Source organism: Lactuca virosa, chromosome 2 (genome assembly GCF_052849685.1).
Source record: "Lactuca virosa cultivar CGN04683 chromosome 2, Lactuca_virosa_CGN04683_v6, whole genome shotgun sequence".
NCBI classification, from domain to species: Eukaryota; Viridiplantae; Streptophyta; class Magnoliopsida; order Asterales; family Asteraceae; genus Lactuca; species Lactuca virosa.
The window spans coordinates 284,610,837-284,682,925 of NC_136427.1; positions in this window are offsets into that span (position 1 = coordinate 284,610,837).

Sequence of the window (72,089 nt, forward strand, 5' to 3'; positions counted from 1 at the left end):
AATATATGAATTTAGATATTTTCAGATTTTTTTTTGGGTAAAGAATAAACTCTAGAAATTAAAAAAAAGATTTGTTTCCTTGAAGAACCAATAATTATGGTTCTCTATTGAATATATATATATATATATATATATATATATATATATATATATATATATATATATATATATATATATATATATATATATCAAGTTCCAATTGTCTCGTCAGGAGAAACATGCAAAACACTCACAACTTGTAGCTTAATTATATGTTTGTCTATGAACAGAGAAATCCTTGTTTTGTTTTATTGGATTATTTTTAAGAGTTATGATTTATGAGTGCTTTAACGATATTTACAATATGCTAGAGTTTAAACTTATAATTTTGATTTTTTTGATGTATTTTGAAATTTCTCAAACATATATTGTGCGTGTGCTTTTACGATACCTTTCTGTATTTTTGTTTAATTTTTATGCCACACTCAATTTTGCATTTTTCTCTTTGGTCTCTACTCTCTTGTGGTGTATATACGTCAAAGCATAAATGATTATCGTGTTATGTAACGATAATAGTTATTATTTTCTGTATTTGGTATGCGTTTTTCACATTTTATATGTATTGGTATTAGTTTCACATTCCTTATATATACAAAACCCGAGCAATTCATATATGGTGGGTGAGACGTATGTATACAAAACCCGTGCAGACCATATAAATGAACTTGTTCCATAATCTTTATAACTTAATTATAAGATAAAGACAAGCATAACTCAAGGGAGTAGGGACAAGGATTTTTGTTATTATTTTAGATGGCACAACATGATTTGCATGATATTGCCTAACGTTTGGTTCAAATTTGAGTTATTCTTGTATAAAAAAGGACAAGAGATAGATGTTTAACGTCCAAAATGCTATATTAAAAATAAAAAAACATTAAACCCATATTTTATTCTCATCTAAATCTTTTCAATTTTCTTTTGTCCCCTAACCAACTGTGCCGAAAAATATAATCGTGGATGGATTAATTTTGTCCCCGGCCATTTGGTAATTAATTAATTAACTAAAAACAAGAAGAAATTGAGTGGCTCATCAACACCAAACGATAGACGTTTTCTTGAACACGTGGAAACATCTCCCGTGAGACATGCATTTCTGTGTGAAATTTGATCTTCGCCTTTGACTTGTCTATATCCACACGCACAATATAATTTTCTTTTACTCGTATATTTTTGTTAGATAAAATAAAGAAATGTGAAGAAGAATCAAGCATACAGAAAGGTATCTATGATCAATCCCTTGAATAAATAAAAGAAAAGAATGTAAATTTGTTTTCAATTTGTTTTTGTTATATTGCAAAAATGTTTGACCAAGATTGATGGTGTAGAAGTAGAACCACAACATGCACTTTGCACATGGGATCATGCATGCCAATGGTATCCTATCAAAACCCTTTCCTTTGATTGGTTTTACTTTTTAAATTTGAATCTACTGTTTAATTAGTCGATTAAACAGGGAATTAGATGCAATTAGATTCCTCCCTTCACCAATATACATGTTTGACTAAGTATTTACTTTAAAATTAAAAAAACAAATAATGAGGTTTATTGTTTTAAAAATTCAAATTGCTCTTTTCTATCTTTTATACTTATTGTTTTTAACTTTTAAAGCTCAACAATATTCTAAGTAGTGAGCCATAAAGGGTCCGCACATGGAATAATGCTTAAGAGTCGAGAGCAACAAAGCAAAATAGGTGTAACAACTCATAAATAACAAAATAAACAATTTCATGTGGCTTCTAAGTTCTAAGTTCTAACTAAATCTAAAGGAGGTTGCAGGTGTATTTTAAGTGAAACGCAATTAATAAATAGCTTTTGGCCTTTTACGTTATTTATATACTCTTTATCAAACAAGTAATAGTGTAATTTCTTTGAAATTCTTTAATGTAACAAATAGTCAAATATAGTACATAAGTATTGTTATGTACTATCTATTAGGGGATAATAAACCAGTGGCGGAGGGAATGGAGGGGCTGCCGGATGCCTAGCCCCCTCCAATAAAAATCTTATTATGATAGATATAGTATCTTATTCAAAAGCCCATAAAATAACAAAAAGTGTATACGTCGGTTAGCCCCTTGATCTTTATGATTGTAATGCTATTAAAAAAATCATATGAGTTTTTATTTGGATACAACATCTTGGTTGTAATTAAGCAAATGGAGTAAAAGCCCAATAATATCCTATTTTAATTTAATTGGTATAATTGGCTTTGAAGTTAGAATTCAATATTAAACCTAGCCACCAGCCACAAAGACGTAAATTACATATCTTTTTTTTTTTATAGTTAAACGACGACTTTGAAGTCCAATTTTTTGTTTTTGCTTCTGCCCCCTGCCACACCAATTAATCTGGTAAACTTTTATTTTTATTATATTTTGTTTTACACTAATTTGTAATTGATAATATTATCAATTTCTAAATCAGAAGTAGTTACGATGATATTGTTTGATTTTATTACAATTATAAATTTATAAAAGAAATCATAAGCAGTGATATGGTTTGATAATTTGTTAATTACAATTATAAATTTATAGGTGAAATTATGAGTAAAAAAAGAACCATCGATAATTTTTTCAAACAAATAGAAGATATGCGTGATCCAAAATTGCACCCGGTCAGTTATAATAATAAATAAGATGTTCATAATACACACCCACAACCTGATAGGATGGAAGAGCCCAATAATATTAAACCTGAAAAATGTGATATATCCGATTTAGGAGAGGTAAAATTAAATTCTTTGATATGCCTGATTTTAATATATTATTATGATGTGAAGTTGTCAGCCCCTTATTCTTAAATCTTGGCTCCGCCACTGCAATAAACAGAATTATAACCAAGTTGTCTATTTCATTTATATAGGAAATTCTACTTTTAGATATCTTTGAAAGATAGTAGAATACAGACAAGCTATTCTTTAGGAAGATTCATGCTCGTTTCATTTAAATAATTCAAATACTCTGATGGCTAATTTGGTATGAGTGGCTCTTTATAGATATGTCTCAAGTTCTAATCATAAATCGTCAAGACTGGGTAATGCAAAGTCGTTTGCGAAGACAAGACAAGACGTCTATGTTTCTCATCAAAATGGCGAACCATCTTCGGGGACCTTACTCTAAGCGATATACCCTTAAAAGAGTTTATAAAGATATTTAACACCAAAACATTAGCTTTTCCATATAATATGAATATTGTCAAATATTTTTGAACTATTAAAACTGTAACTAAGCATCAATTGACTATCTAGGATAAGAAAAATAAAATATAGCATCAATTGACTACCTAGGATAAGAAAAATAGAATATTATGAGTGTGTTGATAAAACTAGTTGGTAGCTAGTAACTTAAAGTTGGAAGATATAAATTTTATTTGTGTAAAAGTTTTGAACAAAAGTTTTTAAAAATGTAAAATTACATAAAAACTAAAAGTTAAAAGTTATTTGAAAGCTTTTGGATTAATAGTTTTTAGTTAAAAATTAAAACTTATCATTGTCGAACACACTTTGTGGACGTGTTTGACAAAACAGCTGGTAACTGGAGCTAAAGCTTTTATTTGTGTGAAGCTGTTGTGTACAAATTAGGGGTGATCGACACAAACCCGATAAACAAGTAAACAAGTTTGTGTCATAGATTTCAATCTGTTTAGTTAAACGAGTTAATACCACACGACACAAACATTAAAAGCGTAAGGTTAGAATCCAAATTTTTAACACGAAAATGACATGTTTATTTATATGCAACTTCTATTAATCTTTTTGGTAAATGGGGCATGTCCAAAATAAAAACAAAATGTAAATTTTTTTGGGTTGGATGGTTTTGTAATGTAGAAGCCTCTAAGACGACCCAACAAATAATTATTTTTATTTTTTTTACTTTTTCATTAATATCACATACTTCACAATCTTATATGCCCATTTTAGGGGTGTAAACGAGTCGAGCCGAGCCCGAGCCTGACCAAGCTCGAGCTCGGCTCGTTTAATTTTGAGGAAGCTCGAGCTCGAGCTCGAGCTCGATTCGAGCCTTAAAATGAAGCTCGAGCTCGGCTCGTGAACAATTTAGTGGGCTCGCGAGCCTAATCGAGCCTAAACGAGCCTCTATGTATGTATGTATGTACATACATACACACACACACACATATATATATTTATATATATATATATATATATATATATATATATATATATATATATATATATATATATATATATATATATGCTCGTTTAGGCTCGCGAGCCCATGAATTGAAGCTCGGCTCGAGCTCGTTTAATAAACGAGCCTCGTGTTTAGGCTCGAGCTCGGCTCAGGCTCGTTTAATTCGATCTCGAGTCGAGCTTTTAACGAGTCGATCCCGAGTAGCTCACGAGTAGATCGGCTCACTTACACCCCTAGCCCATTTCCTCTTCAATGTGACTTATTTTCTCTAAACTTATCGTAAATTTCGCCATCTGCCTCCCGAACTGTTACAATACTATTCCTTATTTTTTATCTTTTCTTTTCTACCTCATAAACTCCTACTTTTTTAACCTATTTATTGGTTCAATCTAGCACGACATGACATATTTATAAAGTCTAAAGTCTAAACTTGTCAACAAACATGAACTTGACACAAACATAAATGGATTGACACGACACGACATGATAGTTATAGAGACAAGCTATCTAAACTCACTCGAGTTCCTATATGAAACGAATAGGGCACGACACGACATGTTTTCACCCTTAATAAAAGTAACTGTAAGCCTTTAATAGGTGTAAAATAACATAAAATATAAAAGATAAAAACTCTCAAAAAAATTTAATTAAAATAGCTTTTAAATTTTAAACTTTTTATTTAAACTAAAAGTTTTAAGCTATTACTTATGATCCAAACAAATATTTTTTCCTTGAATTCAAGTTATTTTGAAATCTACTTGCCGGATAAGCCCAGCATGTTCGCATAAAGTACAGTTAATAGTCCATCCTAGGCCCATTTTCAGAGAGGCGTTGATGAGAGGCCAAACCGTGTTACTAATCATTGATGTTTGTTTTTGACATGAGTTAAATCAAAATCTTTCGGAAAGTTTTTTTTTTTTTTTTGCAATATCTCTTCTTCACCTTCATTTTCATATATGGTTTTTATTGGTTTTTTTTATTTTCTTATTTTCCACTTGTCGTTTTTTAAGGTTTTTCATTTTTACATTAAATTTTCAGAATTTACGGTTATATATATGGAATGTTCTCATTTTATTCATGTAAGGTTATCATTTTATTAATTTGAGAATAATTTTACATATATGTTACAAACTCATTGATTTACTTTCTTTTTTCAATTACTTTATAAAATGTTTAATAATTCCATATTGATATTAAACTTTTTATTTTTAATAAACTCGTGTAGCACACGGTTCTCACACCTAGTTCTTAATAAATATGCTAGTATGGTGCCTAATGCCTATGCGTCCGGTAACAAAAACGACAACGTCTTATAACATATAAACTAAGTAATTCCTAAAACTGGATATTCAGCATTAATATGTAAACAGGAACGAGAAAAAAAAATTATCGTATCTTTGTAAGATTTCATTTTCTTTACTTTAACTTTCCTTATAAATTTAGAAAATTTTATTTGTTAGTGTAATATTATTATAGAATGTGAAACAAAATTACGCATGATATAATGTTCTTGAATAGTTAATTACACCTTATGTAGAAAAATAGTATAATTTGCACATATTTCCCTAAATGTTAGAATATACAACTAGTACGTACAGGAAAAAACTTGATATCAAAAGGCAAACAAACACAATAATTTACGAGATAAACAGCTCTGAAAACGTATGAAATGTTTGTCCCAAATTTTGATTCGCAATTTAATTATCCTTTGCGTTTCTCATTTATTTGTAACTAATGGACAATTATGACAAAATTTTGGTGAATAAAAAGTCTAAACAATATCATATATATGTACAAGACAACTTACTGAAAGAACTAAAGCTTTCACCTCAAACTGTATATGGTTGGTGTGAATCATTTTACGAGAAGAAGATGCAAAAGACAGTACAATAACAATTCAAACATGTACACATATATATTACAGTTGCTGTACGTGTGGGGTAAAGTGTCATCTCGAGAATATATTGGCAATTACGTTAATGTATGACGGGGTTGAATTGTTAGTTATACCAAAAACCCTGGTAGTATGATGAGACAAGATTGATGATTCCAATTCTTGTAAGCTTGTTTTCAGTCATTTCATGGTCCAATCAGCACCTATCTAGCTGCAAAACAATTAATTGTCGAGCACGAATTGGGTATTGTTATTTGATACTAATTAAATTGGAGGAAGATACATGAAAAACTGCCAAAAGTTGAACTTATTAACGATTGTTCGTTAGTCTATATATGCTGTTTAAATTATTCAAGAAGATTAATAATCCTATATAACTAGCTATATGTACCAGATCGGATTGAAGTTTATCGAAAGAGAGCAATAAGTGGTTCTGAATATATACTTGGTCGTGTGATCAGATAGTGATCATGAACTTACAGAAACAATATTGATCCAGTGATTTAGGTTGTACAGTACTATACTTGTTCATAGCCATCCAATTACATCATGAGTGAGAGAGAGAGAGAGAGAGAGAGAGAGAGAGAGAGAGAGAGAGAGAGAGAGAGAGAGAGAGAGAGAGAGAGAGAGAGAAAACAATGTTTTCAAGAACACTCATGTTGGTCCTTAGTTAATGTAAGGAAAACCCTAAACCTATATATCTGGGCACACTTATCTAAATAAGAATACTAAATAACACTAAAAATGAAGATTAATAAAAACCAAGTGTCCACCAAAAGCAACAAAACTGCGCGCTAATTAAAGCCAACTAAAAAGATGCCATTAAACCAGCAGCTAAAATATATATAAATATAGGCTTTCTAATTAAATTATTAACATTTAAAAAGATTTGCTTACCAGCATCGATCCAGTTGGAAGATAAGTTATAACACTCGACATAACAGCTATTCCATAATGGTAATTAAATTAGCCATTAATGGCCGCTGTAGCATCATCAGGATTCTCAAAACACTGATCATCAGATGGAACCCTTGGATCAGTATATATTAGCAATTATGAAAAATGAGATCGTTTAAAAGATATATATACGGGTCACCATCTAAAGATATATGATAGCTTTTTGTGAATCTTGATGATGCTCCAACAGCAAGAAATGACTGCAATGCTTTTTCTTGAGATCTTCTGAAATATATTTATCTCCATGACAGAAATCGAGAGAAGATAAATCTGTTCAAGGTAAAGTAGAAAAGGAAACCCTAGAAGAGTTAATTAAGGAAAACAAGTGAAGTGTGAAAGGATAAAAGGGAATAATTAACTTTTGATCAACTAAATCTATGACTATGACGATGAAAAATATTAACCAAACAAAGGGATTAAGATTAAAAGTGCATGTTGATCAAAGTAGATGAAGATGGGACTTAAAGAGATAGGGTTATTTTAGGAAGAGGATATAGAATAAAAGTGTGAGTTTTTTCTTGAACAGCGCATGACATATTATATAGAGGAGATATGCGAAAGAAGTACTGCATGATTTACGATTACCAAAACTATTTTATAATTTTAAAGAATATAATACTTTAGTTAGTTTAATAATTGTAATGTTGAATGTGTCATGTAGAATTAAAGATTAACTCAAACATTGGGCAATCACCATCTTTACTACTTACAGAACTCATTCCCTATGATTCCCCATATATAACCAAATTAGTTTATATATACAACTTAATCTACTGCAGACTGTTTTTCCAAAAGGGAATTTAATTAACTTCTATATACCATATTTTAAATTAAAAATGCTCAAACTCTGGTTTACAAAAAGATAAACGATTAATTGAACAACAAAATATTCTTTTAATTTTAAAATTGAGGTTAATTAGAAGAAAATGATCTTATATAAAACTTACACTTTATGATCAAAACAAAAAATATCAATATATATTACACCGCTCATCAACTACAGGGTTAAATAAAGAATTATAAACCGTCGAGTCATTAATCTTAGACGGCTTTTTAGTAATTGAGTTTTTTTTTTTTTTTTAAATTGACAATATATCGTACTGATCATCTTTATATAAGGTGATCAACAAGAAGAACACTAAGATGATGACAAGAAGAACAATCCTAGCTATCAATTTCTGACAGACTAGAAGAGCTAAGAGGTGGGGGAGATCTGATATCTCGCTGTTGCAACAGACAGATTGAGAGAGATGATGAGTAGGAGGAGGGCCGGCCGGCGTTGAACACGGAGTAGTGGGTGTGAGGGCCGGAGAGTAGTAGGTGGGAGAGGAGAGGAGAGACACAAACCACCCTTCAAACTCTTCATTCTCCCCACCTCGTACGGAACTCTCTTTTTCACTAATGTCATCATTATACTCATACCAATATGTCTTATTATTATTATTATTATTATTATTATTATTATTATTATTATTAATTATTTTATTATTACTTTTTTTAAATAGTACCGCATTTTAACTTAGATTAGTTTTATGAGGTATTATCATAAATTAATCTAAAACATTACCTTTATAAGGATAAAGCTAGCTTTAAACATGTTGAGTGTTGACCAACGAAAACCATATAAAAAATGGTAAGCTAAGACCTCATGCTACACATACACTGGACTATATAAAAAATGAGTCTCGATGGTTAATAATCAATTAATCAGTCTGTGATTACCAACAACTGATGGTTAATAACTAGTTAATAAGTCTTATATCAGGACCAACTAGGGATGAGAGATATAAAAACAAAAAACCAAATCGGAACCGGTATAATTGGAATATGCTAAGCTAGTTCGGGTTTTGGGTTTAATAGTAGCCTTATCTGGGTTTCGGATATTCTGGGTATAGGTCCAACGGGTCCAGGTATTCCGGGTTTTAGAACCGGATTTATAAGTGACGACCGAAACCGGCTTTACTGAACCAAAACTTGAATTTGAAGGATTACTCTTTTTCTACCCAATACCCACAATCTTTTCTCTTTTTCTTTTCCTTTTATACTCTACCCACTTAAAAGTTTAGTGTTTTGCAGGAATTGTCAGCTCCACTGCCGAAATTTGGAGCTCCTTACCAGAAAACCTTTGTTGTCGGAAAACCGTCTGTAACGTCCCGATAATACTAAGTAGAAATTTTACTTTTCAACCAACAAATCCAATCATTCATCTGTTCAAAAGTCAATATGAGTATAATGTGTTCTCAAACATCGGAGTAAAATCATAAATCGACAGTGCAGAATAAGACTCTAGGAGATGCAATGCGATCAAGCCGGACTCTTCCCTTTGGAACCAAAAGTACCTGAAAACATTTAAACATGAAACCGTAAGCACAAAGCTTAGTGAGTTCCCCAAAATATCACATACCATATATAACATCGCGCCCCACCCACATAACCCCCCCCCCCCCCCAATATAATGGGCCCCACCCATCAAACATGCAAGAGTCACAAAGGCATCTAACATCGTACATAATATAGTGAGAAGACTCACCTCGTAACGTAGTCAACAGCTAACCCGCTCACACAGCCTAGAAATGGGTGCTATACAACTCCTACTGAATCACACAAGGTTAACCCTTAGTCTACCTTCAAAAACTAGCCACTTGACTAAAAGTCAAACCAGGCCAAAAAGTGAGATAGATAGATAGATAGATAGAGAGGGAGAGAGAGAGAGAGAGAGAGAGAGAGAGTTTTGGGTGTGAGGAAATCAAAAAGTGAGCACCTCTATTTATAGTGTTTGTGCGTGTGGCGCACTTCACGCTCGACATGCAGTCGACTCATGGCTCCATCCAGAGTGTCACAATACGTCTCTTTAATCTCGATGAATCTGGGTATCAGAAGTGCGCATAGAGCATGGCGTGCACTTGGTGTGCACCTCTAAATCTTTTATAAAATTCATATCTTCCTTATATAAATCTTGTTTTTTACCCTCTTTATATATTTGTATAGCTCTCTACTAGTACTACAAGTTTTCTTAAGGCTGCATTGTCAAATTGTAACTTTTATTTTTGACCAATATTTTATATTATTATAAAAATCATATCTTCTTCACATGAACTCCATTTTATACATTTTTCTTTTTAAAGTTTTTATCTCTCGAAGTACTAGGATTTTCCTTTTAGTGATGTTAGGCAAAACTCAACCGATTTCTTTATGCATTTTTTTTTATGTTAATAGCATTATTAACATGATTGATTTTTAATTTTTATAAAATCATAACTCCTCCAATAGGAGTTATATTTTTTTTACAAGTGTATATCCATCAGACCACTTTGTTGTGTACTTTCCGAATACACTTACCATTATTAAAAGTGGTGTATTTTGGTCACTTATTTTTTACCCTATCATATCATATAACTCCTACTGAATCACACAAGGTAAACCCTTAGTCTACCTTCAAAAACTAGACACTTGACTAAAAGTCAAACCATGCCAAAAAGTCAACGGTCAAAGTCAACGCCGGTTGACCTCCACATCGTGGCCAACCCATGGCCACGTCGTGGCTCTCCAATATCATTCGCGATCATGAAGTGCTTTCCACATCGTGACCAACATTCTGCCATGTCGTGACAACACCAAACAGAACCATCACGAATCCCTCCTCCTCCCACGTCGTGACATCCAACTCGCCACGTCGTAACTATTGTCATTGGACAACTTAAGGGCTTAAGTCGTAAATCCATTAATCCTTAAACTTATATTTTCCATAAAGCTTCTAAGGACTCCAAATGCTTATAAAAATCCAAACTTTATGGACATGCATATCCTTCATCCAACTAGGTTAAAAATGGGCATAAATAGGGTCAAACTCCATGCATGGACTCAAAGTTGCAAAAAACTCATCAAATCTGGAGCATCACACCACATTGGGATCCAAAGGATCAAAAAAGTTGCAAACTTTATTTAATCCTTGCACTCAAAACACCAATAACATGAAGGGTAAGCCACAAAACTTAGATCTAGAAGAAGCCAACCAACAAGATCTAAAAAAGGGAACTTACAAAGGTCCATAAGGTGATACCAAAGGTAAGGAGGAGTTGCTTTCTTGATCCTTGCACTAATAACTTCTTCTTCTTCCTTCAAAGAACACCAAAATCACCAAAATGAGCTCAAGCGTGCAAAGTGGAGGCTAGGGTTTCAAAGGGTCATTTGGAGGTGATGGAGGCTGATGGTGGGGGAAACCCTAGCCATCACTTCCTTTAAATAGGGTCGTAAGCCCGAAAATTAGGGTTTAACATATATGTCGTTGCCACCTCGTGGCACACATGTTGCCACATCGTGGTGACCTTTAATGAAATGAGCACTTCATGTTGATTGCCACCTTGTGGTGATCCCTTCACCACGTTGTGGCCAACCTCAAATATTAAATTATTAAGTTAAAAGTTAAAACCAGAAACTGGACGTTAGAACTCTCCCCCACTTAAACTGGATTTTGTCCTCGAAATCCACCTCGGTTAGAATCTCTGAAAACAGCACCAACACAATCATATGCTCTCTCCAACCACTATATAAAATTAAAGCATCCATAAAGAAAACTAGAGACACCACTCGGAACCCTACAGATGCCAACAAACAACCCAACACTTGAAAACACTCAACTATAACAACTACCTCTTTCTCCCCAATTGTAAGACCCATCTCATAGCGAAAACTATTCAATCCGGGAAACTTTTAAAAATGGTACTACAAACCAACTCCAACAATATACTTACCAAGACCGCGAACCCATTAGTCTAAACTATAGAAACCATATCCTAAGACTGATGATCATCCTCTTGTCATAACCACCCCTAGTCCCTGACTAGGATCACCACCAAACCATGCAAAATGAATTCCCAAAACATCCCCAACGTGGATTTTCAACAAATTCCAAATACTGAATTCATGCCCAAAAGACCTCAAATACAAACTTGACTTCTTGCAAAGTTATCACCAACCCACTGCTCTCACGAGCATAATAATGGTCAATCCCAGAATCTCGCATTGCATCCAAACTCTCACACCAGCACAGGTCCACAACCGTTTGACAAATCGTCCAAGAGACCTACAACGAACTCCATCACAGGTAACTTAATTCACACGAACCATTCTCACAAAACGGGTAAGGACTATTAAGAAGGAACTCAACAAGGAACTACCGATAAAAAATCATGACCTTTCCAACAAGTCACCTAATATGAATCCCCACCCCAAACCTGCCGACCACTATGCCATCAGTACCAATACTATACTGCTTAAACGACTAAAGAATCAACATATGGGTCTTTACTACATAATTTTTTAGTCCAACTCACATAATTTAAATCCACAATGGTTCACGATATGATGCGACACCATTCAACCATTTGAAAGACAAGCTTACGGTTCTACACCGAACGACCAAACAACAAATAGTAATAGGTCTATAACAACCCAAGTGATTGCTACAGGCCACACCGTAGTCTTACATAACTTCGGAAACGACCTATTTCAGCCAACGGTTCTATTTCAACCCAAGTGAATGCTATGGGCCAAATCGTAGTCTTACATCACTCCTGTAACTACCATGGGCTCTCTCATGGTCTTCCCAATGAAACTAACAAGATAGCAATCAAAGCTGACATGAGATGGTCCCCTAGTCTACTAGACCCTATCATGTGTTTGGTCATGCTTTGAACCCCAAAGTCTTCATTAGACAAGAACATGAAGAAAAACCCTCACACAACCCACAACCTGAGCCCAACCACCAACTCAAACCTTGCGCCACTGTCGATGCTTCAAGTCTTCAGACGAGATAACCTAAAATCCTTAATATATGCATTCCTGATCATAACTGATTGTTGAACATCATTCCTTGTATAAGTTTCAATTCAGAAAACAACCAAAACTAGCTATCTTCCTATCCTTGAATATGAAAGTCCGGGATGACCTGCACTCGAAAATATTTCCATCAAACCCAAGCGATTCTCCCTCGCTTGGATTTGGCTAAACTCTGACGACTTCATAACCATTCAAATTTCCAAGCCAGCCCAATAAATTCACTATTTGGTTCTTAACTACCACGCCTGACATCACCAAGCATAGGAGAATTTGAATTCTTCAAACAACACTCAAGAGCTCCAACATATGACTACAACCCATAATGACAAAACACCAAGAGTTCCAACTTGTGACCATTATTCCACATCGATAATCAACCCATCCATAAAACCTTCCCAACTCAAAGCAATATCCTAATCTTAAATAAATAAAACATACCCTACCAATGCATAAATTATATAATAAAACTTTCTGCTCGGAGGAAAATTCCAAAAATTAATCAGAATGTTGTAATAAACGCGATCAGATCGACCGCATTACCAACCTTGCTAACACGACCTGCCAAAATTGAATTCTGCGTAGATCTGAGGTCTTACCTGAAAACTACACAATACAGCTCTGACATTGTTACATCCCTATTTTGACGACCAATTTAAAACTTTTTATTTATGCTTATTTACAACATAGTTTCTTTATAAATGCGGAATTTGGTCCTATATAAGTATTTTCGAAGAAATGTTTTTCATTGATTATTAAAAGTTTTGGGATGTCATAACTGATACAAAAAACATAAACATAAACATGTCTTATAGTATTTTAGACTAACAATTTGCATCTCCTTGAATATCTTATCAGGCATGTACCTTTGTACTGCTACCTGTGATACAAAGAAGCTGAGTGAGTCAGGTTGGGAAAACTAGTCAGCACATAGGGTTTTCAACCCACAATAATATAATTAATATGTTTAATCATCAAACTAACAATTAACCCAATTATCCATCCCCGTTTTCTTCTATATTTATTTCTAAGAACATCTCCTAAGGACCATCACCTACATCACATTTCATCGCTAAGGATTTTTCCTAATGTTCATCGCCTAATCATCACAATTTATATTTCCATCGCTAAAGAATTTTCCTAATGTTCATCGCCTAATCATCACATTGAATACACGGTTCTTACATCGACTGAACTCGTAATTCGTCAGTGGAGTACATCGCATGAATACATGGTTCTTACATCGCCTGAACTCGTAATTCATCACCTATAAGTTGTAATTCTGCCAGTGTTCCACTGTACTGTTTAGATTAGTACATGGTCGTCATCTATTCTCTAATAGATGACTACATCGTAATCATCACAAACATCGCAAGTAAGGGTCAGGGCATCTCCTAATCATTTTTCATCTCTCGTCTCCGATCTCTCATCATCCATCACTATTCGATATATATATATATATATATATATATATATATATATATATATATACTATCTTATTATACAAACCTTACTATTTCTAAAAATAGATTTAAGACGTCCAAACCTTTAAGCTGAATGTACAAACATTTATCAACAAATTACAAAATACAATGCATTAAGTACAAATGTAAAATTAATATTGAAACATTCAAACCTACATCCTTATCTTACCCAATATAGAGGATTTAAATTTTAAAAAAAATCATATATCTTTATTACTTATTATGCAAATTTGGTCAAATGCTGAATTTTAAGAGCTACAAGACATATTGCAACATATACAACCATTTTATGCATTGAAAAATATTAAATGTTATCCGGTCAAAATGTTATAAATTAGGCACACTTTGAATCGGTATTCCCTTCATCTTCAAATTGAATTGGTCAAATATGAACCAACATTCCTCACTTTCAGCCAATTAAATTGGGCTAGCTTTATAAACACATCAACGTTTTTAATTGTTTAAAACCCTAAAAGTCTAAAGTCTCTCAATTGAATACGAACGCATCTTCACCACCGATTACAACCTTGATCTGAAGCAACTCATGTCCTCTCCTCCATCATCGACAAAGATAGGTTGAGTCAGATATCGATTCCATGGTGAACTTGGTAAGTAAACATTAAATTATATCACCTCTCTCGCTTAATCGATTTCATGTTTCTTTTTTTCTGTTGTGTGCTTTATTAAAATTTTAGCTGGCATCCAAATCTTTTCATGATTTTTTTTACACAATTCATGTTTCAACAAGTTGCCAGAAAATCATGGTTCTGGTGGCTTCTTCTGACTTACACAATGGTGTTTTTTTTTTTTTTTCAAAACAGTCTATTTTGCGTGTATATATTTTATGTTTTTTTATTTTGTGTATATTTATTTTCAGAAGTTTGGATCGCAATTGAAATTGGCACAAGTAATAAAAACGTGCACTTCTGCTTTCTTCTTCTTCTTCCTTTCTCTCGAAATCTCTGGCCCACCACCAAGGTATATCTCACTTTTACCATTTTGTTATCACAAACTCACACACATCACAATTTTGATACAAAGGTTTAATGTTAAACTTGGATTTTTTTTCCTTGAAAAGGATTTTATATTTGGGGGTTTTTATCTCAATTTTTAGGGATGTAGAAAAAATAAATGTAGAGGATGTTAATGGAAATGGAAGTGGTTCAAGAATATTTTTTATGACATTCGTTTTATTTTAATATTCATTTTTATTTTTATTAAATACTATATGTTTGCATTATGATTCCATGCCACTACAGAGGTAGATGTTCTCCTTAGTCAATTTTATATGGGTATAACACCATCTTATTTTAAATCCATTTTTTCAATACACCTTTTTATGGTATAGCTGCTTATTTGGTATATATGTCAAAGATATACGAGGAGTAGAGCTGCAAGTTATCAAACTCCAAAGTGGATACAATTTTATTAATGGTATTTCACATCCTGGCAACCACAAGTGATAGCTGCTCACTTTGGGGCTGACTAATTATTTTTTATATGCTCTATTTATGATATTTGTATAAACCCATTATAGAGAAAGAAATTAGCATTATAGATAAAGAAAGAAATAAGTTTGACTAAAACAATGTCAGATTTTAAGATGAAACCTCTCTCAATCATGTCAGATTTTCCAATTTTGATAAATTTATTCTTATATTCCTTTAAAATGTTTAAAATGCACATGTTTTGGCTTAATCTGATGTTAAATTTACTTCATGTATCCAATTACAACACAAGCAGGTAAAATTTTATTTGATTGTTACATATTTTCTTCTTCAGTTTTTTAGCATCTTTTTGTTTAATTAAAAAAATACATGAATTTATCAGTATATCCTATTTTTTAAATAACTCATGTATTTTTTTTAATTTGTGACAAATTCATGTTGCATTTTGAGACCGATCAGGTATAAAAAAAGCATATCTTGAGAGTTTTCTTATTGATAGAACAACCATTTGATCTATCCTTGGTGAGTGTAATGTTTTTTTAATTAATTCTATATGTGTTTAACTTCATAAGGTGGCTTGTATGAAACGATGACCAAAAGCTGATTTAAATTTTTGCAAATCTAATATATGTTTTGTGATTCTTCTCTATTTTTTTTTTTTTGACAAAGATGGGACTTATTTTGGTTTTGTAGTTGGTGATTGATGTTTGTACCTTAGAGATATAATCTTAAAAAATGAAATATAAATTAGACTTCCATGTAGGAGTGTTAGAGGTAATAGTGATGACAGGTAGTCAGGGCCGGTCCTAAGGAATTAAATATCATCAAAGGCCCAGGACGAACAAGGAAAAAAAGGTCTTTGTCGTTACCACGCCCCTTATACAGGTAGTCTTCATTAAATCTATTATGACATCGTGGTTCATATGATGGCCTGGAATAACAATTTATAATATGCGAATCATAATATCAGCTTCTGAAATTAGTTTTAAAACTTAAGTTAATAATTGGTGTTTTTAGCACTTTTTTAGGATAATATGTATTTGTTCTTTTCTTAGAAGTTTTGATTTGTCTAAAACACATTCTTATTGAATGTGTATGTATGCATGTTTGTTGTTGAATTTCTAACACATCTACTTATTGGTTTTCTTAGATTTTGTGTGTTTTTATTTTATGATTGCGATTTGGGTTTTTTTTTTCTCTTGAAACATGGCAATAATGGTGATATATTTTGATACTTATGGAGAGGATACGGTGGAATGAAATTTCATGTGACTTTGTGCTTAAAAGGAAGTACCTGGTACTAATACTTTTAATCTTTTTAGGCTTAAAACGGAGTTCTAGCAATAACTCAATTTGTAGTAAAGTTGTTGCTAGAAACAAGGCTGCTAAAGGGAACGCTAAGGGGTTGTAGCAATAACTCATGGGGGAGGATTCTGATAGTTACCCTTGGTAGTTAGCCTCTGTTCTAATTACAATATGTTAAGTAAGTTGTGTAATATGTTTATCTCTCAAATGATGTAAATATTTTCCATAATTCACATTTTTTACCTTCAAATGATGTAATAAATTGTGGGTAGGCGTTTGTTGTAATAACAATATGTTTTTCAATTGGATATGGAAGTTTCTATAGTTTATACTTTCAAATTTTCTTTAAATTCTTATAATTTGTATTGTTATGATAATCGAGAGGTCGTTGATAGAAGGACAATTATGAAACTTGCAGGAAAGAAGTGAGCTTCCTTTTATTTTATAGAGTAAAGAATCATTCTTCTTAGACAAAATTGCAAAAATGGTCTCTGTGGTTTCTTATTTTATGTGGCTAAGGTCCAAACATTTGAAAAGTTGTAGATTTGGTCCTTTTCAACAAGTTTTGTTGTGGTTTTGCCCTCTTACGTTAACTTTAACAACTTGGCTATTAACTTTTTTTAAATGACTATTTTAACCTCAGGGACTATTTCTGCAACCAAATTATAAGGATCATTTCTACACATCTTCTTTTTATTTATATTGAATTATTATCTATTAATAAATGTTCTTTTTATATATATATACTATTTATGTATTAATAAGTATTGTTTTGTTAGATTATTAATTCTTTTAATTAAGTTTTTTAATTTCTTTGTTATCAAATATTTTAATTGGGTTATTATATATGAATAAATATTATGATATTAGATTCTTTATTTATTTTAGTTAATTTTCTTATTGGAGTAATTCTTCTTTATAGGATTATTATATATTAATAAATATTATTTTTAATTTATATTATTTATATCCTAATAAATATTACATTATTAGAATATTAATTTCTTTTAGTTAATTTTTTAATTCCTTTTTTTGGATTAATTCTTTTTATTGGAATATTACTTTTAATTTATTATCTTCTTTATATAATAAATATTATTTATTATATTATTAATTTATTTTTATTGTATAATTAATTCTTTTTAATTTTATTAGTTCCACCATAAAGTTGTCAGAATACGCAAAAACATGGCCTCTCATTAACGATAATCGTCAAGATCACCGCCAAACACCTTCATCGGAGGTCCGATGTAAACCCTACTAACTTTTTCCACCCAACATCACCTGTAGCCACCTTCGACAACCTCTTTACAATCCGTTGGAATCCTCCATATCCCACACAATGCACAAGAAACTCCTATAAACATTCAAAGTGGTGGTGGTGATCGGGTGATGGTAGTGGTGTTATCGCAGGTGACTACTGTCATCATTGGTTAGAAAAGGTTGGTGGGTTTCTGTCCAACCTTTGATGAAGATGTTTTGTGGTGATCCCGATGATTCTCGATGATGAGAGGCAACACTTTTTCATATTCTGGCGACTTTGTGGTGAAACTAATAAAATTAAAAAGAATTAATAGTATACATTAAAAATAAACTAATAATCCAACAAAATAGTATTTGTTATATCAAGAAAATAATAAATTAAAAGTAATGATCTAATAAAAAAGAATTATTCCAAAAAAGGAAAAAAAAAACTTAACAAAAGAAATTAATAATCCAACAATGTAATATTTATTAGGATGTAAATATTATATATTAAAAATAATATTTTTTAATATATAATAATCTAATAAAAAAATCACTCCAATAAAAATATTAACTAAAATAAATTAATAATCCAAAAAAATAATACTTATTGATATATAAATATTATACGTTAAAAATAATAATTATTCATATATAATAATCCAATTAAAAAATCCAATAACAAAGAAATTTAAAAAGTTTAATTAAAAGAAATTAATAATATTATAAAATAATATTTATTAATATATAAATATTAACGGAAGAGGACCAAAAGCACAACAAAACTTGTTGAAAAGGACCAAATCTACAACTTTTAAAAGGTTTAGATCTTATCCACATAAAATGAAAAACCCACGGGAACCATTTTTGCATTTTACCCCTCTTAACAGCAAGTGCTATGGGATCTACATTATCTTTATAGATGAGAGAAACCATCAGTGTTATGTATATGTTATGTATATCAAACAATGTGTGACAACCATTATAAACAAATAATTTTTTTAATCATTTGTAGGTACTTTTTATATATTTATCATATCTTTTTTATATATTTATATATATAACTAATCACATATCTTTTAAACTAATTATTTGCCTCAAATCAAATGTGCAAACTTTACATATAATCAAAAGTAATCGACATGTTATCCCGTTAAAAAGAAAAGGAAATGAATTACCTACATGACTCTAAATTGAAACAACTTTTATATATACAAACCGGTTCGAATGGATACCCATCGGGTAGCATTCAAAAAAATATGACAACCGATACCGGAACTACTAAATGCAGTTCCAAAACTTTAGGAACCGAAACTGGCGTTACAAGACAGTTCCGATTCCAAAACACATGTACTATGTTTCGTTGATCACTCTAATAATAACATACTTAGGTTTGATCCAAAACAACTTTATAATCTTTTCCATGAAAAATAACAATAAATACTTTTATTTTTAATGGAAAACAATATATTTATAGAGGGAAAAAAGAAAAATGAATATATATGTTCGTTTTAGGTTGATGTAGTCAACTAAGTATTTAAATTTCAAAAAGAATTTTGAACACAAATGAAAATATGCATCGAATAAAAAAACAAAATTTTTTTTCATAATTTTTTTTAATTGAGACAACATTGTATTTTTATTTTAAACCCAAAATAATCTATCAAATGGTAGTTTCCAAGTCAAAAGCTACTATCTTCCAAAGCAAATTAGATTTCATGCTTAGGGTTTACCTTTTCATTACATGTGTGTCAAAGTTGGACACCCGGTCATACATGTTTTTTAATAGAAAAAATTGTAGAAAAAAAATTGTTCGCACCCGACGCTTGGCGCGGGTAAACGGCTAGTATATATATATATATATATATATATATATATATATATATCTTTATACCTTAATAAACATTTAGCCTTAAATGCTGAATTTTAAGAGGTACAACCCATACTGCAATATGTACGATTAGTTTATGCATTGAAAAAAAAAGCTAAATCTTATCCGGTCAAATTTATCTACAAAATGAACCGGTTCAAAGCTATCTGTAGAATTAATCGGTCAAAGCTAAACTGTATTGCTTCATTTTACGTATCAATTGAATTAGTCAATAAAAAATACACTTTATAAGGCTATCTCCTCTCTCAATCTCAGTGCATATCATCAAACCTACACTCAAATCCCTAAATTACCATGAAAACCTATCGATTACACATTTACACCCAATAAACTCCCAAATCGTTTCTCAAAACTATGAAAATCTCAATAATTCACATCTTCTCTTCTTCTCCGACGCCGCCCTACATATTACACACCACCATCACATTGTTTATAATTTTTATCACACTATATCTTTGTCGTTTCTTGGTGATCTATGGTAAACCAGAAAGGTAGAAAGGTAAAACTGAAATTCTTTCCTCTTTCTCTCCTCTGTCTTTCATTCCATACATTCCAGGTTGAAGTTCTAATTTTGGCTATTTCCTTTAATATTTTTGTGGGTTTTCCTCTTTCTCTCCACTCTTTGCACACACACACACACATTGCCATCACGTTTTGTCGTTCGTATGTCGAAAGAGAAACGAAGCGATGGTTTTATTTTGTAGATTTGAAAAAGCTATGACCAATAGTTTAATTTGGGTATGATTAATTTTGTTTCTACTCCATTTTGTTTATAATCGGTACTTTTATTCTTGATTTTGTTTACAAAGACTTTTCCCATTTTAGATCTGTTTCTTTCTTATTGATTTGGTTCAGAATAAGTTCTCAATTTTGACAAAATTATGTGATTTTCTGAATGTTTTGCAGCATCTGGGAAATACAGGCTACATTATGTCTCTGTTATTGGTTTTGAGCTAGCCAAGAAATATGGACTCTTCAACACATCAACACGTTCCAGGTATAGTACTTACTTTTTTTTATAAAATTTTAGCATCAATCCTTTTACTCGGCTTCTAGATGTTTAGGTGTATAAGTAAGAAATATCAATGTCGTTGTGTGTTCTCCATTTATATTTCCTTCTTGAGTTCATTGTGATCACTTCATGAGCTTTGTTTTTTAGTTTCCGTTTCCTTTTTCATTTAGTTTTACTCCACTATGGCGTAACTTTGAAGAAAATCGATTCATTTTCCTATCGTATTACAGACTAACACCCTCAAATTATATTCTAAATTTATATATAGTTTGATAATTTGTTTTTTTTTTTCGTTTTTCAGATTGTTGGGATGGCTATCGTTAAAAAGACAAGTGGAGATGGGTTACATCAGTACAGTTTTTATCCCTAAGACCGTAATTGTATTCATCATTGGAATATACATTAATGGCGAGGAAGGTGAATATGAAGGTGTTGGAGGAGAATCTCTCATGGGGAAAACAAAGCAATAAACCTTTTACTGTGTTATTTAAGGTTTTTTTGGGTAAATGGTGGAGTAGCTTAAATATTTATCTCGATTCATGTACCTGGACTCCTTATCAGGTATACCCACCATCGATGCAAACATTAAAACATTAAATTATTTGAAATCAAATTTTGTATCTTAGTTCTGTTAAAATTTGCAAATGATAGATTGTGGTATGTGACAAACTTAAATATTGGTAATTGACAAACTTCAATTTTGTTTCCATTTGCAGTTTATAGATTGTCTCCTTTTTTGCATCCACAATTTCATCTTTCAAGTTTAAATCTTTGATTTCTACTTATGGTATGTGACAAACTTAAATATTGGTGATGTTCCTTTTTTTTATTCTTTTTTATTCTTTGAGACAATATCTAGAATGAATCAAGACACCATAAGTTCTCATATATGTGGCTTTGATATGGTGTAGGTAATGCATATATATGAATCTGCAAAAGTAATGTAACCTACCCATAAACATGAAGGGAAAATAATGAGGGAAGACTTGCTGCTTTGCTAAAGTGAGGTTCATCATTCAGTAAATATATGTAAGCATTACACAACTGTTACGCTTCAAAATACTTTATGCCAAATAACAATTCTTAATAGCATATTTTATATATACTAATAAACATTTGCCTCAATGATAAAAGAATGGTTAATTTCTAATAGTAATTTAATAAAAAGTTTGGTTCTTTGGTGAAAATTTGTAGGTTAAAAAAGTAAGCCATTTCCAACATGTCTCATGAACCAATGAGAAGACTACATCTTCATTCACAAATCGGAATGAAGATCTTTTTTACTACTTTTCTGAAATTGAATCTAAGCCATCTTGAATCTTTTTGTGCTTTGGTTGACGGTGAGGTAATCCTCACTGTGTTTCTTCACTGTAAGCCTATTGACCTTTTAATATAATTTCATTCATTTTGTTCTCAAATTAAAAGTTTTTAGTTTTAATGTAAGATTACTTGTGCTTTGAAGGATTTCAACTGCCTACTCTGGCTTGTGGGGACCGGAAAACTCAAATCCACTGTTTCAGGTTTTGGCTCGGACAAATTTGATGAACCCGACAAGGAGGAAAAGACAAAATCAATTATTTTCTTCAAAAAATAAAGGGACAAGAGGGCCTGATTCATTTTATATGTTGATTTTGTGTTAGTTTAATAGCAATCCGAGAGAATATAAGCAATGAACATGTTGAAGATGACAAGTTGGAAAGAACCAAGCAACATGTTGAAGATTTTGTTGTACGATCTAGAAAGTAGTGGTTGGAATTAGGTATTCCATTGAACCTATTTATTGTAAAATGTATTAAACAGGTTCAATTGAGCCTAATTATTTCTGTTTATAAATGATGACAAAAAAGGTCCTTAATGTTTGTATTATGTTTACTTTTGTAGTTTGAGAGTTTGGAATATTGTTTGGCAGGTAATTCGTTACTAATAGATAATGATATGGTAATATTTTATATGACCGATAAACATACACATTTATAATTATAATTTTAAACGGCTCATTCAAGTAATGTTTTTATTCCAAATAAATTATTAACTATATTTTTATTAACTTGGTTATCAAATATTAGAATTTTACTTAACAAATGAGTAATGACACAAACAACCAGTCATGTATATTTAATTAAGTTAACTGACATAATTAATAAAACAAATATTATTCAAAGTAAAATAATAAGATACTGATTGTTATATTAAAAATCTATAAGGTATAAGTTTGAAGAAATGTGTGCCAAGACGGATAAAATGTGTTCAACTTTATCAATTATACGTTTGAAATGCTATCAATGTTGAAGAAATTGGAACCAAAATGTATCAAATCACTTGATACATTATAAAAATTGTCAATTGTCTTAATTAAAAAAAAAATCCGACAAGCTATTACGGGAAGTCGTTAACCTTTACGGATCAAAACTGGAACCACTAACATCGATTTCGGTTGCAGATTCGATAGTTTTAGAGCGCTTTTGGTTCCAAAGACAAATATCCGGATCGAATGTTCACCCCTAATAGAAACAACGTTGATTTGAAAACGAATATTAGCAAATTAACCACTTGGGTTGTGGTGACTTGGTAAGACATGTGGAAGATATGGTGGATAACCTATTGACCCATGTTCAAATCCTGGCACCACTCAGCCCTTGTGGCCATGGAGGTTCGCCTGCAGTGACTCTAGGGCATGAGACAAAGTCTCATGTTTGCAGCGGGGGATTAGTCGGTGAGCGAAAGGTGGCCCGGAAACCCTCGTTAGGGAAGTTCCCTTTCCAAAAAAAATATTAGCAAATTGTTTCCAAAGTTCATGAACAATTTATATAATAAATGACAATGTATCTTTATTTTTAATTCAAAATAGCAATATACATCTATTTTTAAATTAACACGACGATGTACATTTATTTTTAACCGAAACAACTACATACCAATATTTTAAACCAAATGACATGTATTTTTATTTTTAACCAAAAATAAAACGTTACATATATTTTTAAACTAAAACAACTTACTTTTAATTTTCATTCAGAACGACAATGCACTTTTAATTTTTAAAAGCAACAATGTATTTTATGTTTAAGACAAAAGAAAAACTTATATAATTGATATATTTCAACAATAAATGATTTTTGTCGATACATTAGTGTTCTTTAAAAATACGATTAATAAAACCCAAAACAACATCATTTTGTTTTAAACTCAAACAAAATACTTTTATTTTTAACTCACAATTTTCTTTATTTCAACTAACATTACAACGCACATTCACTTTTAATCCATTCAGGCAACATACCTAAAATTTAAAACCAAAAACGTAACTTATGTTCCTTGAAAAGTAACTTACCTTCCTTGAAATATAATATATTTTTGAATGGAAATAATTGCCACAACAAACTATTCGTACCTGTCGCTTAGCGCGGGTAAACGGCTAGTGTATATATATATATATATATATATATATATATATATATATATATATATATATATATATATATCCTCCTTAATAAATAAAAATAATTTTGCCACATGTCACTTTCTTATTAACTTGGACACATGTCATTTTGTGGTATTTTTGAATAAATATTTTTTCCATTTGTCATTTTTTCATTTTTTTTTATCTTTTCTTAATTAACACATCATATTTACACCTCAATTAATAATTGTCTTAATTGAAAATAACCAATAAATTTCAATATTAGTATTCATATAGTATTTAATATGTTTCCTTTTAAATTCATATTTTAAATTTTAAATTTCAAATCTAAAATTTCAAATTTAAATAAATTTTTATTTAAAATTTTATATTTAATTTTTTGTTTTATCAAACTCATATAACATACGGGTTTCACACCTATATATATATATATATATATATATATATATATATATATATATATATATATATATATATATATATATATATATATATATATATGAAAGAACCCCTTTCTATACTTTCATATTTCTGAAAGACCCAAACTTTCATACTTGACAATATAGTTACTCCATAACATGGTACATGCATATTCATAAAATGATATTTTTATATTGATAAAGTCATTACAAAAGATTGGATACAAACCGACTATGTTTTAAGATTTTACATGACTACCCAGGATATTGTAAATCTATACAAACCTAAACCAAAATACAAAATAATAATATTACAACTATTCTAAGTCTTCCAACTATACTGGGTGCTTATTGCCTGCATTATGTTAAAACATTGGGAAGGGTAAGCGATAACGCTTAGTGAGTTCAATAATAGATACAATATAACGTTATGCCATATATATACCAATATGGCAGAAGCAAATAGGAGCAAAGAACAACAAAGGCATAATGTGATAAGTTTTCCCTAACAATTATTGATTTGATTCAAAGATATACAATCATTGAGACATAACAATTTCCATACTTGATAAACATCAATAACGCTTCGGCCCAAATGGCACTGAAGACAAACAATTTCTGATTAACATTAAGGTAGATTTCAGGTTTTCACGCCCTGTCTAACCTTCTGCCAATGCCATAGAATAGAGTCATTCACTTACTGGGGGACATGCTCTACATGGCCAGAGGCTACATACCAGTACCACTGTGAATCTGAGTTCTTAAACTGATCACATGGTCAAAGGTATAACTTTGCTATCATAAATAGCAGAAATAAAAATAACACGGGAAAATACTCAGGAATATTATTCTACCGAAGCCAAAGTGATGCCTATGTCATACACTTCATGGTCAACGGTTCATACCAATACCCAAGTGATGCCTATGTCATACACTTCAAGTCAGAGGTACAACCTTGCTATAAAAATAGCGGATACAACAACTCGAGAGGATAACATGGAAAAGCACATAGCACATATAACACATAACATACAATTGTTTCTACATATTAAACTCACCGTGAATTAACCGGGGGTCAAAATAATAATTTGGGCAGCACTTCGGCTCTAAATATGACTTTCGTCGTTGAAAAACCGAGAGTTTTCTTGAAAATCGGGCTCTGCGAAGGTAGAGCTTCGAAACCGAAAAGATAAATTTTTCGGGCTTCTCGGGAATCTCGGGGCGCGTTTCGGGCTTTGGAATTAATCCCGGGGCTTCGGGGAAAGCCAAAATACCAAAAATATTGAGAAAGGGTGAAAAATTGGCAATTTCTCCATTTTCCTCGGCAAGGCTCGCATGCCTTGTATTTATAGGGCGAGGGTCGGCCGATCAGAAGGGAGGAGTCAGCAGCAGCGACACGCGGCAGCAACAGAGCGAAGCAGGTGGCAGGCTGCGAGGCCTCGCTTCGGACGGGTGTGCGAGGCACGTCGGAAGGCTACTGGTCGCGAAGTTGGTCGAATCCGGAAGCGACACGCGGGTACTGTTCATGCGAGGATGAGTCACGGATCGGACACGGGGATTGAGCAGCTGCTCGGACGAATCAGAAGGCGACGCATCAGCAGCTGGGTCTTCGGCTCGGACACGTGGCGCGATGACTCACCGAAATCAGCCTTATCCTTGCGAGATTTCTCGAAAATTGTGCACCGACCTTCTAAAATCCGTAACTTTTGCATACTGGCTCCGTTTTTGACGTTCTTTATATGCACGCGTAGAGAAAATTATGCTCTACAACTTTCGTTTAGACTTCGTCGGAAAATTTTGAGTTTATTTTTATATTATTATTTTTAACAGACCGGGACTGGTAAATCCGTTAAAAATTCATAACTTCTTCATCCGACGTCCGTTTTCGTCAGACTTTTTACCGTTGTACTGCTAATGACGAGACATTCGATTCTCGTTTAGGTTGTGTCGGCTAAAAATCACTCGATCTAAAATTCGAGTTTTTAGCTGTCTACTGCTAAGCTGAAACTTGTAAAAATCATAACTTCCTCATACGGAGTCAGATTTTGGCGTTCTTTTTATCGAACTTCTCGGTTTAACGAATACTACGACTTTCATTTAGATCACTAAGGCTAAAAAGTAGTTTATCAAAAACTCACTTTTTACGTCATTCGGCACCGTGCCGGTTATATCGCGGATCTTCGATTGGTCATAACTTCTTCGTTATAACTCGGATTTCGACGAGGTTTTCGCCTATGTGTTTCTAACGAGATTATATACAACTTTCAATAATAAAATTTTACTTATTTCAAATTTTATATTTTCGCTAAATTTCACTATTTGGCTTTTAATTGGAATCTCATAAGACTTCCAATAATTTGTGAGTGATTCTAAACATAGTTTTACTTCATTTCTAGTAAAAACTATCTGTTAGAACTCAACACTCAATTTCACATAATATTTCATAATATTATTAACTTTTCAAATTACATAACATGATTCAAAACGTGTATGTTACAAATACCTCCTCCTTTTGAGGATTTCGTCCCCGAAATCACAACGATTTGGACAAATGAGGATATTTCGCTCTTATCTCATTCTTATTTTCCCTAAGTATAAGTTTATTATCCCGTTTCATCTTGGATAATGGAACCGTTTCATCATATATGCTCAAGCATTTACGTAGATATCTTACATGAAATACATCATGAATACCTGCCAAATCTTCAGGCAATTCCAAGCGGTATGCTTGTTAGATAATTTTGAAAAGTCCAACAAATCTAGGACTCAATCTCCTTTTCTTCTCAAATTTCATAATACCTTTCCACGGGGTTACCTTCAGTATCACCCACTTGGAATTCTATGGATCGTCTTCTCCATTTCTACAGGTCTTTTGTCGATCCTGGGCTACTTTCATTCTTTCTCATATAATTTGAATCTTATCAGTGGTGTCTTGAATCATTTCAGGACCACCAAGGATTTTCTGTCCTACATTATGCCAACATAATGGTGTTCATATTTACTACCGAACTCTAAGACACATGCACGAAGCATATCTTCTACTGTTTGGATTGTTCTCTCCGTCTAACCATCGGTCTGGGGATGATAAGCTGTGTTGGGAGCAACTCGAGATCCCAATTCACTTTTCATACTAGCCCAAAAGTGAGAAGTGAAGCGCGTATCACGATCGGAAATAATCTTTAGTGGCACACCATGTCTCGCGATGATTTCGTCTAAGTAAACTTACGCGTATTTCTCCAATGGAGCCGTTTCACGTGTGGCGAGAATATATGCACTCTTCATCAGCCGGTCGAAAATTATCCAAATGCTATCATTCACAGTTTTCTTCTCCTCTTTCAAGGTATTAAATGTATAAGCCGGATAAGTAGAATATCCCTTCGGTATAAATTTATGAGTTTTTAAGAAAGAAATTTATTATTTTCACCGTAGACATAAATAGAATCCCTCCTTTCGATAGGGATGCGTATCATCTCTTCGTAGCACAAGAGATCTGCGTAGTTCTTTGACAATCGATTCATGTCGAGAATAATATCAAAGATAGGAATTAGGTTAGCAGGAAGATTATAACTTTCAATTCCTATAACACTATCTCTATAGACTTTATCAGCAAGTAATAATATATTTCCTATGTTATCTATGTGAAATGATTGGACAATTGCGTAACAAGCAATTTGAAAAGAATGTGCGAATTTATAAGGCACGAAAGAATCTGAGGCATCATAATCAAATAAGATGTGAGCAGATCTAAAGTTTACGAGAAAATTACTAGTCACAACATTCGAGTCCTAACTTACTTCCTCCGTGGTAATCTAAAATATACGATTTTTAACTTTTGGTTTGCCAAACAATTGTCAAACTCTTCAAACTTCTTAATTACTAGCGGTGCTCAAACCTGCACCCGCTCATCATTCTCTATTGGGCTTTCGATCCTAATCTTTGAGTTAAAACTCAATTCTCATTGCAGACTCCTGCTCCTTCTTGGTTTATAGACTAAACCCAAGATAAGGTCTTTCCTTTTGCTATAACAACAACTCGAATGGTCTTATTCTAATGACCTTTGATTTTATAACGCACAAGACACATAACGAACCAAACTCTTGTATTAGAATCAGATCGAATGAATCAAGCTGATGGAATAAAGAAAATGAAAAAAAAGAGTTTGATCAACACGTGGATGCTTTGGAACAGAAAGAATAGCACCACGTATCTCTAATTCGTGCTTTCGGACATACACATCTTTTAGCTTTTGGCACCTCCTCCTTTTGAGTTGGAGTACTCTTTGATTGTTGAACGGAAAACTTGACTCCCCGCCATTTGACTAGTAAGAGTAGGGCGGAAACATTTCTTGTGGCCAGTAACACTACATAGCAAGTCACATCTCTGGCTAATGATTGCTCAATTCTTTAATGAAGATTGTTATATTTCTATCGACTACCTCGACCATTTACTTCTTCAGTATTCCTACTGAAGTGTTGTCACTATATAAGACATGGTTCTCTGAACCAATCAACTCCTTTCGCAGATTTATACTAATCGGACTCGATTCTTTATGACATTAAGATTTGAACGATAATTATCTTCTTAGTCATTACCGAAACAAAGGTAACGACACACATGAATAAAACAGAATCATTTACTAGCTTCTTGGTAACCTTGTGACTTTGCCTGATCCAAGCGTGAGTCTTGTGCTTCCAGTAGTATAGGCCTCTACTACTATTCACACCTACTCATACTCGTCCCAAGTATTGTCTCGTAGTTCCCAAGTCACCATTCAAAAGTTTTCACAAAGCAAATTTTCACACCTAAGTGCGTTCAAACAAGTACACACAACAATTTCTCCTAGACTCAACTAGGGTTTTCGCATTTCTATCAAACATATATTGGATTACCTATACTCGCCTTCTAGGATTCTTCTCATGCATATACTCGATCTAGAATATTCTAATATTTTTCCATAGGTCGATAGAAATTTTACTTCCATTTCTTCATATAAATTCTTTCTCGGGTAGTGTCTACTCTGCAAGACATACTACACCCAAAATTTCCTCTAGCAGTGTAATGACAAATAGTTTCCAACTACTTACATCATCTTCTAACTCATGCAAATCATCATACATATTTGTTGGTTTCATTATCCTTTCATGACATCGTCATTCCTGTATCTGAGTAAGTTTTATTCTCATGGTTGTATCTTTTAAGTCTACTTCATAGGAGTCTATCCTAAGAAGTCTGCATTATAGCTGCATCTCAGCAAGCTCTACTAGCTTCAACTTGGTTCTCTGTCATTCTTAACTACAACATTTCTTCTCATCCAATAATATGAGTGTATAACTTCTTCAACTAAGTACTCTACCTTACTCTAACAAGTAAGCCACTCAGCCTTTTCACAACCGAATAACCTATTTCACTATCCCAATCTTGTATGTTAAAGTCGGCTTAACACACAATGGAACTTCCATAAGGATGTGATAGAATTCAATCATCAATCAGTATTATTAAATACTAAGTCTGAGCATCCTGTATAGGGTTACTACTCGAACTACATACTTCATCACAAAGTCTTGGCCTAATAAGTCTAAAAACTTCATTAGCCTTTTCCTTGATCTTCATTTAATTCTTCTAAATCTTCTACTACATTAATTTCAATACTGTTGAAGTATTTATCACCACCCTCGGTTCTTCCGACTCTATAAACTATCACTGCTTTAATCTGGACAGCGGTTGAATAGCTTCATCGGTTATGCCAAAACATTTATCTCATCCAAATGTATTTCAAACGCACATCTTTCTTCCAAAGATGTTATTATATTATCTTACATATTTTATGTAACATACACGTTTTGAAATCGTGTTATGTAAATTAAAAAGTTAATAATATTATGAAATATTATGAGAAATTGAGTGTTAAGTTCTAACAGATAGTTTTTACTAGAAATGAAGTAAAACTATGTTTAGAATCACTCATTAAATGTTGGAAGTCTTATGAGATTCCAATTAAAAGCCAAATAGTGAAATTTAGCGAAAATATAAAATTTGAAATAAGTAAAATTTTATTATTGAAAGTTGTAGATAATCTCGTTAGAAACACGTAGGCGAAAACCTCGTCGAAATCCGAGTTATAACGAAGAAGTTATGACCAATTGAAGATCCGTGATAAAACCGGCACGGTGCCGAATGACGTAAAAAGTGAGTTTTTGATAAACTAATTTTTAGCCTTAGTGATCTAAATGAAAGTCGTAGTATTCGTTAAACCGAGAAGTTCGATAAAAAGAACGCCAAAATCTGACTTCGTATGAGGAAGTTATGATTTTTACAAGTTTCAGCTTATCAATAGACAGCTAAAAACTCGAATTTTAGATCGAGTGGTTTTTAGCCGACACAACCTAAACGAGAATCGAAGGTCTCATCATTAGTAGTACAACGGTAAAAAGTCTGACGAAAACGGACGTCGGATGAAGAAGTTATGAATTTTTAACGGATTTACCAGTCCCGGTCTGTTAAAAATAATAATATAAAAATAAATTCAAAATTTTCCGACGAAGTCTACACGAAAGTTGTAAGCATAATTTTCTCTACGCGTGCATATAAAGAACGTCAAAAACGGAGCTCGTATGAGAAAGTTATGGATTTTACAAGATTTGGCACAATTTTCGAGAAAAATCGCGTGAAAAGTAACTTACCTTCCTTGAAATATAATATATTTTTGAATGGAAATAATTGCCACAACAAACTATTCGTACCTGTCGCTTAGCGTGGGTAACGGCTAGTATATATATATATATATATATATATATATATATATATATATATTTCATTCAAAAATATATTATATTTCAAGGAAGGTAAGTTACTTTATATCCTCCTTAATAAATAAAAATAATTTTGCCACATGTCACTTTCTTATTAACTTGGACACATGTCATTTTTTGGTATTTTTGAATAAATATTTTTTCCATTTGTCATTTTTTCATTTTTTTTATCTTTTCTTAATTAACACATCATATTTACACCTCAATTAATAATTGTCTTAATTGAAAATAACCAATAAATTTCAATATTAGTATTCATATAGTATTTAATATGTTTCCTTTTAAATTCATATTTTAAATTTTAAATTTCAAATCTAAAATTTCAAATTTAAATAAATTTTTATTTAAAATTTTATATTTAATTTTTTGTTTTATCAAACTCATATAACATACGGGTTTCACACCTATATATATATATATATATATATATATATATATATATATATATATATATATATATATATGAAAGAACCCCTTTCTATACTTTCATATTTCTGAAAGACCCAAACTTTCATACTTGACAATATAGTTACTCCATAACATGGTACATGCATATTCATAAAATGATATTTTTATATTGATAAAGTCATTACAAAAGATTGGATACAAACCGACTATGTTTTAAGATTTTACATGACTACCCAGGATATTGTAAATCTATACAAACCTAAACCAAAATACAAAATAATAATATTACAACTATTCTAAGTCTTCCAACTATACTGGGTGCTTATTGCCTGCATTATGTTAAAACATTGGGAAGGGTAAGCGATAACGCTTAGTGAGTTCAATAATAGATACAATATAACGTTATGCCATATATATACCAATATGGCAGAAGCAAATAGGAGCAAAGAACAACAAAGACATAATGTGATAAGTTTTCCCTAACAATTATTGATTTGATTCAAAGATATACAATCATTGAGACATAACAATTTCCATACTTGATAAACATCAATAACGCTTCGGCCCAAATGGCACTGAAGACAAACAATTTCTGATTAACATTAAGGTAGATTTCAGGTTTTCACGCCCTGTCTAACCTTCTGCCAATGCCATAGAATAGAGTCATTCACTTACTGGGGGACATGCTCTACATGGCCAGAGGCTACATACCAGTACCACTGTGAATCTGAGTTCTTAAACTGATCACATGGTCAAAGGTATAGCTTTGCTATCATAAATAGCAGAAATAAAAATAACACGGGAAAATACTCAGGAATATTATTCTACCGAAGCCAAAGTGATGCCTATGTCATACACTTCATGGTCAACGGTTCATACCAATACCCAAGTGATGCCTATGTCATACACTTCAAGTCAGAGGTACAACCTTGCTATAAAAATAGCGGATACAACAACTCGAGAGGATAACATGGAAAAACACATAGCACATATAACACATAACATACAATTGTTTCTACATATTAAACTCACCGTGAATTAACCGGGGGTCAAAATAATAATTTGGGCAGCACTTCGGCTCTAAATATGACTTTCGTCGTTGAAAAACCGAGAGTTTTCTTGAAAATCGGGCTCTGCGAAGGTAGAGCTTCGAAACCGAAAAGATAAATTTTTCGGGCTTCTCGGGAATCTCGGGGTGCGTTTCGGGCTTTGGAATTAATCCCGGGGCTTCGGGGAAAGCCAAAATACCAAAAATATTGAGAAAGGGTGAAAAATTGGCAATTTCTCCATTTTCCTCGGCAAGGCTCGCATGCCTTGTATTTATAGGGCGAGGGTCGGCCGATCAGAAGGGAGGAGTCAGCAGCAGCGACACGCGGCAGCAACAGAGCGAAGCAGGTGGCAGGCTGCGAGGCCTCGCTTCGGACGGGTGTGCGAGGCACGTCGGAAGGCTACTGGTCGCGAAGTTGGTCGAATCCGGAAGCGACACGCGGGTACTGTTCATGCGAGGATGAGTCACGGATCGGACACGGGGATTGAGCCGCTGCTCGGACGAATCAGAAGGCGACGCATCAGCAGCTGGGTCTTCGGCTCGGACACGTGGCGCGATGACTCACCGAAATCAGCCTTATCCTTGCGAGATTTCTCGAAAATTGTGCACCGACCTTCTAAAATCCGTAACTTTTGCATACTGGCTCCGTTTTTGACGTTCTTTATATGCACGCGTAGAGAAAATTATGCTCTACAACTTTCGTTTAGACTTCGTCGGAAAATTTTGAGTTTATTTTTATATTATTATTTTTAACAGACCGGGACTGGTAAATCCGTTAAAAATTCATAACTTCTTCATCCGACGTCCGTTTTCGTCAGACTTTTTACCGTTGTACTGCTAATGACGAGACATTCGATTCTCGTTTAGGTTGTGTCGGCTAAAAATCACTCGATCTAAAATTCGAGTTTTTAGCTGTCTACTGCTAAGCTGAAACTTGTAAAAATCATAACTTCCTCATACGGAGTCAGATTTTGGCGTTCTTTTTATCGAACTTCTCGGTTTAACGAATACTACGACTTTCATTTAGATCACTAAGGCTAAAAAGTAGTTTATCAAAAACTCACTTTTTACGTCATTCGGCACCGTGCCGGTTATATCGCGGATCTTCGATTGGTCATAACTTCTTCGTTATAACTCGGATTTCGACGAGGTTTTCGCCTATGTGTTTCTAACGAGATTATATACAACTTTCAATAATAAAATTTTACTTATTTCAAATTTTATATTTTCGCTAAATTTCACTATTTGGCTTTTAATTGGAATCTCATAAGACTTCCAATAATTTGTGAGTGATTCTAAACATAGTTTTACTTCATTTCTAGTAAAAACTATCTGTTAGAACTCAACACTCAATTTCACATAATATTTCATAATATTATTAACTTTTCAAATTACATAACATGATTCAAAACGTGTATGTTACAAATACCTCCTCCTTTTGAGGATTTCGTCCCCGAAATCACAACGATTTGGACAAATGAGGATATTTCGCTCTTATCTCATTCTTATTTTCCCTAAGTATAAGTTTATTATCCCGTTTCATCTTGGATAATGGAACCGTTTCATCATATATGCTCAAGCATTTACGTAGATATCTTACATGAAATACATCATGAATACCTGCCAAATCTTCAGGCAATTCCAAGCGGTATGCTTGTTAGATAATTTTGAAAAGTCCAACAAATCTAGGACTCAATCTCCTTTTCTTCTCAAATTTCATAATACCTTTCCACGGGGTTACCTTCAGTATCACCCACTTGGAATTCTATGGATCGTCTTCTCCATTTCTACAGGTCTTTTGTCGATCCTGGGCTACTTTCATTCTTTCTCATATAATTTGAATCTTATCAGTGGTGTCTTGAATCATTTCAGGACCACCAAGGATTTTCTGTCCTACATTATGCCAACATAATGGTGTTCATATTTACTACCGAACTCTAAGACACATGCACGAAGCATATCTTCTACTGTTTGGATTGTTCTCTCCGTCTAACCATCGGTCTGGGGATGATAAGCTGTGTTGGGAGCAACTCGAGATCCCAATTCACTTTTCATACTAGCCCAAAAGTGAGAAGTGAAGCGCGTATCACGATCGGAAATAATCTTTAGTGGCACACCATGTCTCGCGATGATTTCGTCTAAGTAAACTTACGCGTATTTCTCCAATGGAGCCGTTTCACGTGTGGCGAGAATATATGCACTCTTCATCAGCCGGTCGAAAATTATCCAAATGCTATCATTCACAGTTTTCTTCTCCTCTTTCAAGGTATTAAATGTATAAGCCGGATAAGTAGAATATCCCTTCGGTATAAATTTATGAGTTTTTAAGAAAGAAATTTATTATTTTCACCGTAGACATAAATAGAATCCCTCCTTTCGATAGGGATGCGTATCATCTCTTCGTAGCACAAGAGATCTGCGTAGTTCTTTGACAATCGATTCATGTCGAGAATAATATCAAAGATAGGAATTAGGTTAGCAGGAAGATTATAACTTTCAATTCCTATAACACTATCTCTATAGACTTTATCAGCAAGTAATAATATATTTCCTATGTTATCTATGTGAAATGATTGGACAATTGTGTAACAAGCAATTTGAAAAGAATGTGCGAATTTATAAGGCACGAAAGAATCTGAGGCATCATAATCAAATAAGATGTGAGCAGATCTAAAGTTTACGAGAAAATTACTAGTCACAACATTCGAGTCCTAACTTACTTCCTCCGTGGTAATCTAAAATATACGATTTTTAACTTTTGGTTTGCCAAACAATTGTCAAACTCTTCAAACTTCTTAATTACTAGCGGTGCTCAAACCTGCACCCGCTCATCATTCTCTATTGGGCTTTCGATCCTAATCTTTGAGTTAAAACTCAATTCTCATTGCAGACTCCTGCTCCTTCTTGGTTTATAGACTAAACCCAAGATAAGGTCTTTCCTTTTGCTATAACAACAACTCGAATGGTCTTATTCTAATGACCTTTGATTTTATAACGCACAAGACACATAACGAACCAAACTCTTGTATTAGAATCAGATCGAATGAATCAAGCTGATGGAATAAAGAAAATGAAAAAAAAGAGTTTGATCAACACGTGGATGCTTTGGAACAGAAAGAATAGCACCACGTATCTCTAATTCGTGCTTTCGGACATACACATCTTTTAGCTTTTGGCACCTCCTCCTTTTGAGTTGGAGTACTCTTTGATTGTTGAACGGAAAACTTGACTCCCCGCCATTTGACTAGTAAGAGTAGGGCGGAAACATTTCTTGTGGCCAGTAACACTACATAGCAAGTCACATCTCTGGCTAATGATTGCTCAATTCTTTAATGAAGATTGTTATATTTCTATCGACTACCTCGACCATTTACTTCTTCAGTATTCCTACTGAAGTGTTGTCACTATATAAGACATGGTTCTCTGAACCAATCAACTCCTTTCGCGGATTTATACTAATCGGACTCGATTCTTTATGACATTAAGATTTGAACGATAATTATCTTCTTAGTCATTACCGAAACAAAGGTAACGACACACATGAATAAAACAGAATCATTTACTAGCTTCTTGGTAACCTTGTGACTTTGCCTGATCCAAGCGTGAGTCCTGTGCTTCCAGTAGTATAGGCCTCTACTACTATTCACACCTACTCATACTCGTCCCAAGTATTGTCTCGTAGTTCCCAAGTCACCATTCAAAAGTTTTCACAAAGCAAATTTTCACACCTAAGTGCGTTCAAACAAGTACACACAACAATTTCTCCTAGACTCAACTAGGGTTTTCGCATTTCTATCAAACATATATTGGATTACCTATACTCGCCTTCTAGGATTCTTCTCATGCATATACTCGATCTAGAATATTCTAATATTTTTCCATAGGTCGATAGAAATTTTACTTCCATTTCTTCATATAAATTCTTTCTCGGGTAGTGTCTACTCTGCAAGACATACTACACCCAAAATTTCCTCTAGCAGTGTAATGACAAATAGTTTCCAACTACTTACATCATCTTCTAACTCATGCAAATCATCATACATATTTGTTGGTTTCATTATCCTTTCATGACATCGTCATTCCTGTATCTGAGTAAGTTTTATTCTCATGGTTGTATCTTTTAAGTCTACTTCATAGGAGTCTATCCTAAGAAGTCTGCATTATAGCTGCATCTCAGCAAGCTCTACTAGCTTCAACTTGGTTCTCTGTCATTCTTAACTACAACATTTCTTCTCATCCAATAATATGAGTGTATAACTTCTTCAACTAAGTACTCTACCTTACTCTAACAAGTAAGCCACTCAGCCTTTTCACAACCGAATAACCTATTTCACTATCCCAATCTTGTATGTTAAAGTCGGCTTAACACACAATGGAACTTCCATAAGGATGTGATAGAATTCAATCATCAATCAGTATTATTAAATACTAAGTCTGAGCATCCTGTATAGGGTTACTACTCGAACTACATACTTCATCACAAAGTCTTGGCCTAATAAGTCTAAAAACTTCATTAGCCTTTTCCTTGATCTTCATTTAATTCTTCTAAATCTTTTACTACATTAATTTCAATACTGTTGAAGTATTTATCACCACCCTCGGTTCTTCCGACTCTATAAACTATCACTGCTTTAATCTGGACAGCGGTTGAATAGCTTCATCGGTTATGCCAAAACATTTATCTCATCCAAATGTATTTCAAACGCACATCTTTCTTCCAAAGATGTTATTATATTATCTTACATATTTTATGTAACATACACGTTTTGAAATCGTGTTATGTAAATTAAAAAGTTAATAATATTATGAAATATTATGAGAAATTGAGTGTTAAGTTCTAACAGATAGTTTTTACTAGAAATGAAGTAAAACTATGTTTAGAATCACTCATTAAATGTTGGAAGTCTTATGAGATTCCAATTAAAAGCCAAATAGTGAAATTTAGCGAAAATATAAAATTTGAAATAAGTAAAATTTTATTATTGAAAGTTGTAGATAATCTCGTTAGAAACACGTAGGCGAAAACCTCGTCGAAATCCGAGTTATAACGAAGAAGTTATGACCAATTGAAGATCCGTGATAAAACCGGCACGGTGCCGAATGACGTAAAAAGTGAGTTTTTGATAAACTAATTTTTAGCCTTAGTGATCTAAATGAAAGTCGTAGTATTCGTTAAACCGAGAAGTTCGATAAAAAGAACGCCAAAATCTGACTTCGTATGAGGAAGTTATGATTTTTACAAGTTTCAGCTTATCAATAGACAGCTAAAAACTCGAATTTTAGATCGAGTGGTTTTTAGCCGACACAACCTAAACGAGAATCGAAGGTCTCATCATTAGTAGTACAACGGTAAAAAGTCTGACGAAAACGGACGTCGGATGAAGAAGTTATGAATTTTTAACGGATTTACCAGTCCCGGTCTGTTAAAAATAATAATATAAAAATAAATTCAAAATTTTCCGACGAAGTCTACACGAAAGTTGTAAGCATAATTTTCTCTACGCGTGCATATAAAGAACGTCAAAAACGGAGCTCGTATGAGAAAGTTATGGATTTTACAAGATTTGGCACAATTTTCGAGAAAAATCGCGTGAAAAGTAACTTACCTTCCTTGAAATATAATATATTTTTGAATGGAAATAATTGCCACAACAAACTATTCGTACCTGTCGTTTAGCGCGGGTAACGGCTAGTATATATATATATATATATATATATATATATATATATATATATATATATATATATATATATTTCATTCAAAAATATATTATATTTCAAGGAAGGTAAGTTACTTTATATCCTCCTTAATAAATAAAAATAATTTTGCCACATGTCACTTTCTTATTAACTTGGACACATGTCATTTTTTGGTATTTTTGAATAAATATTTTTTCCATTTGTCATTTTTTCATTTTTTTATCTTTTCTTAATTAACACATCATATTTACACCTCAATTAATAATTGTCTTAATTGAAAATAACCAATAAATTTCAATATTAGTATTCATATAGTATTTAATATGTTTCCTTTTAAATTCATATTTTAAATTTTAAATTTCAAATCTAAAATTTCAAATTTAAATAAATTTTTATTTAAAATTTTATATTTAATTTTTTGTTTTATCAAACTCATATAACATACGGGTTTCACACCTATATATATATATATATATATATATATATATATATATATATATATATATATATATATATATATATATATATATATATATATATATATATATATATATAAATATATGAAAGAACCCCTTTCTATACTTTCATATTTCTGAAAGACCCAAACTTTCATACTTGACAATATAGTTACTCCATAACATGGTACATGCATATTCATAAAATGATATTTTTACATTGATAAAGTCATTACAAAAGATTGGATACAAACCGACTATGTTTTAAGATTTTACATGACTACCCAGGATATTGTAAATCTATACAAACCTAAACCAAAATACAAAATAATAATATTACAACTATTCTAAGTCTTCCAACTATACTGGGTGCTTATTGCCTGCATTATGTTAAAACATTGGGAAGGGTAAGCGATAACGCTTAGTGAGTTCAATAATAGATACAATATAACGTTATGCCATATATATACCAATATGGCAGAAGCAAATAGGAGCAAGGAACAACAAAGGCATAATGTGATAAGTTTTCCCTAACAATTATTGATTTGATTCAAAGATATACAATCATTGAGACATAACAATTTCCATACTTGATAAACATCAATAACGCTTCGGCCCAAATGGCACTGAAGACAAACAATTTCTGATTAACATTAAGGTAGATTTCAGGTTTTCACGCCCTGTCTAACCTTCTGCCAATGCCATAGAATAGAGTCATTCACTTACTGGGGGACATGCTCTACATGGCCAGAGGCTACATACCAGTACCACTGTGAATCTGAGTTCTTAAACTGATCACATGGTCAAAGGTATAGCTTTGCTATCATAAATAGCAGAAATAAAAATAACACGGGAAAATACTCAGTAATATTATTCTACCGAAGCCAAAGTGATGCCTATGTCATACACTTCATGGTCAACGGTTCATACCAATACCCAAGTGATGCCTATGTCATACACTTCAAGTCAGAGGTACAACCTTGCTATAAAAATAGCGGATACAACAACTCGAGAGGATAACATGGAAAAGCACATAGCACATATAACACATAACATACAATTGTTTCTACATATTAAACTCACCGTGAATTAACCGGGGGTCAAAATAATAATTTGGGCAGCACTTCGGCTCTAAATATGACTTTCGTCGTTGAAAAACCGAGAGTTTTCTTGAAAATCGGGCTCTGCGAAGGTAGAGCTTCGAAACCGAAAAGATAAATTTTTCGGGCTTCTCGGGAATCTTGGGGCGCGTTTCGGGCTTTGGAATTAATCCCGGGGCTTCGGGGAAAGCCAAAATACCAAAAATATTGAGAAAGGGTGAAAAATTGGCAATTTCTCCATTTTCCTCGGCAAGGCTCGCATGCCTTGTATTTATAGGGCGAGGGTCGGCCGATCAGAAGGGAGGAGTCAGCAGCAGCGACACGCGGCAGCAACAGAGCGAAGCAGGTGGCAGGCTGCGAGGCCTCGCTTCGGACGGGTGTGCGAGGCACGTCGGAAGGCTACTGGTCGCGAAGTTGGTCGAATCCGGAAGCGACACGCGGGTACTGTTCATGCGAGGATGAGTCACGGATCGGACACGGGGATTGAGCCGCTGCTCGGACGAATCAGAAGGCGACGCATCAGCAGCTGGGTCTTCGGCTCGGACACGTGGCGCGATGACTCACCGAAATCAGCCTTATCCTTGCGAGATTTCTCGAAAATTGTGCACCGACCTTCTAAAATCCGTAACTTTTGCATACTGGCTCCGTTTTTGACGTTCTTTATATGCACGCGTAGAGAAAATTATGCTCTACAACTTTCGTTTAGACTTCGTCGGAAAATTTTGAGTTTATTTTTATATTATTATTTTTAACAGACCGGGACTGGTAAATCCGTTAAAAATTCATAACTTCTTCATCCGACGTCCGTTTTCGTCAGACTTTTTACCGTTGTACTGCTAATGACGAGACATTCGATTCTCGTTTAGGTTGTGTCGGCTAAAAATCACTCGATCTAAAATTCGAGTTTTTAGCTGTCTACTGCTAAGCTGAAACTTGTAAAAATCATAACTTCCTCATACGGAGTCAGATTTTGGCGTTCTTTTTATCGAACTTCTCGGTTTAACGAATACTACGACTTTCATTTAGATCACTAAGGCTAAAAAGTAGTTTATCAAAAACTCACTTTTTACGTCATTCGGCACCGTGCCGGTTATATCGCGGATCTTCGATTGGTCATAACTTCTTCGTTATAACTCGGATTTCGACGAGGTTTTCGCCTATGTGTTTCTAACGAGATTATATACAACTTTCAATAATAAAATTTTACTTATTTCAAATTTTATATTTTCGCTAAATTTCACTATTTGGCTTTTAATTGGAATCTCATAAGACTTCCAATAATTTGTGAGTGATTCTAAACATAGTTTTACTTCATTTCTAGTAAAAACTATCTGTTAGAACTCAACACTCAATTTCACATAATATTTCATAATATTATTAACTTTTCAAATTACATAACATGATTCAAAACGTGTATGTTACAAATACCTCCTCCTTTTGAGGATTTCGTCCCCGAAATCACAACGATTTGGACAAATGAGGATATTTCGCTCTTATCTCATTCTTATTTTCCCTAAGTATAAGTTTATTATCCCGTTTCATCTTGGATAATGGAACCGTTTCATCATATATGCTCAAGCATTTACGTAGATATCTTACATGAAATACATCATGAATACCTGCCAAATCTTCAGGCAATTCCAAGCGGTATGCTTGTTAGATAATTTTGAAAAGTCCAACAAATCTAGGACTCAATCTCCTTTTCTTCTCAAATTTCATAATACCTTTCCACGGGGTTACCTTCAGTATCACCCACTTGGAATTCTATGGATCGTCTTCTCCATTTCTACAGGTCTTTTGTCGATCCTGGGCTACTTTCATTCTTTCTCATATAATTTGAATCTTATCAGTGGTGTCTTGAATCATTTCAGGACCACCAAGGATTTTTTGTCCTACATTATGCCAACATAATGGTGTTCATATTTACTACCGAACTCTAAGACACATGCACGAAGCATATCTTCTACTGTTTGGATTGTTCTCTCCGTCTAACCATCGGTCTGGGGATGATAAGCTGTGTTGGGAGCAACTCGAGATCCCAATTCACTTTTCATACTAGCCCAAAAGTGAGAAGTGAAGCGCGTATCACGATCGGAAATAATCTTTAGTGGCACACCATGTCTCGCGATGATTTCGTCTAAGTAAACTTACGCGTATTTCTCCAATGGAGCCGTTTCACGTGTGGCGAGAATATATGCACTCTTCATCAGCCGGTCGAAAATTATCCAAATGCTATCATTCACAGTTTTCTTCTCCTCTTTCAAGGTATTAAATGTATAAGCCGGATAAGTAGAATATCCCTTCGGTATAAATTTATGAGTTTTTAAGAAAGAAATTTATTATTTTCACCGTAGACATAAATAGAATCCCTCCTTTCGATAGGGATGCGTATCATCTCTTCGTAGCACAAGAGATCTGCGTAGTTCTTTGACAATCGATTCATGTCGAGAATAATATCAAAGATAGGAATTAGGTTAGCAGGAAGATTATAACTTTCAATTCCTATAACACTATCTCTATAGACTTTATCAGCAAGTAATAATATATTTCCTATGTTATCTATGTGAAATGATTGGACAATTGCGTAACAAGCAATTTGAAAAGAATGTGCGAATTTATAAGGCACGAAAGAATCTGAGGCATCATAATCAAATAAGATGTGAGCAGATCTAAAGTTTACGAGAAAATTACTAGTCACAACATTCGAGTCCTAACTTACTTCCTCCGTGGTAATCTAAAATATACGATTTTTAACTTTTGGTTTGCCAAACAATTGTCAAACTCTTCAAACTTCTTAATTACTAGCGGTGCTCAAACCTGCACCCGCTCATCATTCTCTATTGGGCTTTCGATCCTAATCTTTGAGTTAAAACTCAATTCTCATTGCAGACTCCTGCTCCTTCTTGGTTTATAGACTAAACCCAAGATAAGGTCTTTCCTTTTGCTATAACAACAACTCGAATGGTCTTATTCTAATGACCTTTGATTTTATAACGCACAAGACACATAACGAACCAAACTCTTGTATTAGAATCAGATCGAATGAATCAAGCTGATGGAATAAAGAAAATGAAAAAAAAGAGTTTGATCAACACGTGGATGCTTTGGAACAGAAAGAATAGCACCACGTATCTCTAATTCGTGCTTTCGGACATACACATCTTTTAGCTTTTGGCACCTCCTCCTTTTGAGTTGGAGTACTCTTTGATTGTTGAACGGAAAACTTGACTCCCCGCCATTTGACTAGTAAGAGTAGGGCGGAAACATTTCTTGTGGCCAGTAACACTACATAGCAAGTCACATCTCTGGCTAATGATTGCTCAATTCTTTAATGAAGATTGTTATATTTCTATCGACTACCTCGACCATTTACTTCTTCAGTATTCCTACTGAAGTGTTGTCACTATATAAGACATGGTTCTCTGAACCAATCAACTCCTTTCGCGGATTTATACTAATCGGACTCGATTCTTTATGACATTAAGATTTGAACGATAATTATCTTCTTAGTCATTACCGAAACAAAGGTAACGACACACATGAATAAAACAGAATCATTTACTAGCTTCTTGGTAACCTTGTGACTTTGCCTGATCCAAGCGTGAGTCCTGTGCTTCCAGTAGTATAGGCCTCTACTACTATTCACACCTACTCATACTCGTCCCAAGTATTGTCTCGTAGTTCCCAAGTCACCATTCAAAAGTTTTCACAAAGCAAATTTTCACACCTAAGTGCGTTCAAACAAGTACACACAACAATTTCTCCTAGACTCAACTAGGGTTTTCGCATTTCTATCAAACATATATTGGATTACCTATACTCGCCTTCTAGGATTCTTCTCATGCATATACTCGATCTAGAATATTCTAATATTTTTCCATAGGTCGATAGAAATTTTACTTCCATTTCTTCATATAAATTCTTTCTCGGGTAGTGTCTACTCTGCAAGACATACTACACCCAAAATTTCCTCTAGCAGTGTAATGACAAATAGTTTCCAACTACTTACATCATCTTCTAACTCATGCAAATCATCATACATATTTGTTGGTTTCATTATCCTTTCATGACATCGTCATTCCTGTATCTGAGTAAGTTTTATTCTCATGGTTGTATCTTTTAAGTCTACTTCATAGGAGTCTATCCTAAGAAGTCTGCATTATAGCTGCATCTCAGCAAGCTCTACTAGCTTCAACTTGGTTCTCTGTCATTCTTAACTACAACATTTCTTCTCATCCAATAATATGAGTGTATAACTTCTTCAACTAAGTACTCTACCTTACTCTAACAAGTAAGCCACTCAGCCTTTTCACAACCGAATAACCTATTTCACTATCCCAATCTTGTATGTTAAAGTCGGCTTAACACACAATGGAACTTCCATAAGGATGTGATAGAATTCAATCATCAATCAGTATTATTAAATACTAAGTCTGAGCATCCTGTATAGGGTTACTACTCGAACTACATACTTCATCACAAAGTCTTGGCCTAATAAGTCTAAAAACTTCATTAGCCTTTTCCTTGATCTTCATTTAATTCTTCTAAATCTTCTACTACATTAATTTCAATACTGTTGAAGTATTTATCACCACCCTCGGTTCTTCCGACTCTATAAACTATCACTGCTTTAATCTGGACAGCGGTTGAATAGCTTCATCGGTTATGCCAAAACATTTATCTCATCCAAATGTATTTCAAACGCACATCTTTCTTCCAAAGATGTTATTATATTATCTTACATATTTTATGTAACATACACGTTTTGAAATCGTGTTATGTAAATTAAAAAGTTAATAATATTATGAAATATTATGAGAAATTGAGTGTTAAGTTCTAACAGATAGTTTTTACTAGAAATGAAGTAAAACTATGTTTAGAATCACTCATTAAATGTTGGAAGTCTTATGAGATTCCAATTAAAAGCCAAATAGTGAAATTTAGCGAAAATATAAAATTTGAAATAAGTAAAATTTTATTATTGAAAGTTGTAGATAATCTCGTTAGAAACACGTAGGCGAAAACCTCGTCGAAATCCGAGTTATAACGAAGAAGTTATGACCAATTGAAGATCCGTGATAAAACCGGCACGGTGCCGAATGACGTAAAAAGTGAGTTTTTGATAAACTAATTTTTAGCCTTAGTGATCTAAATGAAAGTCGTAGTATTCGTTAAACCGAGAAGTTCGATAAAAAGAACGCCAAAATCTGACTTCGTATGAGGAAGTTATGATTTTTACAAGTTTCAGCTTATCAATAGACAGCTAAAAACTCGAATTTTAGATCGAGTGGTTTTTAGCCGACACAACCTAAACGAGAATCGAAGGTCTCATCATTAGTAGTACAACGGTAAAAAGTCTGACGAAAACGGACGTCGGATGAAGAAGTTATGAATTTTTAACGGATTTACCAGTCCCGGTCTGTTAAAAATAATAATATAAAAATAAATTCAAAATTTTCCGACGAAGTCTACACGAAAGTTGTAAGCATAATTTTCTCTACGCGTGCATATAAAGAACGTCAAAAACGGAGCTCGTATGAGAAAGTTATGGATTTTACAAGATTTGGCACAATTTTCGAGAAAAATCGCGTGAAAAGTAACTTACCTTCCTTGAAATATAATATATTTTTGAATGGAAATAATTGCCACAACAAACTATTCGTACCTGTCGCTTAGCGCGGGTAACGGCTAGTATATATATATATATATATATATATATATATATATATATATATATATATATATATATATATATATATATATATATATATATATATATTTCATTCAAAAATATATTATATTTCAAGGAAGGTAAGTTACTTTATATCCTCCTTAATAAATAAAAATAATTTTGCCACATGTCACTTTCTTATTAACTTGGACACATGTCATTTTTTGGTATTTTTGAATAAATATTTTTTCCATTTGTCATTTTTTCATTTTTTTTATCTTTTCTTAATTAACACATCATATTTACACCTCAATTAATAATTGTCTTAATTGAAAATAACCAATAAATTTCAATATTAGTATTCATATAGTATTTAATATGTTTCCTTTTAAATTCATATTTTAAATTTTAAATTTCAAATCTAAAATTTCAAATTTAAATAAATTTTTATTTAAAATTTTATATTTAATTTTTTGTTTTATCAAACTCATATAACATACGGGTTTCACACCTATATATATATATATATATATATATATATATATATATATATATATATATATATATATATATATATATATATATAAATATATGAAAGAACCCCTTTCTATACTTTCATATTTCTGAAAGACCCAAACTTTCATACTTGACAATATAGTTACTCCATAACATGGTACATGCATATTCATAAAATGATATTTTTACATTGATAAAGTCATTACAAAAGATTGGATACAAACCGACTATGTTTTAAGATTTTACATGACTACCCAGGATATTGTAAATCTATACAAACCTAAACCAAAATACAAAATAATAATATTACAACTATTCTAAGTCTTCCAACTATACTGGGTGCTTATTGCCTGCATTATGTTAAAACATTGGGAAGGGTAAGCGATAACGCTTAGTGAGTTCAATAATAGATACAATATAACGTTATGCCATATATATACCAATATGGCAGAAGCAAATAGGAGCAAGGAACAACAAAGGCATAATGTGATAAGTTTTCCCTAACAATTATTGATTTGATTCAAAGATATACAATCATTGAGACATAACAATTTCCATACTTGATAAACATCAATAACGCTTCGGCCCAAATGGCACTGAAGACAAACAATTTCTGATTAACATTAAGGTAGATTTCAGGTTTTCACGCCCTGTCTAACCTTCTGCCAATGCCATAGAATAGAGTCATTCACTTACTGGGGGACATGCTCTACATGGCCAGAGGCTACATACCAGTACCACTGTGAATCTGAGTTCTTAAACTGATCACATGGTCAAAGGTATAGCTTTGCTATCATAAATAGCAGAAATAAAAATAACACGGGAAAATACTCAGTAATATTATTCTACCGAAGCCAAAGTGATGCCTATGTCATACACTTCATGGTCAACGGTTCATACCAATACCCAAGTGATGCCTATGTCATACACTTCAAGTCAGAGGTACAACCTTGCTATAAAAATAGCGGATACAACAACTCGAGAGGATAACATGGAAAAGCACATAGCACATATAACACATAACATACAATTGTTTCTACATATTAAACTCACCGTGAATTAACCGGGGGTCAAAATAATAATTTGGGCAGCACTTCGGCTCTAAATATGACTTTCGTCGTTGAAAAACCGAGAGTTTTCTTGAAAATCGGGCTCTGCGAAGGTAGAGCTTCGAAACCGAAAAGATAAATTTTTCGGGCTTCTCGGGAATCTCGGGGCGCGTTTCGGGCTTTGGAATTAATCCCGGGGCTTCGGGGAAAGCCAAAATACCAAAAATATTGAGAAAGGGTGAAAAATTGACAATTTCTCCATTTTCCTCGGCAAGGCTCGCATGCCTTGTATTTATAGGGCGAGGGTCGGCCGATCAGAAGGGAGGAGTCAGCAGCAGCGACACGCGGCAGCAGCATAGCGAAGCAGGTGGCAGGCTGCGAGGCCTCACTTCGGACGGGTGTGCGAGGCACGTCGGAAGGCTACTGGTCGCGAAGTTGGTCGAATCCGGAAGCGACACGCGGGTACTGTTCATGCGAGGATGAGTCACGGATCGGACACGGGGATTGAGCCGCTGCTCGGACGAATCAGAAGGCGACGCATCAGCAGCTGGGTCTTCGGCTCGGACACGTGGCGCGATGACTCACCGAAATCAGCCTTATCCTTGCGAGATTTCTCGAAAATTGTGCCCCGACCTTCTAAAATCCGTAACTTTTGCATACTGGCTCCGTTTTTGACGTTCTTTATATGCACGCGTAGAGAAAATTATGCTCTACAACTTTCGTTTAGACTTCGTCGGAAAATTTTGACTTTATTTTTATATTATTATTTTTAACAGACCGGGACTGGTAATTCGTTAAAAATTCATAACTTCTTCATCCGACGTCCGTTTCGTCAGACTTTTTACCGTTGTACCGCTAATGACGAGACCTTCGATTCTCGTTTAGGTTGTGTCGGCTAAAAATCACTCGATCTAAAATTCGAGTTTTTAGCTGTCTACTGCTAAGCTGAAACTTGTAAAAATCATAACTTCCTCATACGAAGTCAGATTTTGGCGTTCTTTTTATCGAACTTCTCGGTTTAACGAATACTACGACTTTCATTTAGATCACTAAGGCTAAAAAGTAGTTTATCAAAAACTCACTTTTTACGTCATTCGGCACCGTGCCGGTTTTATCGCGGATCTTCGATTGGTCATAACTTCTTCGTTATAACTCGGATTTCGACGAGGTTTTCGCCTACGTGTTTCTAACGAGATTATCTACAACTTTCAATAATAAAATTTTACTTATTTCAAATTTTATATTTTCGCTAAATTTCACTATTTGACTTTTAATTGGAATCTCATAAGACTTCCAATAATTTGTGAGTGATTCTAAACATAGTTTTACTTCATTTCTAGTAAAAACTATCTGTTAGAACTCAACACTCAATTTCACATAATATTTCATAATATTATTAACTTTTCAAATTACATAAAACGATTTCAAAACGTGTATGTTACAATATATATATATATATATATATATATATATATATATATATATATATATATATATATACACACACACGAAAATACTTATATAATAAAATCGAGTAAAACCATATCATATAAGTTCATCCAACACATATTACAGATAATAGGCGCACATAGCATATAATTATCTAAATACTTCATATATATGTGTAAGATGAAAATAACTATGCACTCACCGGATAAAAGTGGATGCCTCAGAATTTGGGCAGAACTTCGCCTTAGTACTTTATCTTTTCCTTTGACATGACAGAGATTCTTCTGACAGAAATCCGGAAATTGCACTAGTAGAGCTTCTACTCGATAGCTACTACCTTCTGAGCACCCAAGCGTCGCAGGGCTTCGTCAGAGTACCAAAAACTTAGGGAAATGGGCTAAAATCGAGAGAAACTCGAGAGAGAAGTTTGTGTGTGGTGTAGAGATTGAATGGACAAGAGAAAGCTATTTATGGGTTGAATTTAGGGCAGGCGCGCCGCACACAAACAGGGCGCGCGCCACGCCTAATCATGATCTGCAATCCTCCTCTCTCAGCGTGACACATGGCGACTGATGGATGGTGCAACGTGGCAGAAGGGGGTAAGTACAAGCATAAATTCAAAAATTCATATGCCCGCCATACGAACTCCGTTTTTATGTTCCTTATATCCACGCGTAGGTATTTTTGAGTACTACATCTTTCATTTAGACCCCGTCAGCTAATTCTTAGCTGATCTTAAATTTAACGGTCTACGAAGATTACACTGTTAACGACCGTATAAAATTCATAACTTTTACATATGGACTCCGTTTTCGACTGTCTTTATATCGTTGGGCTTCTATTAATGAGATATTAAACTCTCGTTTAAATCATTTCGTCTAACAATCAACCGATCTAAAATTCAATTTTTTGTGTCCGCACTACTGCGCTGAAACTTTGAAAAATCATAACTTCCTCATACGAAGTCAGATTTGGACATTCTTTATATGCATTCTCTCGGTTTAAAAACAACTACGACTTTAGTTTAGATCACGTAGGCTAATAATTAATTTATGAAAAATTCACTTTTTACGATACGCAAGGTCGTGTCGGTTTAACCACGAAATTTCGAAGAAGCATAACTTCTTCATACGACGTAGGATTTCGGCGTTCTTTATATGTACAGAATCATTGTCTCATATAATATAGATTTGGTTAATATTATTTATCCTAAATAATATTCTATCAAAAAGTCATTTTTTACATTTATTATGTCTTAATTGACTAACCCGAATATACGGGTTTTACAATTATGCCCTCCTTAGGATGATTACGTCTTAGAACCATCAGCAAAACATGGCTTGTATAATAATCTCACATTACCTTTCTATCCTTGGTAATAGCCGTAACTCCTATTTCCTTCTAACCTTCGGACTTTTTAATTGCTGGCGGTGCTCAATTTTGCACCTGTTCTTCATTCCAAATTTGATCTGAATTGGAGACTCTTGCTCCTTCTTGAGTAGACCCAACCTAAGGATAAGGTCTTTACTTTGACTACCGTAACGGATCGATGGGTCATGTTCGAATGACGTATCATTGTATGATCCAACAGCTGGACTCAGGTCTCTTTAAGTAAGATTCTAGCATGGAATGTACCTTCCTTCAAGTTCTAATGTGCTATAGTCACATTCTAGCATGTAGCACTTCTAGCTACATGCTGCTTAATTTTAACAGCGATCACAATACTTCTATTGATCACTTCGATTATCTTTTCCTTCAATCTAAAGTTGGACGCTATGTCAAACTTACTTTGTATATTAGTCGGACTCGATTCAATATGACCACTAGGGCTGTAATAATATTTATCTTCGTAGTTATCACCGAAACAAGGTAATGATGGAAATGAACAAAATAGCTCGATTTCTTAGAGACTTAGTAACCTTGTGACTATCCCCAATCCAAGTGTGAGTCATGTGCTTCCGGTAGTATCGGCCTCTACTACCTTTCACACATCCTCATACTTGTCCCAAGAGTTGTCTTGTAGTCTACTAAGTTAACACAAAAGGAAATCACACAGAAAACACATAATATAATTTAGGAAATTATATTACTTTTTAGAAAGAATACAATATTTATTTGAGTTCATCATACTTAATTCCTTATACATTAGGGTACATAGGATAATAATACTTATTTATATCCTTCCCTCAAGTATTCCAGAAAAGAAGCTCCAAATTCTTGCCCTTTTGTTTCTTCATCAAGCATCATATGGTATGCTCTTGCCTTTGCCTTCGGTGGTACATTCGGCCTTGTTGCTTCGTTTTTCTTTGGGCAATTCTTCGAAATATGCCTACCATCTCCACATTCGTAATACTTCTTGTCATAGAATGTACAGTCTCTGGAATAGTGACCCGCTCTTCCATATTTGTAACAGATCACCTCCCCGTCCCATTTCCTAAAGTGCTTCTTCTTGCACTTATTGCACCACTTGGCTTCATTGTTACCCCCAAACTTCTTTTCGTTGGGGTCAGACTTTAAAAACTTATTTTTCTTGTCGGTTCTCGGAGATCCCTCAAGCTTCCTTTTATCTCCAATCTCTGCTTTTTCTAGACCTTTCTCTCGTATCTGGTGATGGGTTTTATACAAACAATCCTATGTGTGCATGCAACCCTAGAGTTGGATCTATGTTTTCACTATTAGTTATACAACTTTATGAACACAAAAGAACCCTAGCATGCATCTACTATTTTCGAAATTGACATAGGAGAATAGAATACATACCTTTTGTTGTTGTGTAGTAATAACAACTAGTTCCTTGAATTTCCTTAGCTCTTGAAAGCAAGTACCACAAGTGTAGTACCTCTAATGGCTCACAAACACACTAGGTGAAAGGATGAATATGGGAGAGAGGAGAGAAGGATATCTTGCCCTAAAATTCGTCCCTTTTAGGGTTTCCCAAGGCTTGGACGAATTCTAGTGCCTTAGGGTGCTATTTATACTTGAGGCTAGCTAGGGTTTCAAGGTGGAAACCCTAATCCCTTAGCTTAGGGCCTAAGCAAGTCCATGGACTCCTTTCCTTAAGCCCTTGGACGAAAACTCCTAGATCCTTCTAGGATTTTCGTTCAAGCCTTAATAAAAGTGATCCAATAGCCCAAAGTCTCAACTATCAAATAATTACAAAACAGCCCCTGTACTTTTAATTAATTCCTTTAATCCCGAAATTAATTCCTAATTAATTTCTGATTAAATACTAATTAATAATATGATTCCAAATTATTATATTAATCATATAATATAATAAATAAATCATATTTATGCCCTAATCAACTTCTCTCCTCAACTGTCATCCTGTCTAGTCACCAGTGTGAAGGCAACCCAAAAGGACCATGCTCACAATCGGGTCAAGTAAATACCAAAATAGTTATGGACTTAGACACTAATCCAACAGTCTCCCACTTGGATAAGTCTAATAACTATTCTGCGTATGACTTCAGAACCTGATCAGCAATCGTAGCTTCCAAAAGCGTTGTCAACTCTGATCTTATCAGATACGCGTGTCCTTTAGATAAGGGATCATATATTCCTCCATTCTACAAGATATCGTATAGACATGAGACATGGATTGAAATCATTCTCTCAGTCTATGTGTCGTTTCCCGATTTCCGATTTATGACGACTGACTAATTGAACAAATCAAATCAGTCCTGTCCCGGCCGAGCACTTTCCTTTGTCATCACTAAATCATCGAGGGGCCCACAGATATCGCTTTTATCCCACCTTGGGTAAAAGGAATGGATAAAATTCGACTCAAATGCTTGCTTGCACCTACTAATCGAATCACACACAACAATAAGTTTTATAACACCAAGTTACTGGTACGTTTACTTATTGTCAATGTGCAACCGACCAGCAAATAACAACTCACACGTCTCGGTTTCAAGAATATACAATGTTATCGTCTCACCAATCACTCGTGATAAAACCATGAAGTGATTCAAATGAGCGTGGGTTTAATCCAATACTCTAATCTTATCAAAGCACTCATGAACTCTGCAGCAAACTTGTGCTATGTCTAAACACTTTAGACAATCTACAGACAGATTCATGACAGTCTTCCTTCATACCTACTTCCAACGTATGACCGACTGTGGATGTTTGAATAACCTAGTTATTCTGGAAGTCAAAACATGCAAAGTGAAACGCAATAATAATATTAATCCTATATGGCCCCAAAACTTTTGAGCGTAAATAAAAACACTTTTATTTAAACACCATATTGATTACTCATTATTCATTGTTTACTGTTTCACACAATCAACTTATTACTCGAATTATAACCACAATTGTCCCATGCTCCAAGCATGCACACATTGGTTTCCTATGGTCCATACTCTGTGAAATAGATCAATTGAAAAACTTTCCCAATGAAACTCATTTCACAATCCCCAATTTTTTTTTATTATTAGTATAAGAATACCAAATTCTTGCCACTTTTAGAATATGTCAGATTCTAACACTTTATGCAATGATTCTTTCGTAATGTCATAGCACAAAAGTCACCAAGACCCGGCTAATGAAATTACTAAGTTCTCTATCAGAAATTGTTACAAAACAATTTTATAGATGTGATGTCTCTCACTCAAAGTACATTCCTTTGAACATCCTTTTGCATAAAAGTTTCTAATCTACATAGAGTCTTAATATCCAACTCCCATTAATGGAAACATTTCCATATTTGCTATATGACAACTTATTCTTAATAGAATCTTATCTATTCATAATAATGTCAATATAGTCCATCCAGTACTATACTTCCAACTACTCACAAGCGACAAATCCTCAGTGAACCTCAGACCGTCCTTTGATAGTTGTTTAATTATTTTAGTCAAAACCGATTCTAGTCCTTTTTCCCTCTTAATGCCCTAGGCATTTGGAAAATTTAGAATGGTCAAATATTATAACATATGCAATCGGTCCCATACCCGAAGCGTATTAGACACGATGCATAATGTCTCATATAAAGACGTGATACTTTATCAGCCTTCTGCCATAATATTTTATGTGCCATGTTCCCGCAATTCGAACTATGAAGAGGGATGCCGTAATGATAATCGAATTTTGAGAATGCACTATGTATCCTTGACTAAATTTATTAACATTTCTCGAGCTAAGCTTTAGAATTTTGAAACGAAGTATAATATTCTCTCCCTTAATTATAGCAAAACAACTTTTCAACCCTTGCAACTTTGCAAAGTGAATCTTTGTTTTCTATAATTAATATTGCTAACTTGCAATACTTACCATAATAATCATGCTCCCACTAACATGATGATTATTTTCTTACCAGCATAACACTTATGCTCCCACTAGCTTTGACATGTATTCAGAAACCAATTGGACTTCTAGAAAACAATGCTTATTGAATTCCTTAAGTTCATATTTCTAATACCTAATGCTTTGATAAGCCTTTATCTAAGCTTTTTAAGCTCATACACCTTTTCCTTAGATAGCTCACATGTGTGTCTAAACAATTCAGAATTTATGTTACTAAGTCCCAAATGTTCAGATCAATTGCCAAATCTCACAATTCGAACTATGAAAAGGGATGCCGTAATCATAATCGAATTTGAGAATACAATTTTCACAATTGCTATCTTCTTAAAATCTCTCTTAGTGAAAGCATTTCCTCACAATCATTTTCATGAAGGAGGAAAACCTTATGACACTTAGATTTTATGATGTATGTGTTCCTATCCATGTGAATTTGTCAAAACGAAAGTTTGCGACAAATCCAAAACATTATGGACTGAACTTGTTCAATCTTGATTTCTTGCCTCATGGTAACATGAATGCCCACCATGTCTTCCAAGCAACTCACCCTTTCATATCAATGTACTTTCCATTGATCGAGGTGCTTTGTCTTTATGCATTCAAATGAGAACTCATAGAACTCACACGCATAATTAACTCAATTGGAATGGCACAGAAAAAGAGTATGTCATCCACGATAGGCTTTAAACCTCAAGTCGTGTGCTAGTGATGATCAACTAGGTTTACTCTTGATTTGTTCTTGAAACTTTTCAAGACCATTAAGACTCCCACTGACTCCTTGACATATAAGATTCTCTTGTCAAGAACCATTTCTTGACAAACAAATATTCAAGAGTTAGTGTAGCCTTTTGTCAAGTTCAACACTTCACACAATTGGTCCTGGTTGGTCTTTGTCTTATCCAAGACATCACAACTTACCAATTTCAAATGTGCAAGAATAAGAAAACTTTTCCAAATTCCACATTTGTCGAGTGTTATAAACCTACTTAAGACTTGTCACTCATGTCAGAATCTTGACTTTAAGACTTGATATTGGAACGAAGTATGATTGACTTCTTGATTTAACCATTTCTACAATTCTTGATTCCTCTTCTTAGACATGCAATTGCACTAAGACTCACTTAGAGGATCAATTGAGATATGGTTCTTAATCATTAAGACTTATCATAAAACACAATAAAAGGTACTCTCCCTTCTTCTTAGAATAGAGAAACTTTTATCTTTCTGCCTACTTGATTCTTCTTATTCGTTCTGCTATTGATTTAAACTCTTTCAATCAACTCAGAATTATACTTAATCTTATAAGTATAATCATATTTACTAACCTTTAGTAAATCATGACGAATATCTTTATCACTCTTGTGGTGGACTTGATCAACGCACAACCTAGTGTACTCGATCTCCTGATCCTTCTCTTGACACTTTGCCAAAGAATTAGTCTAATTTCCAAAATATGAAGTTTCTCATTCATCACGCAACCAAGTTGTATGATTCCAAGTTTCTGTCCAATTGAAACTTGGGTGATGAGAATCTTCCTTTATTTGGCAAATCCTCGACATTTCACAAATAACATAATCAAGAATCACATCCAATTCAACATTGCTAAAATTAGAAATACATAAACATCCATTTTCACATATGCCATTGCAAGGATAAATAAATAGGACGAAATCAAAATTCATTCTATTGCGGAAAAACTTGTCCTTACAATGCAATTCAAATGAAAACTATGCTATTTCAATTTCTAAGCAATCTATTCTAACTCTAAAGTAGTAGCTCAAAAATCCGATCTTCAAGCAATGCGATCGAAATCCATTTCTTCACGATCAGATTCAGCTTACTTCTTCCCTTAAGCTTCCTCTCTTTTCTTCGATCCTACAAAACATCAAAATGTAATCTTATCACATCATGTATTGAAAATCAAAGAATAGGAACTTATAGAGTTAGTTATTGGATTTTACCTGAAGTAGAGCCATACGTCTTGACTCTCCCATCTCTTAGATCTCTCAGGTAAAAAAAAAAAAAAAAAAGGGCAGCTTTGTCTCCAATGCCCCTTCTCTTGGCAGTAGAAGCAGATGGACTCTTTTGAAATGGCACAAGGAACTATCTCAGAATTTACCTTTTCTGGATTTCCAATGTCACTATTTTCAATTTCCATTGAAGTTTGAGAGTTTGATTTGCCAGACAAATTTACTCGATTAGCACGCCAAATCATTTCTGATTCAGCAGCTATAAGCAAATAGGTCAAATCAATGAGGGTCACGTCATGGTCCATCATATAGTACTCTCTAACGAACTCAATATATGATTCAGGAAGTGACTGAAGAACCCAGTCAACAGCCAACATTTCTGAGATATCGACACCCATCATCCTTAACCTATCAATGTGTGACTTCATCTCTAAGATGTGTGCACACACAGGTTTCCCATCTTCGTGTTTACTTGCCAATAGGGCTTGAGTGAGCTTGAACTTTTCAAGCCTTTGAACTTGTGGGTTAGGGAGAATAATTGGAGGAGGTGGAGGAAGTGAAGCATGACTCTCATTTCCTTGATCGTATCGTGGAACGTCATCTTCATTTGGAAAGCTTGTTCCAAGGGATTTGGGAAGACCATAGTTGTCATACTTTGACATCTACAAAACGGGAGAAAATCCAAGTTAAGTTGATTAGAATCCTTGATGGGACACCCAAATGAAACATCAAGGCTAGGATCCAACACAATACTCTACAACCTAGAAGAGGGATGCCGTAATCTAGTTGCAGAATATTTGAAGGTAGGTAAATGACGATTTACCAATTCCCACCATGAAAAACGAAAAAGAAATTTAAGTTTTAAATGAATTGAAAACTCCTAGATCTTTTGAGATTCATTGAACCTTTCAATGGCATGTTTAAATCTCGATATGCACTTCAAATTTTGCGACTGGGATGCCGAGGATCGCAAACAAGTTTGTGAACAACCATGCGAACCAACATGGTGCACTCAATGTCTTCATCACCTAATCAATGTGCCGGTTAGCCACACACGCTCCATTGATCTATGATAAAACATCGAGCCACCCTTTGTCGCCAATGTCAATCCCAAATTAGTGTGTCGGTTAACCACACGCGCTCCACCAACGATTGACAGGGGCACAAAGTGTAATTCCATGGATTAGCATCACTTTCACATTTTATCCTAGAGTAACTAAGATTTGGGAATTTGTAAAAGCATTTAGTTACTTTGTACTTCATTATACTTATAATGGAAGGTTTCTGTCCTATCCTACCTGTTCGGCTAACGACCCTCCACTAGTCAAGAGTGCGGTGGGTAAGAGTGGATACCCATTCAATCGCCATTTTATAGGCAATTTCCTTAAACACCCCTTACTGACTTTTACTCATATATATAATATTAGACTTTTAATGTTACATATATAGTATAGGGTGTATTTTATACTTTTAAAATACTAGGTGGTTTTATTAACTTTCCAAAACCATAAGGGTGTAATTTGAACTTATTCAAAATACGAGGGTTTTAGAATTTAACATTTCAAAATTAAACTTTTAATCAACTTTTAAATTCGAAAACTTGAGGGCAAGTTTTGAAACTTTTCAAAACATAAGCAAGAACATTCTAGATCAAATTATTAATAATAATTAACCAATTAATTAGTAATTATCTTAATATGACCTAATTCAATTTCTTGCAAGATAATCTATCAAATAATTCAAATAAATCAAGTTTATCACATAAAGAAATGATTATCTAATTAATTTGACAATTATCTTTTACTTTGGTAAGGATATCTCTTAAATTAAACAATTAATTTAACCTAATCCCTTAAATCCCCTAGAATTCGAAATTATGGGATGGGATATTCAAAATCTTTAATTACCAAATTTAAACATTTAAAGGATAATTACAAGATATGGCAATATCCAAATCCCTAAAATTTAGGATCTAATCATGGGGAAAGAGGCAATTTCGAAATTCTAGGGTTAGACAACCCTAAAATCGAAATCTTGGGGCCAAAGAAAAAGGTTTAGGAAATCTTACCAAAAATTTCGAAATCTAGGGTTTAGAAACCCTAATTTCGAAAATCAAGCCTCCAGGGTTTATTAGCCATAAACCCTAATATGTCAAGTTCATACATTTGAATAAAGCTAATTGAAAACAAAAACCAATGGCTCTGATACCACTTATGGGTTTTATACAAACAATCCTATGTGTGCATGCAACCATAGAGTTGGATCTATGTTTTCACTATTAGTTATACAACTTTATGAACACAAAAGAACCCTAGCATGCATCTACTATTTTCGAAATTGACATAGGAGAATAGAATACATACCTTTTGTTGTTGTGTAGTAATAACAACTAGTTCCTTGAATTTCCTTAGCTCTTGAAAGCAAGTACCACAAGTGTAGTACCTCTAATGGCTCACAAACACACTAGGTGAAAGGATGAATATGGGAGAGAGGAGAGAAGGATATCTTGCCCTAAAATTCGTCCCTTTTAGGGTTTCCCAAGGCTTGGACGAATTCTAGTGCCTTAGGGTGCTATTTATACTTGAGGCTAGCTAGGGTTTCAAGGTGGAAACCCTAATCCCTTAGCTTAGGGCCTAAGCAAGTCCATGGACTCCTTTCCTTAAGCCCTTGGACGAAAACTCCTAGATCCTTCTAGGATTTTCGTTCAAGCCTTAATAAAAGTGATCCAATAGCCCAAAGTCTCAACTATCAAATAATTACAAAACAGCCCCTGTACTTTTAATTAATTCCTTTAATCCCGAAATTAATTCCTAATTAATTTCTGATTAAATACTAATTAATAATATGATTCCAAATTATTATATTAATCATATAATATAATAAATAAATCATATTTATGCCCTAATCAACTTCTCTCCTCAACTGTCATCCTGTCTAGTCACCAGTGTGAAGGCAACCCAAAAGGACCATGCTCACAATCGGGTCAAGTAAATACCAAAATAGTTATGGACTTAGACACTAATCCAACATCTTGGTCTCCACATTTCTAGCTAACCAGATAGCCTCCTTCAGAGTCTTTGCTATTTTTACCATTGGACCAAAGTCCGTTGGCAGTCCATTAGCAAATTTTTCAACCTTGGAGACGTCGGTGGGTACCAAATGGGGTACTAGCTTCATTTTCTTAGTGAATGTGGCAGCATACTCATTGACACTCATCTTGCCCTTTTTTTTGGAATTCGTTGTTAATTACCAGAAGGTCTTGCTTAGAGTAGTACTCTCTTTTCAGCTTCACAAGGAATTCTTCCCACGATATCTCTTGTGCTTCTCTTTTTGGAATAGAATCTGCCAACATCTTCCACCAGTTCAACACGGCGGTCTTTAGTTGTCTGACCGCTAAAATGGTCTTTTTTTCAGTCGCTGCAGTCATAACTATCAAACACCATTTCCATCTCGGAGATCCAACCCATAATTTCCACTGGTGTTGGGCTTCCGTAAAGATTTGGCAATTTGAATGCCATGAAGTCCTTGTACTTGCATCCATCTTTCTCATTCCCTCCGCCCTGATTGTTTCTTTTAACCAATAGGGGCTCAGCTTGACTAACCGTTTGACTGTAATTTCCCTCCTCCGACTGTTCCTCTTCCAGCTCACGCTACATGATGGGTGCAGTAGGTTCATCCATATTCCCTTGAATTAAACGCCTTGTCTCTTCCATCTGACAATCTAACATTTACTGTATCATTTCCATTGTGATTGGCTCGGGTGAGGGTACTTCCTCCAGCGCACGCTCAATTATACGAGGCTCGGGCTATCCTAATCAAAAGAGGACACCTGGCCCACTTTGTGCTCACTCTTTCGATGCTCCTCTTTCATAGGCTCAACCCGAGCCTCTCAAATCTGCTCCAAGAATGGGGTAATCATAGTCATCCTCAAACAAACATCCATGATGGGAGTACCGGCCACCTTGCGGCTAAGAGAATTGTTTACTACGTTGTCCTTCCTCGGGTGGTAAAGGATATCACAATCATAATCCTTCACCACATCCAGCCACCTGTGTTGCCTCATATTCAGATTTAGCTGATCCATCAGGTACCTTAAACTCTTGTGGTCCGTGTAAATGATACAATGAACCCCATACAAGTAATGATGCCAAATCTTGAGGGCGAACACCACCACCCCCAGCTCCAAATCATGAGTGAGATAATTCACCTCATGAGGCTTCAACTGCCTCGAAGCGTAAGCTATCATACAACCCCTCTGCATCAATACTGCACCAAATCTTGGTCGAATCGACCAACATACCCTTTTGGTTGGCAATGTGCCCCAGAAACTACACCTCGCACAACCAGAACTCGCACTTGGAGAATATGGAATATAACATTTCCCTCCTTAGAGTCTCTAGAACCTCTCGTAGATTACCCTTACATTGCTCTGTGGTCTTAGAATAGACCAAGATATCATCAATGAGCACAATGATTGACCGATCCAACATCGGTATGCAAACCTGGTTCATGAGATCCATGAACGTTGTTGGTGCATTGGTGAGCCCAAAAGGCATCACCACGAACCTGTAATGACCATAACGAGTCCTGAAGGTCGTCTTTTGAACATCCCCATCTCGAACCCTCATCTGGTGATAACCCGAACGCAAATCAATCTTGGAGAACCAAGACGCACCTTGCAACTGGTCGAACAATTCATCAATCCTCGAAAACGGATAATGGTTCTTCACGGTCAACTTGTTCAGCTCCCGATAATCAATGCACATCATGTGGGAGCCATCTTTCTTCTTTACAAACAGAAACGATGCTCCCAGGTCGAACAACTCGGTCTGATGAACACCTTGTCTAACAGCTCATGCAATTGTGTAGACAACTCCTGCATCTCTGGTGGCGCTAATCAATAGGGTGCCTTGGCTATCAAAGTCGGACCTGGAACCAGATCTATACGGAACTCCACATGCCTCTCCGGGCAAGTCCTCCATGAACACATCTGCATACTCTCGAAAAACTGGCACATCACAATCATCCTCTTCTTATCCTCTCATGTATCTAATACGTAAGCCACAAAACCATAACAACCTTGGTGTAGATATCTCCTAGCTCTCGCAGCTGAACAGAGAGTCGGTCCATGCTGATCTCCCTCAACTAGTTCTCCCCCAATTGGGGTTCGAACTTAAACTAACTGGTCCCCACAGTCAATCATCACCCCATTAGGGCTCAACCAATCCATTCCTACGATCACCTTGCTATCACGTAAAGGAATAAGGACGGCGTTAGTGTTAGCTACTCACTCTACGATGTTTCACTCATACCTTACGACTCAAAGCGTTAGCTACGACGTTAGCCTTTCCTGGGTGGTAGCGAATTTCACAATCATATTCATTCAACAATTCCAACCATCTTCTCTGCCTCATATTGAGTTCCTTCTGATTGAAGATGTGTTGCAGACTCTTGTGATACGTGTATACCACACACTTTGTTCCGTAGAGGTAATGACGCCAGATCTTCATGGCAAAAACTACTGCTCCCAACTCTAGGTCGTGGGTAGTGTAGTTGTTTTCATGCACCTTAAGTTGTCTCGAGGCATAGGCTATGACCTTCTCCCTTTGCATTAATACGCATCCCATTCCTTGGTGTGATGCATCGCAGTATACTACGAAGTCATCATTGCCTTTTGGAAGAGATAGTATTGGGGCACTACACAGCATGTCCTTCAACTTTTGGAAAGTTGCTTCATGCATGTCTTCCCAAATGAATTTTACTTCCTTTTGGGTTAACATTGAGAGGGGTTTGGCTTTACGAGAGAAATTATCTATAAATCTCCGATAGTAGCCGGCAAGTCCTATAAATTGATGCACTTCTGTTGGTGTCTTAGGCACTTCACAACTCTTGACCGCTTCTATCTTAGAAGGGTCGACATGAATTCCTTTACTGGTCACCACATGCCTAAGAAAGTGTACTTCTCTTAACCAAAATTTGCACTTAGAAAATTTGCGTACAACTTTTCTTTCCTTAATAGCTCTAGGATTACTCAAAGTTGTTGCCCATGCTCTTCCTTGGTTCGTGAGTATACCAGAATATTGTCAATAAATACAATCACGAATTTATCCAAGTAGGGTTTACACACTCGATTCTTAAGATCCATAATGACAGTCGGGGCATTGGTCAATCCGAAAGGCATGACAAGAATTCATAATGACTGTAGCGTATTCTGAACACAATCTTTGGAATGTCCTCTTCCATGTAACACCCCGACTCCCAGGTATAAATTTTACAGCTTTATATTCATATTCAAAGGCCTACTCGACGAGTTGGATGCCCCAACTCGTCGTGTAGAAATGGATATGGCCGTGTGACTTAAGGGACCTACTCGACGAGTTGGAGGACTCAACTCGACAAGTTAAAGCTGGAATATGAAACCCTAAATTTTAGGGTTTGCACCCTATTTAAAGGACCTTAAGTCCTTCCTCCCAGCCACCTTACCACTCTTTCACGTCCAGAAGAAAAGCCTAAGTGATCTAAACCCTATTCTTGAGTGCTTGAGAGGCTAAAGTGTGTTTTTGGTGCATTTTTTGAAGAAGCTTTGAATGAGAAGAAGCAGGTAGATCCGGTATCTACATTGGCTTGGCTTGCATTTGAAGGTAAAAAGCCTTTACCTTGGCCTTCCATTTGTTAGATCTCTTCTTATGTGAGAAAATGGGCATTTTGGTGCAAAAATGGTGTCACTTTCGGATTTGAGCTTGTCACAAGGGCATAGTTCCAGATCTAGACTCCTCTAGGCCCTTGTGGACATAAAGCCTCAAGCTTTATGAAGATTTGGCCCTCCTTCATGTCCAAAACCTCCTTCTAATGCTAGTTATAAGTGTTTTAGCTTCATGGAGCCTTGCATGCACGTAAAGTTAGCAACTTTACGTGATAATAACACCCTAGGAGCCTAGATGTACAGTTTGGAGTTTTGGTTTCAGGTAAAAGCATCTGAATGAGAAATGGACTGAAGGAACTCGACGAGTTGCATGGTCAACTCGATGAGTCGGATGAAGATTGGTCGTTTTGGTTCTACATGGACTCGGCGAGTCAGTGAGATGACTCGACGAGTTAGTTAGTGTTTTCCCGACATTTGGACACCACATGGACTCGACGAGCTGTCTAGAAACTCGGCGATTCGACTAGGGTTTTCACGACTTCTTGAGTTCTGAAGGAACTCGACGAGTTAGTTAGCTACACTCAGCGAGTTGGGTCAACATGAAGTGTTGACCTTGACCGTTGACTTTGACTTTGACCAAGGGTCGACCAGTTTGATTTCTGGGGGTATTTTAGTAATTTGGAAATTTATGGAAGTGGATTATTGGTGTATGTAGGTGTTTGAGTTTGGAGTTGTATTTGGGGAGTTTGACATTATCATCTCGAGATACTTATGAGGTGAGTTCTTCTCACTATATCAACAGGGTCTAAGGCACCAAGTCCGACCCTTTATGATTGGTATCCTGGATATAGGATGATGCTATGAATAGTGATCTGTTAGATATGTATGACTATCTGTACATACTAGCTAGCGTATGATATTTATGTGCACATGATTGTTTGATTAGGGGTTTGGGTTGAGGCGGTCATACTTTGTGTTTGTGCCAACATACCCAGGGCGGACCAGATAGACTGCAGACGCGGTTAGGACGTACTAGTCAGGCCGAAAGCCCGACGAGCGGTCCGGAGAGGCTGAAGGCCTTGAGAGGCGGTATAGACGTGTCGATGGCTCGGAGAGCGGTCTAGATAGATTGATGGCCTGTGACGCGGTCGAGTTAGGCTGATGACTCATTATGCATGTTGTTTGTTATGATATGGTTATATTTGTATGGCTTTGGTATTTTGGGGGAACTTATTAAGCTTCGGGCTTACAGTTGTTGATTATGTTTCAGGTATTTCTGATGATCGCGGGAAGGCAAAGGCGTGATCGTGCACCTCCTTATGTTTTTATGATTTGATTATGGGATACTCTGATATGAAACCATTTTGAAAACAAATTTGTAATAATTATCGATTTTTTAATGATTTAAAAAGTTTTTAATTGGCATATTTTTATGGGTGTTACATTCCATGACTCGAAGTTGATGATATCTTGATCTCAAGTCAATCTTAGAGAAGTAACTGGACCCTTGCAATTGATCAGAGAGAACGTGTATTTAGGGTAGTGGATATCTATTCTTAATGTTCAAATTATTTATCTCTCTGTAGTCTATGCACATTCGAAAAGATCCGTCCTTCTTCTTGACAAATAAAACAAGTGCTCCCCAACGCGAAAAGCTTGGTCTGATAAAACCCTTGTCAAGAAGTTCTTGTAGTTGGCTGGAGAGATCTTGCATCTTCGTAGGTGCCAATCTATAAGGAGACTTTGCTACTGGGGCAGCTCCTGGGACCAGATAATTCCTAAACTCTACTTGACAAACTAGAGGTAGACCGGGTAGATCTTCAGGGAATACATCAGGGAATTCGCACACCTGATGTACTTCCTCGATCTTTTTCTTCTTACTATCTTTCCTATCAACAATATGAGCTAAGAAGGCGAAATACTTTTTCTACAAGTATTTCCTAGCCTTCATGTACGAGATGATCCTAAGGTTTCTACTAAGTTTGTCGCCGAAGATGATCATGGATCTCCGTTGGGTAAGGGTAGATGTAGGGCCTTCTCGAAGCATAGAAACTGGATGTGGTTAACGTATAACCAGTCCATGCCGATAATGATGTCAAAACTTCCAATAACCATTGGCATAAGGTCGACGAGAAAGGGATGAGAATTTAGAGTTAAGGTACAGATCCTAAGTATTTCCCTAACACTACCGACTTGGCCGTTAGCCATTTCTACTATGTATGCTTCCCTAAGTTTACTAGAGGGGTGATCTAATAACTTCCTAAATTCGTGAGTAATATAGCTTTTATCGGCGCCGGTATCAAAAAGAATATTTGCATACAAATTATTGGTTAGTAACGTACCCATCACTACCGTCGGATCTTCGACGTCCTCCCTCACTCAGATAACAAATTCCCTGCCTCTAGCAGCGCCTCCCTGGCCTCTTAATTTTGGATAATCCCTCCTGAAGTGTCCAATTTCCTTACACTCATAGCACGCTCGACTATCTCGATTGGATGGGGTTCTACACTTGTTTTCAAGATGTCCTCTCTTGCCGCAGTTGGTACAGACCCAACATGCTCCATGGTGATGATACCCACATTCCTTGCACTTAGGACTACCTCCTAAAGTAGTCCCTACCGATGGTTCTGCAACTATAAACGCTCGAATCACTTCCCGCTTCTTCTCTGATGACTGAATAGCCTTCCCTTTGGTCTCTTTGCCAAATTTCCTTTTTCTACCCTCTGTCTTGGGAAGGTCATCCTTCTGAACCATCGTTCCTCGACAAACCTCTTGATGGATCATACTAAAGGCTAATCTCTTGGCGCTATCAAAGGTAGTAGGTTTTGAGGTTGTGACTAAGCCTTGGATGGGCTGAGGAAAACCCCAAATATACCTCTCTATCATCTACTTCTCCAGGGTAACTGATGCGAACTGGCTCCGAACCACTTGTCGTGAGAGGGATTCGCCGGTCCTTAAGCCTGAGAGGTCACACAAGGAAGAAACACGTCAGCGTTTTCTGGAGGAGGTCCCGGAAAGACGCTCCGATGGTCAAGTTAGTATGCTGAAGGTTATAGTGAAGATATAATACTGGAGAAGGAATGACTTGCCTTACCGGGACCAAGGCGAGGCCCTTTTATAATGGAGATCTTCCTCGGTCCGTACTAGGGACCGGTACTATAATCCCGACAGGATCCGTCGCTCTTATTGGGGAGTCCTGCTCCACATTCGTGTTCAGCCTAGTGATTGATCCAGGCGATTGTGCTCTGTCTGGACGCTTTGTCGCTTGGAGCCGCTGTCTCTGGGCTGTGGCTAAAAGAAAATATTCTGGCGAGGGCGAGCCTTCTGTGCGATCGCCTCGCGGGAGTCCGGGGTCGCTGATTCGGCTCCCCATCGGAGGCGCTTTGTCGAGGCTCGCCTGCCTCGGGCCCGCTCTAAGGGGCGCGTCATCAGTAACCATTCCGGGACACAAGGTGGTTGGATCATTGAAACGACTTGTATAAGTGACAATATCAGCTTCCTGCGTCATTAGATTCCACAACTCCTGCTCCAGTTTCCGCGTCTTCGTGCGTGGACAGTATTCTCTAATCATGAGTTGCTTAAACTCATCCCAAGACATGGCGTTAGCTACGTTTACGCCCATGGTCTTGGTGTAACTGTTCCACCAGCTCAAGGCTGCATCTGTCAGGGTGCAGACGGCGAACTTGAATTTATAGTCCTCTGGGCAGAAACTAATCTCAAAGATCGATTCCATTTTCTCTATCCACCTATTCAGCCCAAAAACACCCTCGTTTCTATATAAGGGTTTTGGCTTACAGTTCATAAAATCGTTATATGAACAGAATCTAGTGGGAACTCGATTATCTCCTTGTGAACTCTCACCTCCATGGCCTCTCGGTCCTACATTCCTAGTGGTTTCTAGACTCTTTATGGCATCAGCTACACGTTGGGCAATCAATGCCTCAATCGTGGCTGAGCTCATTGGCTCGTGATTAGTTTCAGGTGTTCCTAGATTACGTCTAGAGCGAGGCATGATTCTAAATTTAAGGTACGAGTTATTTGTTATTTTATCTTGCTAAGTTAAACTGGTTAACTTATTTAAAGAAATCAAAACAAACAAATAACACACAATATATAGATCATATAAACTTTCACAGATTTTCATAAACCTTTTACATCAGTTTATCATAACCAAAATAGTGTATACAAGTGTGGTTTGAGAAGGAATAGGATCTATTCTACACAAAAGAAGTAGTGGATTCCTATATCGGCTACGCTGCTATTCCCTCCCTCAAACCCAAAAATATCATAGCTCTTAGCTACCCAAGGCTAGAACTATCTACCACAACCTAAAGTAAACTACCAACCAAATCACTATCTGAGCTAACCGCTGCTGGAGGCACTCGATTATCGCCTCCAGAGTGGCTGCTCCTATCTCTGACACCAACAATCTCAACTCCGCCTCTCTCACACGTTGATCGAGACTCTCAATCTCGATCTGCTGATGTTACACTAAAGAATGGGTCTCCTCTAGATGATCATATGTGTGGAGGATCCTCATTTCATCAAAATCCCTTCTCTCCTCCAATCCTCTGACGGTGTCGGTCAACATCCTAACCTCCCTCCGCAATGAGTCATGATCCTCCTCCAGTTGATGTATGTGATCCTCGTGTCACACCACACGCAGAACTAACACTGAAATCGCTCAATCTGTGGGATCCTCAGGGATAGGGTCGCGTCTCGGAGCCTGGGATGACTCTCGGACCTCGTAGTGGCCCATGTTTTTCTCTTGGATCCACTCATCTACTTGGGGCATTCGTTTATGGGTAGGGAAAGGTTTCTTGGATGGATTTGGGGATGATGGCGGTGTGGAATCTCTCTTTCGAGATGGAATATGAATGGATTTTTTGGGGGTTTAGATCACTCGGGGTCCTGAGGCTTACACACTTGAAGGTTGGTCTGAGGTTGGAGACTCCGATGATGGTTCTGACTCAAGAGTATCCTCCTCTTAAGTCTCGTGATGTCCATCACTGTGGGATGACGAGTCGGGATATGGCGAGCTATCACCTGGATCTCCTCCTGCCTGCATGTCGTGATGATCCTCCTCCAGTGGCTCCCCATCCTCATAGGACTCCTTGTCATCGATAAACTCCAAATCAATGGGGGTAGGTGGCCTTGACATCCACGCATCGTACTCTGCCTCCTCCATTATTGGGGAGTGCGACACCACCTGATGTCCCTCTGGGGAAGGATGAGAAAACCAATCCCAAATATCCTCCATGGATGAGCTCCTGATGATCACGCCTGCTTAGACCGCCCTGCATAAGACATCCAAAAGGGTTAGATGTTTATGAGAGATAAGAGTAAAATCGTAATATGTATAATTATAGAATTATATGTATACAGTAGATAGTACTGGATCTACTGCGATATTCACCTAAGGGTCTGTCGGGTAAGCGCTGCCTAGATCATCATCCTTGAGCTATGAACGGAACTCTCTGAGTAGTAAGTCGGGCTCTATCCTAAGAAATCTACAACATAAATCCCTAACTTCTCTCGGCGTATCACTTTATACGGCTCTAGTCCTCGGTGGGTTCGATTAGTTCTACTGATCTGAACATCTTCTAGTCGTAGACTTCGTCCTAATTTCTGAACTAGGCGTACTAACTATCGATCCATAAATCCTTAAGCGTTTAGATTTTCAACTACGACCTCCATATTTGAGTGTGCGTCGGTCGAACCATAATAAAACTTAGTTGCGCATTCTAGGTCTAGATGTGGGTCGGCCACAGTATTAACTAAATCTAGTATTCGTTTTTGACCTAAAATCTTAAGTTGTGATTTGAATGGATAATCTTTTTTGATATGAGGATGTATGAAACGTCCCAAAAATACAGACCAAAAATTTCGTTTTTAATTATTAATAAAACCATAGTTATCCGAAACACATGTCATAATATCTCAAACATCATATCAATGTATATCAAAATATCAGAGTATAAACATCCCAGGCTGAACACATGGTTTGTGAACTGCAATCATCCCGAGCTCTTCCCCTTGCTACCGGAAGTACCTGAAACAAAAACTGTAAACTGTAAGCACAAAGATTAGTTAGTCTCCCCAAACTACCACATACCATACACATAACATGTAACTAGGAGATACGGGCCCCACCCACACTCATAGAGATACGGACCCCGCCCACCCTCCGCTAGCTGGGAGATACGGGCCCCGCCCACACTCCGCTGACTCAGAGATACGTGCCCCGCCAACACTCAGCTACTACGAGATACGGGCCCCACCCACACTCAGCTGCTATGAGATACGGGCCCCGCCCACACTCAGCTACTAAACATACATACAAGTATCACACAGACAATAAGTATAACTAAACCTATCAATCAGGCATATATCCATAATCAAACTAAGCTATAAGATACGGGCCCCGACCACACTCGACTAATTGGGAGATACGGGCCTCGCCCACACTCAACTACTAACAAAATCATACTACGGGCTGGCCTTGGTGCCGTAGACCCGTTCCTACAGAAGGAAACTCACCCCGTATGCTATCTGTAAATCTCGTCTGAGGAATCTCTGACTGCTGCTCCAACGACTCCCCGGCTATCAATTTCATAACAATACTTAATCAGAATCTGATAATCCTTCTTAGGGTAAAATGACCATTTTACCCCTGGTCAAAGCCAACGCTTGGGTCAAAGTCAACCTTCTGGTTGACCCAACTCGTCGAGTTGCTCTATCAACTCGTCAAGTCCTAGATCCTGAAATCCCGATCTAACTCGTCGAGTCTCCCCCTGACTCGTCGAGTTTCTAGGCTACTCACAGTCGCGATCTACCGATTTAACTCGCTGAGTCCCTTCATCGACTCGACGAGTTCTACCTTAAGCTAAAACGAGACAAACCAAATCAACTCGTCGAGTCCCTCTATGTACTCGCCGAGTTCCCATGTTTGATTGAGCCATCTCAATGGATTAAGCTCCTACCCTTCAGATCTAAACTTTTAAGGGTAAAGTTTCCAACTTTACCCGCTCTTAGTCCTTCTTAATGGGTTTAGCTCAAACCCTAACTCTCTAGAACATAGATCTTGGTCCACAAGCCATAATACCCTAAACCAAGGCACACTATAGTAGATCTAGGCTCTGAACATCAGTTGGACACATAAAGTTCCTAGCTTTCCTTCCATGCATGGCCTCTTAGGGCTAAAAAGGCCATATTAATGCTTATTAGCTTGCATGGGGCATCCATGGTCATAAAGTTTGCACCTTTATGCCATGGAACCCCTTCTAGATCCCAGATCTGAAATATAAGTCACTTGGGATGTCCAAATCCCAAAGACCAAGGTTCTTGAACCAAAACCCTCATAAAAATGGAAGTAAATAGATCTAAGAAAAGAATGATCAAGTTAGAGACTTGATTACCAGAAAATGTAGCAAATGGAGTGTAGTTCTTGGATCTACTCCTTCCCTCTTGAGCCTTCTAGCTTCTTCTTCTTCCACAAGCTTCAAAAGTGCACAAAGATCACTCAAAATGGCTCACACACTCAAAGAAAGCTCTAGGGTTTCGTGGATTAGGGTTTGGGACAAGGAGGTTGTAAATGAGGCCAAGGGGTGGGGATTAAGATGCTTAAATAGGGTGCAAAACCTTGAAATTAGGGTTTCACTCTGACAGACCTACTCGCTGAGTCGAGGGCTCTTGAATCGTCGAGTAGGTGGCTGAAATCCCGCGTCCAAGACTACCTTCTACTCTACGATTCTGGGGCTTCCAACTCGTCGAGTAGCTTTTTAAACATGAAAAATTTGTAAATAAATGCGTACCAGAGTCCAGGCATTATAATTCTCCCCCACTTGTCTTAGACTTCGTACTCGAAGTCTACTTCGTCTAAAAACAACTTTGGGTAGTGCTCCCTCATCTCCTCCTCGGGCTCCCACGTCCACTCTAAACCCTTGCGGTGCTGCCATTGCACCTTCACTAACTGAACAACCTTGTTCCTCAAGGTTTTCGTCTTGCGATCCAGAATCATCACCGATCTCTCAATGTAGTTCAGGATGTCATCAACCTGAATGTCGTCCAAGGTCACAATCGTTGAATCATCCACTAAGCACTTCCGCAACTAGGAAACATGGAAAGTGTTGTGGATCTGACTGAGCTATGCTGGTAGATCCAACCGATATGCCACCTTGCCCACCCGGGCTATAACCCTGAAAGGACCAATGTATCTGGGGCCCAGCTTGCCCCTCTTCCGAAACCGGATAACACCTTTCCAAGGCGACACCTTCAGGAGGACCATATCGTCCACCTGAAACTCCAAGTCTGAACGTCGCTTTTCGGCGTAACTCTTCTGCCGGCTCTGAGCAGTCTGAAGCCTGCTCCGGACCTGCTGGATCCGCTCTGTAGTCTCGAGTACTACATCAGTACTTTCCATGACTCTCTGACTGTGACAACCGTCAAAATTCGAGTCGGTTCTAGATTTGAATAAACTTAGTTGCACATATAGGCACGACACATAATAGACTTAGTAACTAAAAGCTAAGTTATAACCTACTAGAAACTTGGAAACAAGTAGGATCAAATGATAGTGTACTTAGATTTCACATTGATATGTGAATTCTACTACTACTTAACTGTAGTGACTATCCATATTTGGGTCACTCTTTGACTCGAACACCATTTCATGAATCATATACACACATCATGCACTTGACCTAGTAGTAGAAATTAGGTCAAAGTCTCATAGAAACTTAAGTCAAAGTTGAAGACTATGACTAGTATACTTGATTCCTCAATTTCGCTTGAATCTCGGAATCACTACATAGAATGCCAAAAAAAACCGATAAAAATAAATTACAAACATTATTTA